A 69,812-nucleotide genomic window follows, 5' to 3' on the forward strand; every position below is an offset into this window, starting at 1 on the left:
AGGTGAGGTTCTCCTTCTAAAATGTTTTTGTTTTCTCTCCCCCCCCCCCCCGCCCCACCCCCCAGTGTGGAGTCGTGGGTTTTGAGCAACAGAAGGTAAAATAAACACTGATCAGACTTCCACCGGAACACAGGCAATCCCCAGAGGAATTCTGGGAATGTGGCTCGGGATGTCAGGGCCTGCCGCTCTCACCACATCCTGAAAACTGTCTGCCAAGCCCCAAAGCTCAAGGAAAGCGCGAGTAAGAGCCCTCGATGTGTGCGTCGACGATCGATGTGTTTTGTGCAGCCCTGATCTAACTCGAGTTTTAAGCCCGATGCGACTGTGAAGCCTTACCTTGTATGCGAATCTTGAATTTCCCGCTCTGTCCAAAACCGCCCTCGATGACACCACTCTCACCTGTCGACAGCGTGACCTTTAACCCCACAAAGAGCTGCAGGTTGGTCTCTTTCTTGAACAAGCTGCGGCCAATCACAGTGTAATCATCAGTCACCTGAGCACAAGACAGAAAGGAGGAGTCTAGTGAACTGCAACGCTGCAATGACTCACAAACTTTATTAGAAGTAAGTGCTAAATTGTGTGACAATGTCTGCATGTTGCTCTGGTGCCATGATTTCATTCTGTCATAACGATGATTGAGGAAGAAGAGCTGAGGCCCTAATCAACTGCACCATTCGCCATCGGCCACATTCTTCAAGGCTCCCCGCCTGGCTGTCTCGCACTTTCTCTCTCACCGTTCTGCATATTTTATGGTATATTTGTATTTCTTGCTTATCATCCATCACTAAGTCGATCTAACCCGCTACTAATCTGATAACAGGAGGGCACCGCTCTGTCTCCAGCTCACCCCCACCGCCAGCTCTTCTTCTCTCCTCTGCCTAACCCTCATTCATTCCTGAACATTTGACCCTGGTGTCCCTCAAGCGTGACTGATCTGCTGATAAAGACAAAAAAAGAAATAACATACAGTTGCTGTACACGTCTGACAGACCATATGAATTGTGACTGGACGAGGTTGTCATATCTCAACAATGACAGTAATGTGCTCTTTTTGCGAAAGGGAATTCTTCAGTCTTGAAGCATAACCGCCTCTTTCTGGAAAACGGGATGAACGACAAATACGTAACGTCACATGACCACCATCTGACCTCACGCACTCGCTGTTCTACCCCTGAGTAAGTGAGTGGTGCTGTCAACAGCCTGAGGTGCTAAAGCAGGAAACTAGTTCGCAAACTTGACCCCTGAACTCAGTGTGACCCTGCACAAGGATCCACTCGGAGAAACCAAACTGTAACACCCAGAATGACAAGAGTCGTCATCGTCAACATCTGCACTGGGCACGCAAAGTGAAGCAACAACAAATTGATGGATGTTGACCCCCGAGATACTCTCGAACCCGAAGCTCAGTTAAGAGAATAAGAAAACAATAACAGTTTTGAATGAGCTCTGACTCAGAATTCACCGGAGCGCAGGATTCAGGACAGAATGTAAAAGCAAAGACGCGAGAAGGAAAATCAAGACCAAAAGTATGACGGAGAGAAACGGCAATAAAAGATAAAGAATGGAGCGAAACTCGCTGTTATGTGGATATTCCTGTGTCACTCAGGTGTGTCCAAACAGCGCCAGCCTCTGACAGCTAGACAGAACCAGTGGCTGGCGTCAGGCGGCCACCCACACACACCTCTGTCCCAGCACATGCTAAGGCATGCGTGCCACCCATGCCTCTCACACTGCTCACCAGGGCTGCATATGCATGATTGTTTGTGTGTACGTGTCTGTTTATGAATATACAATAGGGGCTCTGTCTGAGAGCCACGCTCCAGTGCCACCAGCAATGACAAACATCCAAAGAACTAGAGGCAGAAAAAAAGGAGCGCAGGGTGATAGTGAGGGCAGAGAAGCAGCAACACTCAAAGGTAAGGCCTGGGATCGCAGGACGGATCGTTTCATATAACATTATCATATATGCTGGACACCCACTCACCCTCTCCACCTGTCCCTCCTTGTGTTTGGTCTTGTAGATGCGCAGACGGGGCAGAGCAGTCTCAGCGTAGCTTTTATCCTCAAAACCCTGTAGAAGGCGCCCTTGGAAGGCCAGCCGACATGCGTTGGCGTGAATATCCGTGTCCAGCTTGGAGCCGATTACCAGACAGAGTGCTGGACATGTGACGGGACGATCAAACTCCAATAAGGCCCATTGGTCAGGGTCAGGCCCCGGACTCCCTTCTGCCTGACCAGTGGCATATTCGTCCTGATAGAAATACTCCCTGTCAAAGTTAAAGGGTGTCTCGAGTGAGCACGGCTCTGACTGACTTGGTTTAGTGTCGGATGGGGGCAGGCCGAAGAAGGTCACCCTCGCCATGACTGTCTCGTGGCCCACTGTGATGTGGAACTTGGCACGAGTGGCAAGAGAGCCCTTGAAGTAGCCGATCTTCCTCACAGAGATGACAGCTCCAAAGAGGGTGCGCAGGGACCCTGGAGTGCACACCACGCCGCGCTCCAACAGTTTGGGGTCGAACTGTGTCACGCACACACCCACACGATCCCCCTGCATGGCCCCAGACACTGGCTTCCGAAACATCTGCACCGACTTTATTTTCTTGGTCACCTGATGTCAGCGAGCACACAGATTCAATAAATAACACGGCTAAAAACACACTCTCACACAAACATACTTTTCTAACATAAATCTGATCATAGACCGAATAACAGATAGCAGATAACAGCAAGTTATACAATTCAGAAACAAGAGAGGGTATATGGGGACTCAGCTACCTATAGTTCAGAGCTGATAAAAGGTATCTTTTTGCAAAGAAAAAAAAAAAGTTTAAATTGGAACTTATAGGAAAAATATGCACGTCTGTAAGCAAATAGGTTATGAAACATTAACAGCTTCCAGCTTAATGTGTTTCATTCGGAGCTGGTTATCAAAATGTTGCTTTACCCTGTACAAAGACATGGATAAAGACAGTTAACAGTCCAGATTCTAGATTTTCATTTACACAAGCTTTCAAAATGTCAGCGTAAAGTGCAAACAAAAGCAATCTGGGCCTGCATACCTTTGCCGAGGTTGAATGAAAAACTCAGATCCAGAGCCAGACTCATGCCGACATCAAAAGTCAGCCTCTTAAATTGGGGAGTTCCCAAATTCTGGTAAAATTCTAATGCAGATCAAACATTTAGCGTAATCCTGCTATGAGACAAACAAACAAACCAAACTGACCTCCATCCTGGAGACACAGCATGTTGTTATGGTTAGACTTCATTTTTTTTCAGCAAAGTCAATTTAAGAGGAGAAAATCAGATTTTTGGTAGATGTATAGACAATAGAAACTACTGATAAAAAAAAATAGAAAGAAAAGATTGTGTACTTTGTTGTGACTCTTTAGATTTTTTTTTTTTTTTTTTAAAGTTCATTTTAAGGAGGCCTATTTACCTGAGAACATGTCTGTATGCAACACTGACAAAAATCACCCCATTAGTCAGCCAGATTGTGGCTCTTAAACCGTGAATTTAGCCATCTGCTGCCACCAAGAGGTGAACATGAGAACTGCAGACGATCCTGCAGAGCTGGCTCAAAGTCGGCATCTGGTCCAGATTACCCAACGTCTGTGTCTCCAGTCCACCCACCAGTTCCTTCATCCTTCATCCTTCCCTCACACTAAACTGACACATCCTCTGAACCCAGACGATCGTCCGCTCCTCTGTCTGTCAACCACCAACTCAACTTCTGAACTTCCAAAACTCTATAACGTTAGCCTGATTGTAAATCCGTACCCATTTCTTGGAACATACCTTAAGCACTGGAATTTCCACAGTATCGTTGATGGCCATCGACCCCTGCAGGATGGTCCCGGTCATGACTGTTCCCTGGCCACGGATGGAGAAGCAGTGATCCACAGCCATAAGGAGGTCACCTTTGGGGTCTCTTTTAGGGAGGTATGTCTGCTTCTTCAAAAGCTGGATAAAAAAAGGAAGCCGATCAGGTTTACGCTTAAATATACAAATAATAAATAAACAATAACCCTAACCCAAACATCTTTACACGCTGTGTACAATGTTAACCGACAACCCACACTTGTTTATACATGAGAATTCACTCACAGCTTCGAGCTTAATCAGTCGCAACTATGTCTGTTTCCATATTTTACCTCTATTAGCTGTGGCACTCCCTGTGGCTCCTCTGTGTCAGAGGCCTCTGGGCCCCCAGGCTTCGCTGCCACAGCAATCACTGGACATTCCTTAAATCTGGCCACCAGAAAAACAGTCATATTGGAAAGGTTTCACGATGTGATGTTGAGATATTTTCAATCAACACAGAGGAAAGGAAAGAAACGGGCCCGACAGACTGACTCAGAGAACACACCAACTAAAACAGAATGGGACAGATTCTGACCAAATTAAGGTACAAGCGATGTCCGTACCAATTTATCTATTAATATTTACATTTCAAAGCCGCAACCTCCACACATCTCCCATTAAATTGTTTCAACTATAAATACAGACCTGGTGCTCTCCAGCGTTTTGTGCAGCCTTTTGGTCATTTTCTCGATGGCACTTTGTCTCTTGTTGGGAGGCAGAAGGTCGATCTTATTCAGGACGACCACCATGCGAGGGCATGTCAGCTCTCCTATTAGCAGACACTCTGCAGTCTGAGTCTGCACGCCTTTCACCACATCCACCACCAGTATCATCAGGTCAATGATTTGGGCACCTAGAGAAGGCAGAGGTGTGAGAGAGGCTGTAAGTGAAAGCAGGACAATGCTGCGTTCTTGTTAAAGACGTTCCTGTTCTGTACAGAGAAATAGATCTATGAAAAGATGCTAAGAATTATGAGCATGAAGCTGACAACAGCAATGCAAACAGGAATGCACACAGACACCCAAAAATAACAGTAGAACAAGAAGAGAAATTAGGGGAGGAGGGGTGCACCAAAGCAAAGAAACAGTAAAGGGCTAGAGGGTTGAAACTAGAGCTGCAGCTCTTCCCTTTCCCTCTTTTCTTTTCCTGACTTTGGCAGTCTCTCTTTCCTGTGCTCTACACTTTTCTCTCCTTTTATTTGGCTCCCCTCTCTTTCCTGTGTGCTCCCCATTTGGGACTGGAAGGAAAGTTTAATACATACCCCAATCTACACTCTTTTCTTCCTCCCTAATCTTCAGCATGTGCCACCCCAGTGACTCACAGCCTCGGTTTACTGTGTCAGACACACAGTGCAGTGTTCAGTGTTCGATGTGCCAAAAACAGACGCATCTACAGCAATCTGCTTGTTTGTGCTGAACACTTCCAAGTTAAAATAAGTCAGAGCTTTGGGGTGCATTTACATGACACATTAAATTAGAAAATGGTTGTAACAGGGAGTTACTCTCAGTGAACATCCCGACTTATTTGCCCAGAACTTCAGCAGCAATCCAGCTGTTTCCCTTAATATTCCCAACAAATCTGGATTTTTCCTTCAACCAGGCTTGTTGCAGATACTTTGCACCCCCTGCTGGATAAGCCATTTGAGTTCGATCGCAGTGAGGATGTAGTTGAGGAGAGCCTACAGAGGTTGTGAGTCCTGTTAAAGGACCTTGGTTGGTGAATAGAATCTTTAATCTACAAATCTGAGTTGAGTTTTGACTCCAGTTTGTTGTGATTCATCATTTAGATTATGTAAATGCTCTTCTTTTTTTTTTTTTTAAATCTAGGGGCTAAGGGTCAGGGAGTAAACCACCAGTTCTGAACACAGTGGATAAGCTCTGCTACTTGAGTCACATTCCCTGAGGTGTATGCCTGCAGAACACTTTGTTTCATTGGCTGTTGCACACAGGTTCATTGCATGTCAACCAATTTTGTGTAGTAAAATGACCACATTTTGCAAGCGGGATCACGCTTTTGGTAGGCTGCATCTCTCCGAGTCTCTTTAAAATAATCTTATGTCACGTTATAGTTGTTTTTGTATAACTTTGGTAACTTTTTACACCTCGTCGTTAATAATAGCACCTATGTGGCAGTTTTTGGCATTTCTTTGTCTGTCTTTTTGGGATAGCTATATAGGATTACATGTTTATTATGACACTATGAGGCCCCTGACTCTTAAAGCTCCTGAGCATGTGCCCGGAAGACCCTCTTATAGTTGTGTTGTGTGGTCCAGCCAGATCTACCACCTCGTCCTAAACATCAGCAATTACCTCCGATGATAGTCCGAATCAGAGAAGCGTGCCCCGGACAGTCCACCAGGGTGAACTGAAGGCTGTCATATGGCTGCTGTCCTCCACTGTCCCGCAGGTGATCAGGAAAATCCACCGTGAAGGAGGAGAAGCCAAGGTCCAGCGTGATCCCTCGCTCGCGGGACTGCGGGTTCTTGTCGAAGGCAGCCGTGGAGGCTGTGCTGCTCAGCGATCTGGCAAGCGAAGTCTTCCCGCTGTCAACATGCCCGAGCACCCCGATATTGAAGTTGAGCGTTTTAGTGCGACTGTCAGGAGACTCCGACATTTTGTCAACTATCAGATGAAATGTTATCTAACATGCGTGTTTTCCTTTTACGTTGAGCTGAGCTGAACCCTGAACTCAGCGAGCTGTGTCGTGTGCCCAAACTCTTTCGTCGTTGGTGTTTGTTCATCAAGAACCAACAGCAATTATTTTTTAAAGTTTTTAGCGTACAATATGTAGTGAGCCTCAAACTCTTAAACCTTAAACTTAAATTTGCTTACAGTTGCTAGAATCGTCTTCCCGGGTGTCAGCGCAATCCATCCGCAGGACAACAAGCGAAGCGGAACGTATTTTGATCGCGAACAAAAGTAAAAGAATAGCAAATGATTCTCCATTAATGTTTTTTAATTACAATATAACTCCAAAATATCTATAGAAGCACCTCTTGAACTGGCCTTACAATGATTTGACGCTATTATTATCAAAGTGTCAAGTTTCTCATTGTTTCCACTAGGACAAATCTAGTTTAGCACAAACGGAAATGAAGCTCCTCTGAAAATGATTGACACAATTTTAGCCAATCAGATATTTACATATTTTGACAAGCTCCAATCATTTCTTATGTTAGTCCAAGTGGGCGAAACTTCAGGGTATCACTTCCGCTTATTTTCCCTAGTAACCCACATGGAAACCGATTTTCCTGTGTTTTGAGTTTCGGCGCCGATTGCGGCGGGGAGAAATAATCAAACTCATAGGAGGTATTTTATTCGTCTGTGGCACGTCTTGCAATATTTACATCACACGTTAGCATAATTAGTACAGCTATGAAAATCGAGGAGGTGAAAAGCACCACGAAAACTCAGAGGATCGCCTCACACAGTCACGTCAAAGGACTCGGATTAGACGAGGCCGGGATTGCTAAACAGTCAGCATGTGGACTAGTGGGCCAAGAGGCTGCAAGAGAGGTAATATTATTTTTCACTGCGCTTGTTGTATTATTATGTTCCTAAAAATAATTTCTTAAACTGGAAGGCTTTATTTATACGGATGATTTAGTTTACAGCAGGAAATTCAGCACACCATAAGCTAATTCCGTTAGCACTGTTGTGTCGCTGTTTTTTCCTCTGCTCAGAGGTGATCTGAGGAAGCCCTACTTATATTGAGGGCACCGTTATTTATTATTGCTTCATTCATTCCGTTTGATTATAAATGTTTGATTATTCACATGTTGGGCAGAACAGCAAGAAAGTTTTTTTTTTTATATATATTACAGTTAATAGGCACGTTAATGTATTATTTCAATGTACGTCATGTCACAAATTCAACGACAAAGGGCCAGTTTCAAAACTCCCCACATATAACAGCTTAACTCTCCTCATTTTTACTCTCAATCTGATTTCTCTATTTTTACCAAATCTTTTGACCAACCAGTTTGATGTTTTCCTTGTCAAGTTTCTGGAAACATTCTTGTGTTTTTCTAGTTGACATTCCGCAATATAATATGTAATAACTGTGAGAAATTTAAAACATTTTTCAGGCTTGTGGCATCATTGTTGAGCTGATTCGCTCAAAAAAGATGGCAGGAAGGGCAGTTTTACTGGCAGGACCACCTGGAACAGGAAAGGTAAGGGCGCAGAGTTCATAAGGTGGCAAAATAACAGTCAAGACTTGATTGACTGTGACCTTTGTTGTCCCTTCAAATTGTCTTACTTACCTCTCATTTCTACCCTCCCACCATCAGACTGCCCTCGCTTTGGCCGTTGCACAGGAGTTGGGAAACAAGGTGCCTTTCTGCCCGATGGTTGGCAGTGAAGTTTACTCGACTGAGATTAAAAAAACAGAAGTACTTATGGAGAATTTCAGGAGGGCAATTGGTAAGTGTGACACAAATTGTTAATCCCAACTCAAGTTGTGTTTCTTTGCCCCCCAGATTTCACTGTGATGGAGATGATTGTTTTTTGGTTGAGACCAAAACAGAAGTTTTGATTTTCCCCTTTTTGATATAATGTTAGTAGTATAAATTTCTGGTGGCTTCACTGCATGAAACTTATTTACTCGAGACTCTGCGGGCATAAATTCGACAAGGGATACAGACTATTAGTTTGCTGAATCAGGTGAACTGAAGTATTAGCTGTTCCTGAGTTGTGATGAGAAACAAACGGCTGTTTTGGTGTAAAAGGACATTATAGTTTCAATGTTACTTCAGTGAAGAGTCCCTTGGACTGAGACAACAAAGTGTCTTATGCAGTTCGCTGTCATTAGCTGAAAGGTAACACTCAAAAGCGGATTTATGAGGCTGGTCATTGATAGAAAGGAAAACTGGGGAGGGGTTTGTCGCACTGCTGATGGTACCTGTCGAATATGCAGGAAATGGATCTCAGGTAGAGGCAGAGGTGGTCAGCAGTAGATTTGTTCTACCCCTAGAACAGGTCGTCCGGTGGGGAGTGGGTTTCATTTGAAGTTTGTCAGCACCTTGTCAACAACAGCCCCGCAATACAGTCCCCGCCTTAAGCTCTGCGCTCTGACCCTCAGCACTGATGATCTGGCACCTGTGTGCCGCTCATACTCAGGTCCACAGGCTGCGTGAAAGAGTGTGATCATGTTACAACAACTGATGCCCTGGCATTTCACGGGCACACACACACACACACACACACACACACACACGTTCTTCCCCGTAATAAAATACATTGTTCAGAAATATAGAGGCCTGATTCAGTTCTCTTTCTGAAATGAGTGTGTGTGTGTGTGTGTGACTGTAACATCGCTCACTTTCAGGACTGCGCATCAAAGAAACTAAGGAGGTGTATGAAGGGGAGGTGACAGAGCTGACCCCATGTGAGACGGAGAATCCAATGGGCGGCTACGGAAAAACCATCAGCCACGTCATCATCGGTCTGAAGACGGCCAAAGGCACAAAACAGCTCAAGGTCAGACTGGGAGGTTTCATTTGAATCTGTTGTTCTCTCGTTGTTGAGTGCAAAGAACATCAACCCACTCATTATGTTGTGTATGAACAGTGGGACGGTTTGGTTATTCTAACAGATAAAAAGGGAAGAATATCAATTCACCAAGAAATGGTTTGTTGCAGGTTGTGTCTGGGCTTTTTATTTTTATTTTTAAATGCAGGTTTTCTGCCACTTATGTGGCAATTGATGAAATATTTGGTTTGTTCTCTTTTTGGTAGTAGTAGTAATAGAGAGGCTAATGTTTCTTGGAAACAGTAATGCTCAGATTTAAAGAATACTTGGCAAATGAATATTGACCATGTAGAGAGCGGTGTTCACCTAAATCCAGCCGTTGTATTTTCTTAGCTGGATCCCAGCATCTACGAGAGTCTTCAGAAAGAGCGCGTGGAAGTGGGAGACGTCATCTACATAGAAGCTAACAGTGGGGCTGTCAAGGTAAACTATTTTTATATTTGTGTGTGTTGACTGACACGGTTTTAAAATGTTTAGAAATGTTCAAATGTGTAAACCAGGCACTGCAGGGGCTTCCCTTCTTTCTCATCTCTCTGCTGCTGTCCCTTCCTAAATAACTGTTGTAAGACAATATCTCAGATGTTATTATTCTATTACAATGAATTGGATGATGATTGGCTTGAATTGGATAGCATCTTCGAAGTGCCTGCAGGTGACAGTTGCTGTCATTAAGTGAAAGACATTGAGACCAAATGATATAAAAATCGATTGTCGACAGCTGTCACATGTTGTCTTGTCACATTCTGTTACTTCAGCCAACTGAAACCTGTTGGTAGAAATTACTCGAATTTGCTATAAATCAAACTATGTAATGGGTATGAATAAGTGTGCATACTAGACTTCGATCAACCAAATTGTGTTAATTTCACAAGTATTGTAAAACACAACAGGGAATCTCTTGTCAAGACCGAAGCCGGGTGCTTTGTTCCCTCCCGTCTGTTGTCCTGAGTCCTTCATGGTGGCATTCTGCTTTCATCTCTCTCAGCCCTGCATGAAAGCTCTGCTGCATTTCTGCTGTACTTTGGAATGAACTCCTCTCGTTCTTGCAGCTCTTCATGCTCCCTTTATCTTTCCATCTCCCATAATTCCTCTCTTCCAGCAGCGAGGCTTGCGGCCTGCGTTGACAGGCTGTGATGACGGCTCTTTTAATCAGCGCAGGTGGGCTGGGGGGGGGGCCCCGGGTCAGCTGTAGTCGGAGGGCAGGGTGACACATTTGTTACTGTTGACAGCAATCTCATGGCTTGCCCTCTCAAACTCTTTCATCCCTGGGCCACATGCCCTGCTCTCTGCGATGAGCTGGCAGCAGGATCAGTCATACACCTGCTCTCCCTCCTCCCGCCCCGTTGCCCTTTGTTTCATTGTGGGCCGCAGTAATGCGAGACGTTTTTCTGTTTTCTGCTGAAAGGCTCTTAGTGAAGATGTTGTTTGTTGTGGCATCTCTGCAGAGACAAGGCCGCTGTGACACCTTTGCGACAGAGTTTGACCTGGAAGCAGAGGAATATGTTCCTCTTCCCAAAGGTGATGTGCACAAAAAGAAGGAGATCGTCCAAGATGTAACGCTGCACGACTTGGATGTCGCAAATGCCCGACCACAGGTACATAACTGCGCTGATATGGCAACATAACGTATTAGCTAACACGTGCTAACATTCTATAGAATAATATATTAATCACTTTTTTTTTTCCATCCCAGGGAGGTCAGGACATTCTCTCCATGATGGGTCAACTGATGAAGCCCAAAAAGACAGAAATCACAGGTAAAGAAAACCCGACGGCTGATTTGACCTAAATCTCACAAGCTGGCTGGGACTAACCGTCTGCTGTTGTTTTCTAACGCCAGATAAGCTTCGCACTGAGATCAACAAAGTGGTGAACCGCTACATAGACCAGGGCGTGGCCGAGCTAGTACCCGGGGTGCTGTTTGTGGACGAAGTGCACATGCTCGACATCGAGTGCTTTACGTACCTCCACCGCGCGTTGGAGAGCAGCATCGCCCCCATTGTGGTGTTCGCCTCGAACAGGGGGAACTGTTTAATCAGGTGAGAGGCGTGAAATGTGTGTTCGTGGGGAGAAACGCACAGCAGTGTTTCAGAGGATTAAGAGTTCGTTGTCATTTACCAGGGGGACGGAGGACATCAGCTCTCCACACGGGATCCCTCTGGACTTGCTGGACAGAGTCATGATAATCCGCACCATGTTGTACACGCCGCAGGAGATGAAGCAGGTCAGTCTTGAGTGTCCGAATCAGTGAAATTGTTTTTGTGACATCACGTAATGTGTCGCTAACAAGGCCATCGTTTCTAGATCATCAAGATTCGTGCTCAGACAGAGGGGATCAGTATCAGCGAGGAAGCTCTAACACACCTGGCAGAGATTGGCACCAAAACCACCCTCAGGTATCCGCATACAGTCTCTATGTTCTCAGATTATACTTATATTGAGTTTAAGAAGTGGTCTCAGTGTTTGAGCTTTAGTGTTTTCGAGCCTTAGCAGGTAGAAGCAACAATCATAAACTCCTGAAAAAGACTTTAAGATTTATAATAAGCTCAAGATCGGGAGCATTGTGGTGAGAAACATCAAATGGGAGGTCTTATAATTCAGTTGCCTGCACCGCTCATAGTACGAAGGTTTGATCAGTTCAGCAGCGACGGGGTCATGTTTCATTCCCTTTTGCAACACTGGAACCCAGCAACCGATGAGTCTTAAGAGCATCTTATGGGCATCTTTAGTCAAAACAGAATTTGATAAAGTTGGTATCAACATTATTTTAACTGCAGCAAGATTTCCGTAGACATGAGAAAATTTAGGGAGAACATATTTTAGACACTGGCAGCTGCTCTTAATTTCCTTAATTTCCCACACTGGTGTTGGCCCCGCTGCTCATATTTCCTTTTTTCCTCTCAGATACGCCGTACAGCTGCTGACACCAGCCAGTCTGCTGGGCCGTGTTCAAGGAAAAGAGAACGTAGAGAGGGAGCAGGTCGAGGAAATCAACGAGTTGTTCTATGACGCCAAGTCTTCGGCCAAAATCCTCCAAGACCAGCATCACAAGTTTATGAAATGAAACTGGATTCGTAACATTTCTGTGACAGTCCACTGGACCGTGGCCACTTTTTGCTCCATACTTGTTCTATGTGTTGACGCTTTGCATTTTTCCATCTCTTCTCTCCATTCAAGTGTCCCACTTCATTTACTGTAGTTGTTTTGCTCGAACAAATTTAAAGTTTTATTAATTCTGTAAGTTGTTGACAATTTTTTTTGAATAAAAGGAATAAGAGATAAGCTGATTGCCTCGGTTTTCTTGAAGATTTGTAATGTCTTACATTTTTACGCACACTTTATTATTTTGTACCCTTACTATGCAGATATTTCACCCTTTATTCTGCATTTGTATAAAGAAAACGATATAATGGTATGTTGTTTCAAGTTCAGTGTTAAATATGCTGTTTTTGTGTTTATTGTTGCTCTAAAGCTAAAGGTTTAAAGTTTGATAGTAAGAGAAATCATCCAGAATTTCAATTTCAACTTTTTGATGGGAGTACTCGTGTCCTTCTCTGTAGATTGAAGTCGTCATGTTACAAATCCTGTTCTCGAAACCTTACGGTCATAAAAACATGCCGTTACAAAGGAAATAAGTATTGAATACTATAATACAAGTAGATGCATCATTTGACTGTTATTCTACTTTAAGTTGATTACTATTACTCATGAAATAATGTAAAATCAGGATTTCACTGTTGACTTTGAGTTCAATTTGAACTATTTTGTATCGACACCAATGATTTTAATCACAAAAATCGGTTTAAAAATGCTTCCATTAAGCAGTTGATTGGTTTAAAACCTCTGAAAATGGAGAAAACAGCGGTCGCAAGTTCTGTTCGTGTTTGTGAAGCTAGCTGCTACTTTCCATCAACTGATGCATAAATAATCATTCCAGCTGTACTGGTAGAAAGTGCTGGGTAAGTATGTCACGTGTTTCTAAAAAATTGTCAGTGCAATTTCCCTTTGAAACATAGTGAAGCAGAGGATGACAACAAAAGACTCGAGCAAAGTGCAGTTATCACTGCTTTGTGCTTAAAATACTTTACTTATAAATGCACTTAGTTACATTCCTTCAATGGATATAGCAGCTAATTCTTTGAAGTTATTAACTGGTGCTATTTAAGTGTAAACCTGTGCCTTATTTGTATAACTGCAAGTCATTTGCAATTTAAAGCAAGCAAACAACCAAAAAAAAAGCCAGATCTTAAGCAAGAGATCTTAAAAGAGCAGGAGACTCCTTAACATGGAACAGCTGCTGTGCAGCTGCAGTCAGGAAGCTTCCCTCTACTTCCTGACTGGTCGAGCTGAGCGTGTGTTGAAAGCAGTCTCTGCTCCTGACCTCGCTCCACTGAACACAGAGGGAGCAGCTTTACCCTTTTTCTCTGCAAAGAACCAAACATTAGAATATTTTACTGTATACGGGGCGGTAGATAATGATGTAAGACTGCTGATTTCCGCTTTCTACACAGTATACACACACACATATTTGATCCCAGTGGGTAACAGGGAGGACTGTAGGATCCTCTGATCATTACAAACTCTCTTTTCCTCTCTGTATATGGAGTGGAAACTTGAGCATCATGAGAAATGCCCCTCACACACACTCACTGCCACAGTGTGATCTTAGCTTAACCAAATACAGAACACAAAAGATGTTTCCTTTTGCTGTCATGTGCAGGCCTGATGTCAAGTCACTTTACCAAGAGTGTTTACGTGCATGTGTTTTTCCTCACCGCATTCCTCCATAACTTCAAAGGTCTTGCTCTTTGCAGACCCACCAGTACCCAGCTTGGTCTTTGCTTCAGTCAGGTCCTCTTCTCTCATTTCAGGACGCTGCATTTGTTCATCTTCCTGACCAGGCTGAAGGGCAGAAACAAAAGAGTTTTCGCGGTCCACCATGTCCTCAACGATAAATTTGAAAGGTGTAAGAAAAACTCAAATAGTGGTCTTACTTGTGACATGATGATCGAGTGACTGAAGAAACTCGACAGCAAGAAATTCTCGTCTTTCTGTCAGCGGTCTGTTTTCCTCTTGCTGGTTCCACCCAACACACACTCGCATATATGCACAATCTGGCAGTGATTCTCAAGTGGACAATAAATCTGTGCTTAAGGCTAACAAATGATGTAATGAGTGAGCAGACTCCGCCTCTTTCCTGTCCCTCTGTCTGTGGTTTTAGTCATTGGTTCAGTAAGAAATTATGAGAACACAACAAGAAATTCTGGCATTAGGCTTCAACTAATAAATTCCAGATACACAGGACAGATGACATATGTCCGTTTGGGTCACCTCCCCCACTCATATGCACTGAAAATGCTTTTTTTGGCAGTATTGGCGAAGAGCAAGCCAATGAAAATTAACTCAGAGTACAGAAAACGTCTTCAAACCTCCTGGCAAACGCCACTCTTGAGCCCTACAAATGTATGTTGAAAATGGGCTGAGAGGAGAATAAACATACATTGCCTTGCTGTAAAATAAATTTGATCATAACTGAATCATAATTAAGCCCTTTGGGACCCTAAATTTAGAGACAATCTATGGTGTGATAAGACCAACAATTAACTGAAAAGTATTTCCTGGCAATATGTGACGTGATGACTGGACCACTGGTCCAAGGCATGCTCTAAGACATGACAAATTCTCTCGAGTCCACGACGGTTAGCAAATGACAAAGTTTTGAGCCTTGTACTTTGCCAACAATCTTTGATTTATCTCGGCCACGATCTACTTATTTTGAGTGTATTACCCCAGTGACCTCCCAAATAAGACAAGTCTTTCTATCTTTCTTCCACCCTTCTTTCCTCATTTCCTTAAATTCTAAGGAAACATCATCCATACAAACAGAAACTTGATCAGGATTTACACAAAAAGCCAACGAATTCTTGTTTTGCTGATATCCCACCAGATTTACGACGATTCGGCCTGGTAATTTTTGCATTCATTTGCTGACAAACAAACATTAATATGCGTCGGATTTTAACTGTCAACATTTCATACTTTTCTCATTGAAATAAGTGTAACACCACCGAGGTGAATTGTGTTCCCTTGTTTAAAATGTGTCGCGCAAACTGAGTCTCCAGCAAAAAGTCACTGTATTTCTCAAATACATTCAATCCTTCCACCAACAGTTAGATATTAAAACAGTCATGGCGTGTATAACACTCGTACACAGGAATGTTCCAGTGAAAATACAGAAAAACACATGTCCCATTAAAAAGAACAAAGGTGTCCATCTTCCATCGTCTTTCACAGTCACAGCAGCAACCGATCAGTAGCTTCTCTGTTTGTAGATGGAACAGGTGTTTTTTTTCCCTCCAACAACCTTTTGTCTGATTCAAGCATGTTTTTTTCTGTATCGTGGCAACAGCTGAGTCCTCACAAACTGAATCAGCTGGGTCTCCGTGAGAAGAACGGCCACGAGCACGACAAGCAGACACACTCCTCCCACACCGATATGGACCAGCCTGTACAACCAGCCGCTGTCACAGCAGAGCACAGCCTGAAAACCAACAGTCAACAAGCTCAAAATGTGTACAAGATTAAATTCAGAGCTATCATATAAGCAGATACATATACCAAATACCAATGTACAGTAATTCCTAATATTGAAAGGTAAAACATCTTCTCTGGTACCTCAGAAACCGCCGTAATAACTGCACTGACAGCGAGTGCCAGTAGTAGGTACGGGGAGGGCAAGAGACCTCGCAGAGGTTTCCACTGACTGAACTGAAAGTAACGGTGTATGTAAAGCACACTGTGTAAGATACGGAGGCCCATGTTGAGACAGTTTGCCAGTATAAAGCCGACACCACCAGCCCACCATGTCAGCATGTAGGACAGGAAGAGGAAGGACACAGACAGAGCCAGCATGACCAGGTTATACCTGAGGGAAAATCATCAACACAGTGTTAACAGACAGATTATGTACTGTGTAGTAACTGTTACGCCTGCGTCTACATTCTTACTTGTCAACCTCTTCTTGGCTCATGGCAGCAAACACAAAGCACTCCGTTACACCATTTGCAGCGAGCAGGAGGACGTAGCAGCTGTAGTATCGCAGCAAACTGGGCCCTTTCAGAAAATCAGAAAAAAGCTTGTATCCTAAGAACATCCTGCAGAAAACAGTAATATAGGTTGCAATATGTTTTTTGGTGACTGTGTGGCACATATACCTGCTCCGCTACTCAGCAGCGAGCCACCATAGATATCCAGAGCCAAGTGAGAGTAGGCGTATCCAAACACTGTGATAATCAGACCAATCACCAGCACCAGTTTTAGCAAACACTCCAGAACATCTGCTGCGATGGCGACGTCTTCCTGCATGTAAACCCACAAAAAGAAATAAAATCAACAGCGCCTACCCTGTCTTTCGCAAAGAAATGATTACGTTTATCTCCACAGTCCAGACCTGTTTTTGACTTTTTATGTTACGTCCTCTCTGTAACACTTTGGCAAAAAAGATATAGAAGCTTTCCTCAATGGGCAAGAAGATAAAGCGTGCCACCATGGAGCCCAAGTTGTTGACAATATCATAAACACCCTGGTCTCCGAAGCTGAGGACGTTCAAGAAGGTCATAACATAGCGCTCCCCCTCTGTCAGGATCTGCTTCAGGAAGGACTGCTTAAAGAAGCTCCAGGTGAGTCGGGCGAGAGTCCAATCCACCAGTGGCTGTAACCACAGAAAAGAAGGGGATCTCAGTCCAACAACAGCAAATATTTCAACTCACAGTATGGTACTGTAGGTATGAACAATTTGTAATGCAAAACGATATGCCAGATCTACAACCTCGTCATAAAACCTGCGAGGCAGCAAATCTGTTACACTGTAGAGTGGGAAATTCTTCTTGACTGCCTCTTTGGACCCCAAGAAACGAATGAAGTAAACAGCATAGCATAACACCAGAAACCCTGTATACACCAACTAGGAGAAGCACATGAATCAAAATCAATATTTGTAAGTATTTACAGAAATAATGCAGAGGACTCGGCCTTTTTTTTCTTACATGGGCAGCAGAGAAGATGTATAGACCCCATTCTTGGGCAAACACCACCAACGCCACAGTTACACTGCATTTAGCGATCATCGCTAAGCTCTCAGCGACTACTTTCAGTCTGACAAACATGTGAGCTTGAGCCAAGACCCAGAGGGGCTCGGCCAGAAGCTCCTGAACTCCTGATAAGGCAAACAGAACCACAGCTGGACCGTAGTAAGGGACAGTCTGGGCATCTGGGACCTCGAGGAGCCACAGCCACACACCGCCAAGAAGGACGGCCCATAATACACCAAGAGGCACTCTAAAATAAGAAAAATTAAGCAAAAATTCATAAGTGCATCAAAGCTTGACATATGAACCACACTTGCTATATTTTACTCAACTCACGTGAGCCACAGGAGATTAATAACTTGTCTCCAGCTACGATTTGTCCCCGATTCCCCACTCAAACAGGCTCTACGGAAAGCCTCTCTGGATAAAAATACTACTGTGGAATACAAAAGTGTAAGCCTGTTTTGGAAAAAAAGAGAGAAAAATGCAAGTTATACCAGGTGGAGCAGTACAATCTTGTAGCCTGCTCTTCCTGTGCTTCTGACACTCTGATCCAACCTGCGTTTTCTTTACCTGACATTGACAACCCCGATCAGCTCTTTGGACACAAACCGTAGTGTGAATGCGTTCAGCAGGAAGGTGAGCACACGAAACATCACCTGAGAATAAAACAGTTTAAAAAGTGCATCACCAATTAAGGCACTGGCAGAAACGTGTAATCACAGCTAAGGCATATGTTTATTTACCTGTAGCAACACATTGTACGATGCTAAAGTGGACGCATTCTCCAGTATATCCTGAGAGCTCATTTTGGACTATTTTCAAACTTCAGCCAGGAGTTAACTAAGTATCCGCCGTCTTTTTTTTAAGGTGCAAAACATTATAGAATCATAATGAGAGGATTGTAGGTCTGAACCGTCTAAAACGGATGACAGCAGCCCTGAATTCACGAGGCGCGAATAAAACTTCACAATTAACAAGCTGCATTGGTAGGCTGAAAGCAGCAGTACTTCCGTACACACTGTACGGAGACACGTTGCGCGATGACGTCAAATAATATTTTATCCACAGTGGCGCAGCCAGAGGGCGTAACTCTACTTTGGATAATATATGGCAGGCGACTGGTCCTGATTATACTACAGATGTCTTTTACATTGAGAAATACTCTCTCTATGAAATATTCAAATGTTTTACAGTATAGTAGTTAACCATGATTAAATTCCACTTTCTTAAGTAACACATACAAAACAAATCTCGAAAAATAATTGATTTGCAATTAAGTGGCACTCATTTAATGAAAATGGCCTACCAACAATGAGCATTCTTGCATCTCTACCAGATAAGTTTCCTGAATTTAGTTAACTTTGTCAAAATAAACGATTGAGTATATAAAAAGCATCCGTTTCCTATGGCATTTCATCAGTAGAAAGTTTTGACTCATTTGTGGATCCACATTATCTGTTCACTTTGAAAGAGCTCTATCAAAATGTCCTAAAAAGGTACTATAAACAAAGTCAAATATAAAGTACAAAATCCTAAGAGATTAAATTTAAAATGAGCAGAAATCCAATGCATAAGCCCATCCCCACTGATACGGTCTCAGTCTGTTTTTGTTGTTCCACAATTTGAGTATTTAAACTGTTGAGATTAAAGTAAAGATTCTTGAATAACAGAACATTAAAAAAAGGAGCACAGGGTTGGGAGTTGATGTTTTTTGTTTTTTTTAATCAGATGTAAAATATGGAGACAGTAAAAAACCAACTAAAATAAAAAGTACATCCTCAATGAGCCAATATACATGTTACAACAATATACATCTACAATGTTAATGTACAGCATTTCAAAAATGTTCCTCTCAGTTAAAACACTTATATAACACTACTGAACTCTTCAGCTACATTCAGTATCCCCTAATCTACAGACAGGACCTTTCTATACAACTGAAAAAAAAAGCTGTAGATGTTTAGATTTGATCTTTATGTGTTCAGCTAACCATACAACCACATCTTCTTAGTACTGTTACAGTTCTTCAGATTTATCAAGTCAAACGCAGGAATTCAGATGATTCAATGGATAAAATTAATCTATACTTTGAAAATAGACATGTTATTGTTGTTCTGACTTATACGCATGCAGTCATCTCATTTACATAATCAAACTACACTTGAAGTACAGTTTATTCTACACAATATAGTTTATTCATAGATTTCCCCCCTCATGATTTTCTATGCCAAACAGAGTTAAACTGCATGTAAAAGGGACAAAAAAATGGCTGCAAATGATAGCAGTGATGTCTGGCGGAATGTAAGGATTTTCAGCCTCCCACCATAATATTATTACTCATACAGGTTTTCACAACCTCCACAAATGAGCATGCACACAAACACAATGACATCAATATATACAATACATGTTTCTACGTCTATACGTACCCAAAGAGAATTGGTTGTGCTTAAAATGAAGTTACACAAATACTGACTGAGGAACAGCTGATTCATCTGTGAGTATGCGAACTGTCCACAGGAAGATCTCCTGAGTCAGACTAGCGTTACAACAATCACTTTTCTAAAAGGTGCTCCATCTCAGGGTTTATGAAGGAAAACCCTGCAAATGCAGACTGGTCCATGGAATCTATGAAGTTCTTATCGCTGTGGGAGAGCCGCGGCTTCTCACTGAGGAACTCCCGATCAAAGTTACTGCAGTCATTTGGTGCTTTCTGTGATTGAGAACAAACAAATCTCAGCAAAAAAAAAAAATGGTAAAACAGTGGCAATCACATGATTAGAGACATGCATGGACATGACCAATAGTTTCAGTGCTCAGTGACAGGAATGGAGCATACCACTTTGGGTTTGAAGGGGGGTTCAACCTCTTTCCTCTCCAGGGCCTGCCAGGGAATGGTCTTGAAGAAGGAGTGCGACTTGATATTCCCCACAACTCCTAGCCTCCTTGTGGGGTCTCTCTCAAACAACTGCAGGGAAGCAAAGCCAGGAAAGATTAAATAAAGAATATGCCCCATTACATCTCAAACATGTCCACCGTAGACATTGCCTTTATCCAGTTGGGTTTATATTCATTTGATCAAGTTATTAAAGAATTAAATACTCAAATTTAAACAATGAATTAAGAAACCATGGAAATAAATACTTGAAACGGAAATGATGTCCTATTACGACATATGTAGAGTGGCTCTAAGAGGTCTTCGTAGCTATACTTAAAAACGTGTCAGTAAATTTTGAATAGCAAAACAATAGCTATACAGTTAAAAAAAAACACAAATGCATATCTGGATATACAGTGGCATGACTAAATTTCTCAATTAAAATGTTTAAATTTACTATTGATTTGCCTCCAAATCCACACTCCTTTGATTTCTTCTTCTTTCCCCACACAAACCTTTCAACATCAGATCCTTGTAGACTGAAGTTGGACTTATCAGAACAACACACATCTCTAAAAGATGCCTTTCTCTATGCATGCTCTTTTGAAAATGTAATTATTGCAGACCTGTTCTTTGAGTTTATGGGCAGTTTGCATTTCGATAATACGTGTGGGATTTCAATTTGTTCCAAACAATATACACAACTGGGGAGAGGGAAACAACACAAACCCGCTCAAGCAGGTCTTTGGCCTCCTTGTTGATCCAGCGGGGGTAGTGGGGAGTGTCCATACGGATGGACTCGAACAACTCATCCTCGTCATCTCCGTGAAAAGGCGACTGACCAATCAGCATCTCATACAGCAACACCCCAAATGACCACCAGTCCACCGAGAATGAGTATTTCTGTCCCAGCAGGATCTGTGTTTGAACATAAGAATAAGAAACATTTTACACAAGCACTTGGACATGTTTGCATGCAAAGTGATAAAAAACAAAATCAGGGGGAAGCAATTCTGACTTTGAAGCACTATACCTCTGGAGCAATGTAGTCAGGAGTACCGCAGAAAGTTGTGGCGCGATCTTCTCCAAACAAGTTCTCCTTGCACATGCCAAAGTCGGCGATTTTTATGTGCCCCTCGTGATCCAGCATCACGTTGTCCAACTTAAGATCCCTGGAAACAAAACAGTGGGAGGAATATTGTAAATAAATGGGAGATTTGGATATAATAAGATAGTAAGTTTGCAGTTCTGAGCAGCACCCACATTCACAGTTTTCTTTACAGTCACTGTTCAGCATACAGGTGTCAAAATGTGTGGGATCACCTAACCAGGCAAATTTTAGACTCTCTGAATGTTCATTTTCACATTCAACAAGCAGCTGCAGGTGTGTATATATATATATAAAAAAAGTGTGATAAAGATAGTGTTTATGTAGCGTACAATTGAATGTACATTATATTTTTGTTCTGACCTGTAGATGATGCCTTTGGAATGCAAGAACTGAAGACCACAAATGATCTCAGCAGAGTAGAACCTGGAAGAACAGATGACAGAGACAGACAGATGTCAGGCATCCATCTCTGACAGAGAAGCTGCACGTCTGCTCTCTGGCTATCTCAATACATATCTCACGAGTTGGCAGCTGAATGCTGGTGTCACTGAAGACTTGTTTCAGCGTAGACCTGAATTATTGAGGAGGACATTTGTATGGAGTCTGAGACAAGTGAATAACGCTCTCATAATGTGAAACCCAAGAGCTTCTGTAAGCCGAAAGATTAGCCTATTCCTGACCTGCTTCCCTTACCATGTGTCAGGTAAAACGATTGAGTGCTGAAAGCAGACAGAGCAACCGTCAGTCTAAAACCCTTCCTGGTCATTCACTGTAAATGGCTGAATAAACAATCTGGTTAGCTGCTCAACATGTCTCGCTGAACTTCATTAATCACAAGCGTAGCTCTCATGTAACAAGAAAGCAAAACCTGTATATACAACAAAACAAAAAAGAATGTCAAATGAAGTCTAGTTTGTGTATGTCAGGTAGAAGTGAGCCCAGTAAAACTATGTGAGAAATGACAGACTGGACTCTCTTTAATGGTTTAACAGATCAGCAGTATCTACTTTGTGTTGGCAGAGAGGTCATCTAAAACTCTCAAGTTCAGTCCCTGCCAAAGGAAAAAATGTTGCATAACCAGTTACAAGAGATACTCTCCTTTTGTGTGGCAGCTTGTGCAGCAACACACAACAAAACGATGTATGGAACAGAGACAAAACTGCTGCTAAAAAAATAGGACAGTTGTCATCATACATAAGGAATGGAGTTTCAGCTACTGGTGCACTGCAACTCGTAGAAAAAAAAAAAATGCACAGCAGAAATTTCATATAGAGATAATTTGTGTTATCAGTAGGTTTCTACCTATCAGGATGCAGTGTCACAGAGAACTAGAAAAACAAGCGGAAAGAGTTCAAACTTATCAAAGCAACTCAAATCTCCTTCCAGAAAATGATTTCTGAGTGACTTGCAGTTGTTTACTGTATATTAACAAGATGTAGAGAAAAGAAGAGTGCGGCTACATATTGTTTGGAAATTGCAACAGGTGCATCTGACACAGCAATACTCCACATACATCATTTATGAATTAAGTGTTTTTGGACTAATATAGGCATATATCTTAACACAAGCTGGGTGCTTCAGCTACCATAATTTCAAGTTAGTTTAAAAAATGTTTAGGTTAGGTAGGTTTAGGTCAACTGTCTACTTTCCGGCATTATAAAATCCTAAGAAGGCGCAGTGCAGAAATACATGTGCAAACACATAAATGAATGCATTGTATGAAGCCCTCTGTCTTACTCGGTGAGGATAAACTATCTAGGATGAATACAGTCACTGACTGAGGAGTATTTGCCAACACAAGATCAGGTATCGGTGTTTACAAAGTAGAGAATTACTTCTGTTATCTAATGAGTCCAAGACACATACAATGGTTTAATTACATGAGATGCGATGGCACTCTTAGAGCAGTGACTGCGCACACGGGGAGGCAGACGCATAAAATTCCATGTAGTTTAATAACCAAAACTGTTTATACGCACAAAGGAAAACTGTGCCTGCACATTGTTTTGGATAGTTTTATAGTCTTGTACACGAATGGTTCACTTTCATAAATCTCAGTCCTTGTGAAACTGTAAACAGATGGATGAGCCTGATTTTTTACTCCCTTTTAAGCTTTGACTGGTTGCTGGCACTCCCCTAATTAGTCATTCAACTAAATAGACATAACAATGACAGCGAGGACAAAGAAGAAGTACAATTTTGCCACATGTGAATATGAGTCACTTATCAGTGAAGCAAGGCAGTTAACCAGAACAAAAAGTGACGAATGAAAAAAGTAACAAGCGATCGGCTCTGCAGGTCCAAAGCAAAGGCGGAAGTAAAAAAACAAAAGGTCTGATTACAGGCTGCGAGAACGTGTGGCTGTTAGCACCGTCGCCTCACAGCAAGAGAGTCCCTGGCTTGAATCCCAACGGGGGTCTTTCTGCGTGGTGTTTGCACGTTTTACCCAAGCATGCATGGGCTCTCTCTGGGTACTCTGGTTTCCTCCCACCGTCCAAAAACATGCAACTTAGATTAATTTTGCGATTCCAAATTGACGAGGAGTGAGTCTGAACATTTCTGTGTTGGCCTTGTGAGGTACTAGCAACCTGCCCAGGGTGTATGCTGCCTCTCACCCCAATGGCAGCCGGGATAGGCTTCTTAACTGAATTAAGCATGTACGATTCCAAATGTGAGGCGAAAGCGAATCAGTCCATACAAAAATCACATCAGAGCTATGGGCAGAGGACAGACAAACCCTGCCTCATCTACAATAGATGAACATATAGCATGTACAATAAACATTCTTGTACCAATAGCGCCTGGTATGTTGGCTGTTTTCTTAAATGGCCTTTTGAAACTTTGAGGGTAAAACCTACATTAATGTTTTCATTTTTTTTTTTTCAAATCAAAACACAGAAGCCTACATTGTGTGTTTTCCTCTTGCCAACACACACGCACGTCACACACACAAAACAAAAATGACTTTTCCATCTGTCTCTTCTAACCTTGATTTGCGTTTCACAGCACCTGATAAAGAAATGTTAGCGATGTAATTAACGGGAAACTTTATCAAACGTCAGTTGTAGGTTGAGGTGCCGCCGCACTTTCTTTTGCCAGCTTGCCATTGATTTTCTGGAGGGATTCCCATAGTGTGAAAAGAGGTGGGAGGCAGTAGCTGATACCTCCCCATAAACACACAACAGCACACAGGCACTAAGAGTTTTTCTCTCCTTACAAGGCCCGTCTGTATTGAACAAGAGCTAATGGATACCAGCCAGCCTTTAGTGCATCTAACTTCAGTACATTATGTACAAGGAAAAAAAACATGATGGGGGGGAAAAAAGAAAGAGTAAGCATGTTCTGTTCTTTACAAGAACCACCTCTCAGTCAACTCATTGATTCTGTGTGTCTGAGTTCCCGAGCAGGCACATGAGCATGCGAGTGCTCAGCAAAGATGGCAGGGGTGACTCACGTGGCTCTGTAGAGCTCAAAACGCCCTTTCTCCTGAATATGAAACATCAGGTCACCGCCATTCAGATACTCCATCACAAAGAACAGATGCTCCTGCAGAGAGAATTCACTTTTAGCATCTCTCACACAATTCCAGTCAATGCTGCCGAGTGGACAGGGAGCACCTTTGTCTGGAAGGTGGAATAAAGGTGTGTGAGGAAGGGGTTTTCCCAGGCTAAAGCCAAAACTCTCTTCTCAACCATAGTGCACTCCACGTCGTCATCCATCAGCACAACATCTTTCTTCAGAGCCTTCACTGCGAAATACTCCCCACACCCCTTCAGCTCTGCCAGGAGAACCTACAAAGAGGAGAGACAATTGTGGACAAACGCATGCATATATGCTGCAGCTCACTGTTTGATAGAAGGTTCTCAGATGCTCACAGTTTTCATTGTAGTTACAAAAAGCACGAGGGTACCTTGCCAAAGCTGCCTTTTCCTAACACCTTGTGGAAGATGAAGTTGTCTACGTTGATGCGGGTCAGATGGGTAATGCGAGACTGTGGCCGTGGGCTGGATCCTTCCCACAGTCTGCCATAAGTAGGCCCATCTAATGGACAAACACATTACCAGACATAGCAATTACTGATGCACATAATTACTTTAAATCTTGCTTTATTATCTCATACATAGCCTATACGAATTAAGTGCAAGAAAGTGCACACATAGAAAATTGCTCACTGACCATTAATGTCAAGTCCAGCAAGTTTGTTCACTTCGTCATATACTCCAATATCGGGCAGATTCGTCAGGTTCGGATCTGAACGGCGAGTGGATGATTTCTGATGACAGACATAAATAAATAAAAGAAGAAAGAGCACAAAGATCAAATGTCACACTGAGCAATCTGTCCATACACAACCAACAACACTGAAATGTAACTGTCAGGATCAACAAATAGTCTTTCCTTTAAAGTCCCAAGTGGAAAAGGAACTTGTTATAATGAGATTACAAAACAATGTGTTGTGTGAAACTGTCTGATTAAAGACTGGGTTTATTGTTAAAACAATTATAGGAACAAAGTCCGGCCAGTGAAGGTAACACAGTTGGGAATATGGTTAGTCAAAAATGATCAAAGAAATGTTGATGCTTTCAACATGTCTAGTAAAGATCTTTCTCAAGGTCTCTTTAGCCTTTTTTACACCAAATATTCATCCCTTCCCACTTCAGCGGTAGCTTATTATCCTCAGCGCTCTGAGACCTAGAGTGTATTCAGAATGGTTCCTGTAACTAAAACTACCTCCCAGAGGACAAGGCTGTAAGTACAACGAGGTGATGGGATGGCATTACACTATAGCCTCGAGGCTGCATTGAACAACAGTCCCTGATAATCAATACTTTCTTAGATAATTAGACTTGTTTATCATCCCTCGCTGGACCGCAGGCGTCTGTCTGCACGGCATGACTAAGAATGCACTGCCAGCGGTTTGCAGACAGGTTAAATCAAACAATCTCATATTTTGCCAGCCACCAGCTGTTGCAGTCAGTTTCAGAGCTTCCACGTGGGGCTCTATAGTCACACATGTATTTGTGAAAAGAATTACGGAGCTGTGCCTCCTCCTGCCGCCCCAAGAGCAGCATCCTCAGTGAAAATATTGTGTGTGCCTTTCCCCCATCAATGCAGATGGGAGCCGAAACTGATAAATACCCACAACGACTGCTGTGTTATTTGAGGTGGGCCTAAATGCCAATCAAACATCTCACATTACACTCAAAAGCCAGATGTTAGCAGATGTTAGTGAATTTTTGGCCGCAGGAAGGAAGGGCTTTTGAGATCTGTCGTGCAATGTCATGCCTGCATTTGTTTTCCAGTCAAAACAAAATTCCATGCAGCTTGATTTCCACTGATGTAAATACTTCCATGAATTTTCAAATTCACCTGAGCAGAGCAATATCATGCAAATATGTATGTGTGAGGATGTTTTGATTGGCATCCCCCCCCCCCCCCCCGTTGTTATCTTTTTTTTTGACACACGATAGTTCGGAAACACTCTTGGACAACATCTAAATTAGTGGAACTAAACTTTAGACTCACCTCCAGACAAATAAGCCCTGAAGAGAAAACAATGCAGTTTTGTAGGTATAAATATTCTTAAAAAGATTAAAATCAACTTCAGGCACACATATATATATATATAGATCGATAGATAGATCGATAGAGTCTTAAAGAGATTTACATAGGTTGCATGATACTTAAGAGATTTGTCATTTCAGTTTTTTCCACTTTACTTTGACTTAAACAAAGACGTGTGATTTGACCGAGCAGTTCACTCACCTGACTGACTTGTGTCAGTGCTTCGGCTAGTAGTTTCTGATTGATACCACAAAGGTTGGCTACTTTATCTTGACACTTGTGATGAACGTTCATGGCACAATCTAAGAAAGGAACAAAACAAATATGTCAAAGCACACTTACACCAGTAGCCACCTGTTCGATTACATACATCTGCAATCTACCTTCACACTTCAGGCCCTGTTTGACCAGGCCCCACAGCAGGCTTCCACAGTGGTCGCAGAAGGTGGGACTCATGTAGTTGTTGGTCTTGAAACGGTGTGGCATGTCAATTTTAAACCGCTCCTTCTGGAACTATGGGAACAAAGAGACGAATCACCTCCATGGACAACTAAAGGCAGGCTGGTTCTGTAGCAGCAAGGCTCCTGTGTTATCTTCCTTTCAGAGGAGGATTTGTCTTGTTTTGCCCTCACTTAGTTTAATCAGTCAGAAGTGTCCACAGTGCTGATTACAAGTCGTTCCCAAGTTTAATTTAAGAGGTGCACGATCGTTCCTCTTTGCGTCTTACATTTAGGTCAGTTGAAATATTCTCCTCTATCCATCAATATCGGCAGTCAATACAAAGAACTTAAATGAATGCAAAGCGCTATCTGTCAATGTATTCTGACTCAGCAACACAAGATGATCTGACGTAACGACCACTGCTAAGAAGGGATAAAGCAAAGACAGCAAGAAGAGCCCACAAAGAGCTGACAACCAAAGACTGAACTTGAGACATACTGACAACCCTCAAAGCACATGGTGTGCTGTAGAAAGGAGTGTTGCATACCACAGTATCCCGACTGTTGGCTGCAGTACCAGTACATCTGCCGATGATTTTGTCTATGCATTTCTTGTGGATGGCCGCATTGCATTCTGCAAAAAAAAAAAAAGAAGCAAATTTTAAAGTGATTTACTTTGATTCACTGCTTGTGTGTTCTTCATACACACAATGGTAGCAAAAAAGTGAAGAGGTATTTCTTCTCAGGCTCTGGTACACCGTACAGTATATACCACCAATATATTTGTCCAGCTGTTTCAAATTTCGCACAAAGCACTGTTTTTGCCTTTCATCGTTGAACACTTACGTCTGCATTTATAGCCTTGCTTGTTGAGTCCCCTGTGAGAGACAAAGAGATAGAAAGGAGTTGATCATCACGTGAAAAACATTCTGATCAATTACTTGATGAAGTATAAGAGGGCTGCCCAGCCACCCCACAGGCATTTATTAGCAATAACCAACACTAACGTTCTGAGTGGGACAAACTTTCATTGGCTGGTTAATTAGGCCAAGTGTGGGTACCTCACCGTGTAGTTTTTAAATCGACGTTAATATTTTCACATATTGTTAATACATTGGAAAAGACAGAACACCTTAATTCTTCTCTCCCTCACGTTCATATCTGCCGCCCGCTGAACAGACTGAGGTCGAGCAGACATCTGCTATATCTATTTGGTCCAATTAGCTGCCGCACACCCGCATGAGCATTACATAACAAAGCAATACAAGTTCTCCTTCCCTTAGCACGAAGCCGAAAGCAGCTGAGAGGGACTGTCTTAGAGGTTTTTAATAAAACGTAGCTTCATTTTTCCGTAGGTGCTTTACTTTAAAAGAAAAAATGCCCAAAGTATCTGAAAAAGTCAAAAAATCTAGTTGAAAGTGTGTCCATGATCAATATTGATTTGGTGTGTGTGGAATTAGAGGGGAGGGACAGATATAACGTGTGTGTGTGTGTCTGTCTGTGTGTGTGTGTGTGTAAGTGCTGTGTGAGGCTGAATCAAAGAATTACATACAGCCAACACTGTGTGGGAAACCAAGAACAAACATTTGACTCTTTGCAGTAAAATGTAACTGCTGGTCAACCAGGAAAAGATTTTGTTGAGGTAGATCACGCCAATCCTTCCCTCAGTGACATTAAACTGGTGATCAAAGCAGAAAACTGATATCTGCAGCTATCAAAAGATACATTCTCTGGGTTTTATCATTAACATACAGGAAATCAGTCTTTAAAGGATCCCTTTATGCTCTCAGAACCAGAGTCACGGCCCACCAACTTCAGGAAAACAAGGTGGTTAGATGGTTGTTCCCCTTTCTTTTAATCGGAGATAACAGCACACTTCTTCAGTTCATCCCTCTATGCTTCACTTCACTGTTTGCATTGAAATTGTCACAAATAGATTTTGATACGAAAAAAAAGAAGAAATCCCAAAGCGTTCAATAAAAGGGGGCAGTCGGCAATGTTCCCTGACCATCTGACATACAGTCTTGACAGAGTGTATCATAAAATGTCAGAAATCGCACTCTCAGAGAGCGCTGAATGTTTTCACATATCAGGAAGGTGCTACACACAAGGTTTTTTAATATCACTGGATGATTCTGAAGGTGTGTTTACAGGACCGAAGTGTAGACCGGACTGACCAGACAAATTCTCTGCACACAGAGCAGAAAGTGGGCTGCCGGAAGAAGGTGGCGATGAACTCATGGTTCTTTATGAAGTGGATCTTGGCCTGCTTTATGGCTCCTCGTCTACGGTTCAGGGTTGGAGCCTCTTCCTCCTTCCCAGCCTGCTTACTCTCTTCAAGATACAGAGAAAAAAAAAAAACATTAGACATTGTGCAACACTTTAGAGGAAAAGCAAAAGGTCAATACACAGTTACAAATTCATAGCCTCAGTGATGTCATGTCAGAGCTTGGGAAGAATCAGATACATTATCAAAGGGAAAGCAAGGGTAAGTAGCTGTCAAGTTTCTCTATTTGAGAATGAGAAGGATGCTCTTCTGGTCATGTTTAAATTGATAACCTGAGGCATTATATGTAAGAAACCTACAAGTTGAAAAGGTCAGAAAAGACAGAACATTGTTTCATTTCACCTGTATCCACACCCTCCAAAAAATACTGCACCGCCATCATCACCTTCCCAGAGGGATGAAGATCCACCTGAACACAAAACGCACAAAACCAGTCAAACAAGACCCTCAGACTAAGGCACAGATAATATTTCATGTCCTACCCAGAATTCAGCCCGTCCATTGGCTTTCTTGCAGCGCTCTGCAAGGACAGAAACACCGACCGAGACCTCAGCCAGAGGCTCCTCTGCCGTTTTCATCAGCAAGACCTCAAGCACACGACCCTCATAGATGTGTGCATCAAAACTGGATTTCCAGGCAGGGTACATGGTCGGTTTCCTCTGAACCAGCGTCTTACCTCGTTCTGTGGGGAAGTACAAAAAACATCTGTTGGTGTTTAAGGACAGGAAATGAGAAGCCGTGACAACTTGGTTTACAGAAATGGCAACTTCTGTAAATGAGAGGACAACTGGTGCAACACAATATTCTCACCGGTTGTCAAAGCTTCCTTCATCTTGATTGCACAGAAGGGTGTGTCAGCCGGTGGAGGCAGAATACCCAAGTCGTACGAGTTAAAGGCGATCCTCAAAAAAGGAGCCATGGCGACGAGTACCAGGGTCACCTGTTCGAAAAGATGGATAAACACGGTCTTATCCTGGTCGCATTCATCTGTTACAAAATACCATTTGTTTACACACACATTTATAGTCAGTCTTTTGTCCAGTTTTCATACTGCACACGTTTCATAATCCCATGCGGCAAAACTGTTAGGTCACATCTGACATATATGCACTGCAAGCCCAAAAATGAACAGAAAAAGAAGATAAGGTAGCACTCCTTTAGTTAATGTCAGAGGAACAGATTCAACACCTTCCTATCTCTGTTACGCAGCAAGACACCCTTGCAACCACACACAAAACAGTAGATGGCTGTGTCAGCAGTGACAAAACAAGCTCTGCTGAACTTGAGTCACACCCAAAAAAGGTTTCAACTATTTTGTCAGCAACACCTGTTTTAGTGTGGAGGACTGTTGCAGGCTTTCTTTATTCATCCTCAAAACTGGCTGATGGACACATGAATAAACTGAAAGAGCAATGATAATAAAGACATGTATTCTGTATTACGCACATGTCTTCCAGTTTGGCCAGCGATAAAGAGGTTACACTAAAAGATAGCTGCATCCCTCGTGCTTTAAAGGTGAAATATATACTGGTGTTAAAACACTGCTGAACAATCGATAACAACCTCTGCTCAGGGCACCAGTTACTGTATGCATCATTTGCTGCTTACATAAGCTTGCACGTGCTACAGAGACAACCACAACATTTTGCACCACCAGTTTCTGTATGTGCAATTCAAAAGGTGATACCCATTAATCTCACATGTTGGCAAGGAACGCCCATGCGGCTTTAACATCACTACTGCGCCTCTTAACTTGTTTACTTCCCTGCCGCCGTGCTTTTACAGTGCCTAGTTTTCTGAGAGGTCGCAGCAGCAACAGTGGAGGTGTTTGCCTGCACTTCAAAAGAAGAACAGGCCTCAACACGTAGCTAATCCAAACACAAGCACGCTGTGCTCCACGGTCGGCCTAGATGGTATTCAGATCCCTAAAACCATAACCGCCCACAGTGAGACAGGAAAAGTAAAGCAAGTCAAGAAAAAAGTATGTGCAAGGAGGGGAGGGTGATGAACGACAATGTTCACCCACTCACTGCAGCTGTTAGCTGTGATGTCAGGGTTTTTGGAATAAATGGATGAAAGAACACTGTGACTGAGGGCAGTAGTGATTGATTGCCAAGCAAACTGTTCATGTGCAGTTTCAATTTGTCCCACATATTGAATTAACTCGTCCCTCCCGATGTACCAGCATACTCTAACTTGTAAACTTCTTAGAAAGCCGCAATAAAGTCTACTTCCTGTTATCCTAATTAATAAACAACCCACAAAAATAAGTTTTTCTTTGCAGCAACAGAGTGGTGTTGCCTTTACAACACTTAACACTATCACTCCCACAGTCCAGGCCCAACGACAATGTAATTACGATCAAAACTGCCTACAACTGAATACTGTTATTTTTTAAGACAATTCTAAGACCATCAACTACAACACTAGGTGTAATATGAAATAATAAAGTTGTATTAGTGCTGATTGAAATCAAGTGATGCATGGGAGACACAGGAAAAGAGAGACAACGAGACGGAGCTTGAGTAGTAAGCTGCAGCCGAATGAAATTACCAATGTCATCCGCTTTGGAAAGTTTCAAGTTTAGACAGCCTTTCTGCATTCACCTTCATTTTCACTGCTAATGGCAAGCTGCCTGATGAGCTCTTCCAACACAAATGGCTGGGGTCTAACGCCGATACATTTCAAGGAGGGATTCTAGTGAGTGTGTCTGATTTTGTTGAGGTAACAACGGATGTGGTCGGTTGTCAGTAGGCTGAACGCAGATGTCACTTTGCAACTGACTCACACCGCAGCTTGCAGCTTGAAGGTCTTTATGTAAAATAATTGAGTTTTTTTTTTTTTTACCCATGCTGTCCAGACTTGCTCGCGTCACCCTCCACGTACAAAGTATCTACATAATCTGTGACCAAACCGGAATCCTACACCGCCGGCACGGCGTCACGTTATGCAACTTAAGCTGATACCCACAGTTAGGTGACCTGCTGTATGTGTAGACCGGGTAGTGTATTTTTGACAGATGTGAAGCGGCTGCCACCATAGAGGCGAGTCTGCTGTAACCTCCCCTGTCAATGTCTGTTATATTTCCCTCCTCCTTAGCTGATCCCGTAGCGCCATCAAGTTTGGCAGGTCACAGAATCCGCTACAACGTTTCAAGTTCATTAAAAGAAGCAACACGAACGACTCAAAAAAAAGTTGTTAATGACAAAAACAAAACAAAACTATGTTGTCTTTGTGAACACGTGGCAACATACTGTCATTACGACTAAGAACAGTTTGCTTTCAGCAGACAAGACAGCAAAGAAGTAGTTTAGTGTAGCTCCAACGGTTGTGAGCAAACGCGTTAACGTTACAGTTTGTTCTTCAACGGATGAAAGACGAAGTAGAAGAAAGAGGTACATTTGTTGGGGTCTTAGAGCAACAATCTGCAAGCCGTAAAACGTGGAAACTCTCAAAAAGTACAACTGGAGACAATAATAATAGCAGTCTCACCTCGTCCTGCAAAGTCAATGCTGGTCCTTTTTCACCGCAACCCGACGAAAGTTACTCTTTTTCCTCCTCTCCTTTTTTCGCTCTGTGATTCCGTCGATTGAGGAAGTGTGGCGCGCGCTCGCAGTGGCTCCCTCTGCAAGCTGTGACGTTTACCTGGTATGCACGCACACACACTCACTCACTCACGTACAGACACGCGCAGGGTGCTTCTGTGCCACCCAGCTGCCCTGATTAACATAAATGTAGTTTTAGTTAATTTATCATATTTTTTACACAGAGTTTACACTGTTCAAAGGCCCTAAAACATACAGCTGTTCACTATTTCCACCCCCGTCTCCGAGGGGTGGTACTGGTTCATCACTGCAGACCTGTTGATCACCTGAGCTGGAAAAAAAACTGCCTAGTTCACTACTTCTCATAAACATCTGCATTGCTGGTGCATGTGCCCTAGATTAGCCAACATCCTGGTATGTGGGGAAGAGTTTTTTTTTTCCATGGCGCTTGAAGCATTTGTGTGACAGGGGGTGGAGTCACGTGGCTGTAACTGTAGGCTGAAGGGGTAGTTTTGAGGATTGAGCAGAAAGGTTTTGCTGGTGAGGAGGTGGCACATTTAGCTCCTGCAGCCAAAGTGTGCTATCTTGTTCTAAAGCAGCACATGCAATCAAAATGATCCATATTCTTTATATGTCTCCAGCCTCTATCCACCCCCTTACTCTCACACACGCATCCAAAAGTGTGTACAAATGAGCAAGAGAAGAGGGCGATTTATGCCAAGTGAGCTATTTTGATATGATTATACAAAAGAAAAATTGGTTGTGGTGAAAAAAGACCTAAATGAAGAATGATAAATTCCTTCAGGATGACTTGTAATTTAAGGCGCAGTTGATTAAGAACTGCATTTGCTGCTGTAAGTAAATAAAAGACTGAATGTGTCAAAAAAAAAAAAGGCTAACCGGGAACAGGTGTGCTGGTATTCCCCTCTTGCATTTGAAGCCTCACATAAGAGGCGGACTCTGACTCAGCAGATGCAGGAAGTCTACAGTGGGGAATAGGTGTGTGAGATAAAGACTTCTCTGACAGACACGCCTTCAAAACTCAAGAAACCTGGTTCTTCTTTCCTTTGTCTTCTTACTCACACCCACACGCTCATCCACACATAACCACTGTCATGATCCACTGTGGGATGCATAGGCTGGAGAGCAGGCGGATGTTAAATCTAACCCACAGAGACGGGAGAGAGCTTGATGATCTACAGTGAAACACACTGTGCAATGAGATGATACATTTGTTGTGGTTATGGTTTGGGAAGAGTTTGCTTTCATGTAAATTTACAGTATGAGTGGTTATGATTTTATTATTTAAGATTTTATTTGGGCCAATGGGGTTAAGAAAGGGAGAAAGTTTTGTTTTTTTGAGCTCTTCCGAGAACAAGAAATCAAAGTTAAAAAATTTTTAAGGGTGGTCTGTCTTTAATTTATGGCAAAAGCCTCCTGGATAAAGCTACATTTGAAGTTGAAATTAGAGTCTGGTGTTTTCAATCAATGAGACAGCAATCAGGTGTGAGTGGGCGTCCTGTTTTATTTTAAGAACGGCTTCTCTGAGCTCCACAACACGTCCCTGCAACTGTGCCATGGCAGGAACAGAGGAGAGGTTTGAAGAGATCACATTTTTATTGTGGTTGATGCTAATTAGGCAAAAGAAAAATGTTACAAAATTATGTCTGAAGAATTTGAACTCAACCACTCCAAAATCAGAGAGACTGTGTGTCCATTTGTACACAGTCTGAGATCCCTCAGGCAATGGTGTGCATGGCAGAGCAGCAGGGAGAAAAACAGCATTTACAAAAAGAGCATTACTGCTTGTCTGCTGTTTGCCAAATACCATGTGCACATGGCAGATGGCTGTGAGAGAAATCTTTTGTGGAAGACGAGGCCAAAATAGAACTTTTTTTTCTCCATGTAAATCAGATGCATTATGTTTGGAGAATGAAAAATGCTGGATTCCACCATGCAAACGCTGTTGGAAACATGCTGGAGGAAGTATCATGGTTTTGGCCTGTATCTTGGTATTGATGAACTTGGTGGTGAAACCAGACTCTGAAATCACAAGTTTCTATATATTTGCAACTCACTGACAGCTATAGGTTTATATTTCTCATAAATAAAAACACTAAGCATTTTTTTACTCAGTTGTCTAACAACAAGATCCTACAACTACTATTTCCTTAGGAATTTAGTTGATATTCCTTCTAAATAAAAATGACTTTTTAAAGGGGGAGTGTTTGTCTTTTATAAACTATTGGCATTCTTGTAAAAAGTGTCAACAAATACATCTATGTCTGTAACTGATGCATTTCTTCACTGCAAAATCTGTATAAAAACTCAATATAAAAAGCAAGAGTTCATGATTTTAATGGAGGTTGTACGCCTGCATGTGTCTTTAACTGAAGCAGTGGCTCCCTGAAGCCTCTAGAGGTTTTTTGGCATCTGTTCCCAGCCAAGAAACAGTCTTTTGCATACCCCAAGATAGTCATCAGTGAGCTATAAAGATTTTAGAGGGCATCATTTATTAGCTGTTAATCGAGCCAGGTTAGCAGTATCCCACAGCATACACCTCTTACACTCGGCAAAGCTAACAAGCAGATAGCCTTAAGTTTAAAAGTAAAACGAAGAGGGACTCTTGAAATCAATCTTCTATTTCAATTCTCAGAAACTAGGCTGTAGGATCCCTAAATATTTGGCATTTTACTTTTTCTAATGTTTTCCAAAAACAGCCTCAGATGACTTTGTTGCTTCACTCAATGACAGCTACTGGCCCTGCTGAGAAGTGTTATATGGACCCTTCTGCAGATAGTTGTTGATGACTGAATATTCTCAAGAGGCTGGAAAGCACAATGCAGACTCCCTGTTTAGGCAACGGGGATAATAAATGTTCTGTCTGAAGTGCAGTGAGTGCTGAAGGCTGTGCGTTCTTCCCAGTTTGTCCTGTTGAGGAAGAGTGGGCTATTTAAAGCTTTATAGGAGGTGGAAAAGGTGTAACATTGACTTGACAGTATGGGCTGCGAAGAGTTTGCAAAGTGGGACAGAAGAGTGTGTCCCTCTATTATTTCAGGTTCTCTGCTTCTTTTTTTCCCTCCCTCTCTCCATCTCTGAAGGATGCAGAGAAACACAAAGTGAAAACCCAGAAAAGTCAAGCCAATGTCAAGTGGACTTAGCCATTTCTTAATCTTTTTTTATTAAACATCCAGCTATTGCATAATTTCCTCCTGGTGATATACTGCCCACACAGTAGAGTGAAAGATGAGAAGCCATATTGTTGCATACTTGAACATTGCATTGCCTTTTCAGACCAGCCCTGAGGGGCTGAATGTGTCGATTAAATAATGTCAAGTTACACACAATTGTGCTGCTATAGGGTCATGAGCAAAAAGCCACGGAGGAGGAAGTCCAGTTCAGAGCATATTTCAGTCTTTTTAGCAACAGTAGGTAATGTTTCCAGGGCTGTGCACATAACAGGGCTGAATGCCTTTGACCTTATTGAGTAGGCTGTGTGAACGATTGATTATTTTCTTCTCTCTGCATAGCTTCTGCCTGCAGTCATGTAAAAGAAAGACTGGATTATGACACTGCTCTCGATGCAGTGCAAAAGAAAGCTTATCACTTTGAACACATAGAAACCGCTCATGATTTGTTTTCATAGTGAATTAGCACATTGGGAGTGTTTGAAAAGGTTTTTGGGAGTTGTGGTTTTAATCCAGAACACTCCAGTGTGTAATTGAAAGCAGAAGTATACAGGAAAGATGGGTTTTGCATATGTAAGCTGCATTTGCAAACAGCGCTCAACCTTTCAACAGAAGCCATTCTAATTATTTAATGAGGAGGATGCTGGTGCACGAAGATTTACATGATAAACTGCCAATCTGTACATTGTGTCATAACAAATAATGACACTGGCAAAAAAAAAAGAACAAAAGACACATCTGATAAAGCAACAGAGGAGGAAGAAAGCAAAACTGGGGCTAATAGAGCAGAGTGATAAATTGTCTGTCCTCTATATAGGACGAAGTGTCTGCAACTTTTCAGCAGCCCCAGAAAGCAAACTTTGTGCCTGATATTATTCTGGGTCAGGCAGCCTCGGGGGGAGATGAGAAGCAGAGCAAGCCTGGCCTGTCATTGGCCAAACAGCACACAGGTCTGTGCATCACTCTGTCCCCCTGGTGTCTTCACCAACAGCTCAGAGTGTGATCTGAAACAATTAGCAGCTTGATGTTTCATTAAAGCAGGTCACACATGGACTGTGTGTCAGCACAGACACAAAGTATAGGGGGGTCCAACGAACAGAGCACAATGAGTTTTGTCATATGTCCATCGCTCAGTCAGCAAGATCACAAAGTCAGGAAGTGGCTTATGGCTCGCTGTACTTTAAAGTATAGTTCACTTGCCATCTAGAGGACATGAGGTGAATAAAAATAAAACACAGACACAGAGTGTTTGCACGGTTGTAGCCCCTTTTACTCGTTTTGAAATTAAACAGTTGTAAATAAATTTCAGAAATAATTAAATACAGTACAAAGCTCAAGACACTGATTATGTAGCTGTGCCTTATGTGCAATCAGTGATGTTTTGATTTCACGTGTTTCAGTCCATGTCAACATTTCAGTGCACAGACGGATGAGGAGGCCTTACACAAATATGAATTTACATTGCACTTACTTTAAGGATTTCCCAGTAATAGGTAAACTAAGAGCAGTGGCTGAAACTTTTGGCCTCTATAACAAAGTACACATGTGTTTGGTTCATGCTTTTTAATATCATTGCAAAAACCATCGAAATTACGGATTCACTGGCATGAGCTTCTCAAGAAATCCTTTACAGCATCATTTACATGTTAATGATGCTTTGACAAAATCTCTGCTTCCGAGTATTACTTATCATGATGTGGTTATCCAGTGAAAAATCCACACGCTAATCCAAAGCATACCTAGTTTAAACTAAATATGAGGTCATTCCACATTTCTGCCTTTCTGCCTGAAGCTTAGGTGTGTTGCTGTTACCTCAGCTTCCATTTTAAGAAAAGCAAAATGACAGCGTGTGAAACTGTATGAAACAGGTTAATATATTCAAGACATCCAAAATGTTCAAAAACTGTATATCCTTCTTTTACAAAATGTGATAGTGATGCATGACATTTCCAGTGAATTAAAGGATTGTGGCTGAATTAATAACAGGCCATGTAAATGTGATGCTCCACACTGGCAGGTAACTGGGCCAACGACTGTCGTAGCTTACAGCAGAGCACCTGCTGTAACGGCAGGCAGGGGACACTGGAGGTTGATAAAGTAGGTGATCGTGTCCTCTCTCAAAGAACACAAAGTCTTCTTCTCTTCAGCCCAGCTGAGCAGGTTACAACATGCAGACATAATAGAAAAGTGTTTGTTCGATATCGTTCCATTTTGGCTTCACAGTCGGCCAATTTTCTTGACAGGAGCGTGTCGGAGAAAGGCAGCAGAGCGGTCGATTCTATAAATTTGTGGCTTCTTCCATGGCGTTTACCCACCTGTATGTAGACAAAATTTTAGATTAGGAAAACAACAACATGGACTGTAGTTTTGCTAAAAGAATCCTTTTCATCTGCTTCACCTCGACGGGTTGATTCATAATTATCTGAGCTATTTTTGGAGCTTGATTCTGACTTGAAAGTTGTTTGAAAGATGCAGCTTTTAACTTCCACCTCCTCTGTTGTGTGAAGTAGTCAGTGTCTCTCCTGCAGCAGACAGCAGTCTGAATGTTTTTAGAGTCAGAAGCCTTCCTATCAGGCACGCTAATGCTAAAAGCTATTCAAAAATGGCAACTGGAAAACCACTCTTTTTTTTCTGAAAGAGGTTAAGAATAAATAAAAAATTCAAAGCAGTTCAAGCACTTGATTGTGGATATTTACATCTGTGTCATTTTTGTCTCTGATAGTTGCATTGAGTGAGTCGACAAAACATGTTTCATATTGCCACATGGTGTTCCAACCCAGACTGTTGTGAAAACACACTGTAGACTGTGTTGCTACATTTGTGAGGGTGAAGATGGTGAAAATTGCGCTCTTGTGGTTGATTCTGAGCTTTAGTTCACCCATCAGGAAAGCGTGTAACTTAAAAAGTGAGAAATGTCCCTTTAAATGAATACAACGTCACATCAGTAGCTGACAGTTAGGCATGCTTCTCACCTCTGAGCTGTGAAGTTATCTTCCGCTTTAAAAGTGTAATATAAAGTGTTTTTGTGGTAAAGCTGAAAGACATTGGGCTCCTCGTCTCCCCACTGCCTCTCAGGCAGCTTCACTGTGAAACCCAAAAGTGGTAAACTCTCTGACGCTACCTTCTCCTGCACATAGAAGAGTCATCAGTCAAACAACTTATCATAACATACAGATGAATTATAACATCCAACACTTTTTAAGTATATTTATTTGGCTAATGACTATGAGTCCTTGCTTTTAAGTTGTGTTTAAAATGGAATATTTGCTCTTCAGGTTGAAGGGGAGGGTATGTTTCCCCTCACCTCTTGGGCTCGGTAGGTGTAAAGCACCTTGTCTTTGAGAAGGAACCATAGTCTCTTCCAGTTCCTTTTGCTCTTCTTGCTTCGTTGTAGATTGCCACTGATGGAGCCTTCCTCTGACACGGTCACCTACACATAAATTGCAACTTTATTTACAAAACAGAGCATATCTGTGACATTTTCTAAATATGCATTTTGTGAATTTACCTGGTTGAATGTGGCCGTGCCTTTCCGGTGTCTCCATATATTGGGAGGATGAATGTTATGGAACACAGCGGAGAGTGGGCGACTGGAGCGGTTCAACCGAGGGCTATCTTTACCTGACAGTGCAGACACATCTCCTCCTGCAAAGACAAACAACTTCCTTTGGCCTAAAGTGGAAGATAGATCCAGAGCTTATAACTCATGGTACAATGTTTGTGAATCATTTGTTCCCAGGGGCTGAGTTCCTTACAGGAACTATTTACTTCCCATCACAGATAAGCACAAAAACAAACATTTTCTCTCAAATTCTCAGTCTGAACTAGGATTATAACTGGGGTCTGAGACACATCAGAGCCAAAGCAGCATTTGACCATTGGTATTTTTCCTATTCTTAATATAACCTGGAATATATATATATATATATATATATATATATAATTTAGGATTATTTCAATATATATAAACCAGTTGTAAAAGGAGTTTATAAAAATGGATTATAAAAATACTCTAGAGTGCATGTCCATGGGCTCAACTGAACACCATAGACTATTGAAGAGGGGCCATTGAAGAAAGAAGCTATTGCACAATTAAATGGCATGTGGGACACACCCAAGCGATGTGGAAGGAGACTACAAGACTAATATTGAACTTTTTGAACCATAATCCCTACAGTGAAGCATCGCAGGGGTAGCATCATGCTATGACAATGTTTTTCATTGACAGGTACTGACAAATTGGTCAGAAATGAAGGAATGATGGATGGAGCTAAATACAGGCAAATTGTTGAGGAAAATCAATTTAGTTTTACACAGAATTAAGACTAGGAGGGGAGGTTGACCTTTTAGCAAGACTATGACCAATGACCCAAAGTTTCCTGCTACAACAACACCTGTGGTTTAAGTGGAGACATTAAATGTCTTGCAATGGTCTTGAAAAAGTTCTTGAAATGGTTATGCATTTCAGTATGACTTCAAGACTGATGTACACCAGCAGAACCCATCCATTTTGAAGGAGCAGGAGCATTTTTATCTAGAGATATGGTTTATAAATCATTGTGGCTAGATGCGCCAAGCTAAAGAGTGGTAGGTACCTCCCCTCCCCTCCCCTCCCCAAAACAAAACACATAACATTACACTTTAAGCACTCTAAGTGGAGCAATCGCCCTCTATTTAACTGGCCTGACAACGGATCTCCATTTAATAACAATTAGCAATTGTTAACTAGATAAGGCGAACTATATTGTACATTCAATTCATCAGAATTTTCTTACCCCTCTTCTTTAGCTCGTTGTAACAGTGATCACACACTTTGGCCATGCGGTCTTTCATGTATTTCAGTGGATACTTGTTCCTGGAGCAGCTTCGACAAACAATCTGTGTCAAACAAAAAAGCGAAATGGGGACGATGTCAACCATGCACTGTAAATGCGTTTTCTGAATACTAAACAAACTGTGGACAGGCATAACTTGTTCAATACTGTTTAGCGTATGCTAAAGTTCCATCTAGATATGTTTTTATTATGAAAAATACAGTATTAAATACAGTAAATACAGTGTAATGTTTCTCTCTCTCTTTATCTCTCAATGTCAGCAAGGTCAGACATTTTAGGGGGGCTTAAGCTTGAGCATCTACGGGTATTTTGGTTTATTTGTCTGTGACTTACTCTTCCACATCCATGGCAGTGGTGCCTGCGAAGAGTTAGGCTAAAATCTGCAGTGCAGTTCATGCACATCATGACTTGTGAGACAGGAACCATCGTGGGGGCTTTCTCTCCCAGACACAGCCTGAGACGATCTCTGACCTGGGAGGTACACACACACACACACACACACACACACACACACACACATACAGTGGTTTATCACACTGGGAGGCTTGATGGGTCTAAGTTGTAACATCAGTCTCTTTGTAGTAGGTGTGGATAAGTGTCACTTAAGAAAAACCTGACCAAGTAATGGCATAATGCAGGCTATGAAACAGGGTTTGCTCACCTCTCCTGTGCAGCTGTTGAGAGATGTAGAGCCTCTTGTGTGTTCAGTCACAGTGCGGTTAAGAGTGTAAAACCAGTCTTCTCTTTCAAGGAAAGAACTGCAAAAAGTACACACGAACTCTGTTGATTCAAACATCACCGACGGCAAAAATTCTAAATATTGGCTGCAGCTGCAAATACTTTCAAAGTTTTAGGTTTTAGAGTTGAGGGTGAAGATGATTGTGCATCATTTTAAAAGTACAGCGTGACCCACCTGGCAGACAAAATGATGGAGATGTCTGTTCCCTCTATTTTCAGTGCATTTTGAGTATTTTCTATAATGGGTTTACTGACCTGGGTAATCAATCAGAAACATGACAAATCAAAAGTTGGGCAAACATGGAGAGGAAAGTGTGTGGGGGGTGGAGGGGGGGGGGTGTCAAGTCTGAACATAAATATCAGCATATCATCTAATTTTATTATGGCTGTAGTTTGTATAAAGTATGTGTAAAAAAGACTTCAACATCAGGTGATTTGATAAAAGACTGACCTTCAACCCAATGAGTGGCAGAGTGTTCTTCAGTCTGTATTTCCCATCCTGCTGAGGGTAGGTGTAGAGCAGCACATCATTCATCTGACAAAAGACAAAAAATATTTATAATTACTCTGTAGATCTGTCGAATCTTGGGAGGTTGTAGAAAGGATGTCAAAAGGAAAAATAAAAAAAGAGAGAGAAAGAGCGAGCCGACCAGACTTCATTATTCCTGGATGTGCAGCAACTCTCCACTAGGCGCCACTATAGGCTAATACAAAGCTCCTCTTCTTTTAATCCACACGGTTGTCTCATTGGGAAAATCACGCTGGACTTTTACCCTCTTCTTTTCAACAATATGGAGAACAATTTAGAGTACACAGCAGAAATAACCACACTACGCTTCATGCTAACCGGCTCACAGGGAAGCACATAAACACAGATTTCCCACCTGCCTGTTCACAATACTTAGAACAGATGTGAACTTGGTCCTTGATGTCCCATATTCACAAATTTGTGATTTTTCAACGAGGGAGAAGAGAGAAGAATTTTAAGGACGGTCACTGAGAACCTATAACTGACAAAAGTTTCAATACTTATTAAAACCTGTGTATCTTTTCATTTAAAACCCCTAAAGTTGAATTTTTATAATACATAATTGAGATACTTCAGTAAACTGATTTCAAGCCTGATTGTTTTTTCCAGCACGCCTTTTTTCTCACTGTCCTTGTTCGTTTTAGTTCATTCTTTCAGGAAACTACCAGCTGCTGCAGCCTTATTTCATTATGTTCTGTACCTCCTACCTTGATGATAGGTGATTGGATGTGACCATCATATGGGTGGATACAATAGTGGAGTGAAAGTTATGCAGCAATTATCGCAAGAGAGATTTATGAGCTTTTTCAGAAGCTGAACCCACACCACAGATTTTAAAAACACCACAGCAGGGAAAAGTAATGTGCCTTGTTGCTGCTCTGTGGTTAATTTGCAACCCTCTGTATATTGGAATATTTATAGTGGTCTGTGACTCTCTTTCAGGAAATTAATTATGTGGTGGTGACCCAGCTATGACAGGTGGTGAAGACTGGCCTCAATTATAATGTTACTTAGCTCATACTTACAGCTTAAGCAATTAAACCCCTCTCCCCACCCTCCTCATCTGTCTCTTTACCCTCACATCTGAGTGAGTTTACACTCAAGAAGCTGAGGGCATATTTACATTTAGCACTATAAGAGTTCTGCATGGATCTTTCAGGTTATAGGGAGCTGACCTTCTGTGCGCTGTCAGTAAAGAACTGGCTCAGGAAGTTAACATTCAGAAACATCCTGCCAGGAAACCGTGCTCTTAATAGCTCAGTCTGGACATGGAAATAGATCAGGGAGAAAATGCCCTTACTCTACATTTTACAATGATTTGATAAATAGAAGAAAGTAGGATGAAGCAAGCCATATAAATCTCATTTAAAGAGTCAATCAAATAGCAAACTGGTACATGTCCATGTACTGATGTGACACAAACAGGAAGCAGCATTTACCAAAAACAGATGGCGGGGCTGGTGACTCTTCCTGCTGACCTTCATCAGAGTGCCCTCCTTCAAAAAAACCTGGGAAAAAAAAAACACAATTAAGTCAAACTGAGCACTTCACAGCTCATCTGATCCTGACACATGCATGATATCTGCAGTCATCAGTGTTGTTTTAGACCAAGCTAGCTGGGGAATACCAGCTGACTAATTGTGTAAAGGGCACCGAGGGGTGGTGGAGGGCAGACAGGGTGGGTTGGCCAACCTCAGGCAGAAACAATGCTGTTATCAGAGTCATACCCTGTCAGGATGAAGCAGGTCCCGCTGGCCACGAACACTGTACGCTATGTTGATCAGACGCAACAAGTTCTCCTGAGGAACACAGACAAAAGAAGATAGAAAAAGATAAAGAGAAGCCATAATAAGACAGAAAAGATGAATGAGCATCAACAACATCTTTTCTTATCTCCTGTCTGGCACAGAATTCTTATCACCTGAATCAGGCAGACAAACCGCATATTGCTGACTTAAAATCAAGCTTGAAATGTCACTGGTTTGGCATTTGACACTTGTCTTCAAATCTACGGTACTTGTAAAACAAGTGTAAACAGAAAATGCTAGTTACTCTGAAACTGTACTTGAACACAGCAGCATTTTAAACTAAATTATAACAAGCTAATACTGTCAATGTTAATCAATGAAAAAAATTAGCTGGTATCTTTACCACATTAATCATGCTTGATATTGTTGTAGCAAATCACATTTACAGAATTCAAAGGGCAATGGGCGTATTTTGAGTTTCCTTGCTTTTAAATGGACGCAGTCACACAGTTCCACACAACAAATGATTTCAAGCCATGAGTTAGTATTGTGCTGGGGCACTGCAAATGCATTTTGGTGACTTCTTGTTATCAGACAACACCGGACAAACTCTGTAAAGCTATGAGCACATAAGAAGCATGGATAAACTGATCTAATCTAATTCAATTTCAAACTTTGCGTAAACCATGATGATATACTAGATATATTCTACAGAAGTTAAACACAGGGAAGTAGTTTGTTAAAGACACATCGCTGGTTCTGCTCAAAATGCACAGATTGGAACATCAGCACTTGGACAACAAGACCAACAACATCATCAGACAGGAACCTAAAGGACCTGGAAGACTACATGACTACAAGTGGATGCATATTAAAGGCCTGAAGGACATGTTTCACATTTGCATTCATCCCAATCTTTAGGTGTTTGTAAATGATCTACCCAAGTCCTCCCTGCTCCTGCTTAATGAAGTCAAGTTTGCTCAATCATTTTTCAGGTGGTTAACTTTGGATCCTAGGAAATCTTTTTCCAGTTCCATTTTACACTTACCCCACGTTTTAAACTGTCGTTGACTTGATCTGCAATGTCAGACACAGTCGCTACCGCAGCTGAATAAAATAAAGAGACATACGATCAGGACAGACACTTCAAAACATTAAGAGGTGCGAGGTCACAACAAATATTCATTATTGAAGGGATGTTTCATTATTCTTTGCTTCCATGTATGAAGTAAATTAAGTCAGGAGTCTGGAAGTGCCTACATGTCTGGACTGGGGTGGCTCCCTTATCGGAGATCCAGCATGAGATAGTGTTGCTGCGACTTGCCCTCATGAATAACACACTACAGCCTTCAGACAGAAAAGAGCTGCAATGACTGCCTGGTGGGTTTCCAGCACAAACAAAGAAATCTAAATTGCCTCTCTCATGGCCATTTCTTCATGCCAAATGAGCACAAAAAAGTTCCCAGTGAACACAAAGCCACACACGGAGGCCTGTAAAGCTCTCCAGAGAGTCAGAGAGAGTGTGGACTGAGCAGCTGCTGTATACTCTGCTGTTTGTTCTCGTTACATGTTTACTGTACCTTGGGTATCTTCATATTCCTTGGAATCGGGGGAGAGGTTGTTCAGGTAATCTGTGTGAGGAGTGAAAGAAATAAATGCCTCTAGACAGTAAAACATGGAATCATTCTCAGCCATGGTTTTATTCAGGAAAGACATGCTGTCCTGATTTAATTTGATTAATTCTTGCATTTTGCTTTTTACTCACCAGTGAGGAGCATGCGATATTGAGCCACACGTACAATGACCTGCAGGAGCTGATGTTTTAAAGACACTTTCTCCCCAGATGGACTGTGTTCCTAATACAAATCAAACAGAGATGAATTCAACGCTCTCTTGTAATTATTGCAGCCAGACCTGTCCCCCAAACTTTGCCGTGTAATGAAAAAGAAAACAAAGGAGGCCTGAAGTGTTAAGCAGCTGAAATCATATATCAAGTCAGACTGGGAAAACATTTCACCTAACGAGCAACAGCAACTGGGCACCTCAGTTCGCAAACACTGACGGTGTTAGAAAAATTTGTGGTGACTGTCCTATTTTATTGAGCTTTTTGCCTTGGGACTGAGGATATCTACGAAGTGTCTGCCTCTGAAGTAAAAAATTTGGAAAAAACACAAGTGAGCAGCTTCAGCTTGAAATGGTAAGCAAAAAAGGCCACAGACGTTAATAAGCACAAGCTTAGGGGAATCTGAGCACTTTTTCAACACTGGTGCTCTTTAATCTGACAAAGAAAACTGCCAACCTTTGCAAAGACTTCCTGCCAATTCCTTTCCTCCATGGTCTATAAAATGTAGGGGGAAAAAAACACTGAAAACTCTACACTTGTACTCAGGGCAACTGGACATTCATCTAGAATTCAGCTATAGTATAACAAAAGGCTGTAATAGTCTGTGCCACCAGCCCCCGAGGGGATACACAACACCCTTAACATTGATCTCTGCCAGTGTCTGCAGTTAACAGCTGACTTGATAATATTTGACTGCAAATTAAACTGAGGCAGGTGAACGGACGCCACAATGTTTTTGGTCATTATATTGTACTTTATATGTTTTAAGCTGATCAACTTAATGGCTTCTCTTGCAACATTCCTTGCTGACTGGTTAGAAAAATTTATTAGTTCTGAGCGTCTATAGAGATCCTCTTGGTGCCTATGATTGGTACTAAAAACAATGTGGCTGCTGCTCTGAATTAACTTTCCTCAGCAACTTGACTGTTCAAGAGTTTGAATCTTAACTTTGTGTCATTCTCTTTTGTCTCCCGAACATCTCTCTAAATGAGAGAACAGAGGGATGTATGCTTGTTATGCTTTGAGTTAGAATAGCAAACTGGATTCTGACCTCAAACTTTTGAACAATAGTTGCAAATCCAGGTGACGTTCTGCAGCTGTCCTCCAGTAAGCTCATGCTTCGATCGTAGTGGCCGATGTAAGTGTTGAAGACAAAGAACTCTGCTTTTCTGGAAAGAAATATGTCTGCAATCTTTTGGCTGTCCTCCCTGAATGGAGGGAGAAAATGTGTGCATCAGTCCTCTAATTTCTTTCTGAGCTCCATTATGGAAGAACAACCAAAAACAAAATCACAGTGACTTCATGCTATAACAAAGATTTTGTTATAGCATGAAGTGTTTTCATGGCTGAATGTAATTTTTTAAAAGGTTTTTTGTATTTACCAGTGTTGGACTCGATTTTCCAGCTCAGTGAGGATTTTGCGGTGCAGACTGTAAATATCAGGCAGCTCATTGAGAATCTCTCGTAGTCTCTCATCCTCCAACACAGGCTGCCCCTCATCCCCGACTGCCGACCCCACTGCTTCCCGAAAGTCCTGGAAGAGTGCGAAAGAATTCATTTTATGTTGTGGTTTATGTTCAAATCTTACTCTCTAATTCTACAGTTTCCCTACAATCTATATTCCTTCCCCTGTTTTCCATCCCTTCCTCCACAAAAGTCAAACTGATAATATCAGACTGCAGGGAGTACATGAGATATTGTATCAAAGCATATCATCATGTCTTCCAGCACTGGATCTTCGTGATTTAATCTCCACGCCAGGGAGAAAACTCCAGGGGGCAAAAATGAAAGTGCAGGCTGTTCCTCATCCTTATTATCACAGCTGAAATACCTCTAAGCAAGGCTTTTTGCTCGATTGTGCTACACATAAGTCAACAGTTCAAACTGTGTGTGCAGTAAACCAGCTTTAGGTGTGAACATAAATGAGTGTGGATAAAATTATTTGAAATAGTCTTTACAGTCAGTCAAGTCAATCAAGACATATTAAACTTGCATTTAAGCTAAAAAAAAAACCATGAACTTCAGGGATGTACGAAAAGCCTGATGGGGAAGACATACAATCGTGTAAAAAAAGTAAATACAGCTCAAGTAAAATGTTGGATTTTCCAATCATTCTATAATGTGCAAACATTTTGGTCTTCTGGTCCAGCAAATAACAGATAACATAACAATAAAATACATTACATATAAATGATCACAGCTGAGTAAATTGTCTCCCCTCCTTCACAGATACTCTGCTCAGGGCAGCGCGACTTCCTCACATCAATTTTTACCACCACACTGAGCCCAAAATTTAGGAAATTAGTTTTTTTTTCTGTGACAAATTAAATCAAAATGAGCTATAAATTACTAAAATGCTTCAGAAAAATCTTGACTAATCACAATTCCTGATTTCTTGAACTACCGCGCTCCTCCAATTTGGATTTCTAAGAAAGTTACTCTCCAGAAAAATCTTGACTGCACTTTTCTTGTGTAAAAACAAGGTTGGGCCAAGCGTATTAAGTGATATGATGTTTCACTCACTTCCTGGAGCAGCTTGAGGGTTTTCACATGTCTGTGGACAGAAAAAGAAAATAAGCAATTCATCAGATTAGAGATGAAAACATAGTTAATATGGTTGACATGAAATATTAGACATTTATACTTACAATCTCTCTGTATCCACAAGGTCTTTCACGATGTAAAAGGCTCTGGATCTACCATCAGGCTGTAAAAATACCATATTATTTACTCAGTACAGGGCCAGCATTTGGGGGAACTAAAGCCACTGGCTGAAAAAAGAAATTAGTGTCTCTCATCTCCCCAGCATCTCAAAGCAGCAGTTACATTCTTAATGATGGGAGTGGCCTTGTAGTAGCCCATTAACTTCTGTTAAACTGCCTTTAAATCCTGGCTTGGCCAGTTTAGGGGTAATTTTGCAATTGTCCAAGGTGAGCTCATTCTGTGTTGCCCCTCTTTTGAGGTCTTAATTTTCTGCAGTGCTTTGGAAAAAAAAAGGCTTTGTGATGATGACCCACCAATAAAAATGAATGTGCTTCTCATATGGCAGGACGTTTTGTAAACATTATGTACAATAAGGATAGAAAAGTTTACATTTGTAGTTATTACTAATGATAAAGCTAATATACAGTTGAAGTGTACATACACTGTATAAAAAGACACATGAGCTTTTTCTTTCATCACTGTCTGACATCGAACCAGACTAAACTTATTAAACTTACTTAGGATTACCAACAATATTTCTATTTGCTAAATACTAGAATAACAGTAGTGAGAATTATTTGCAGAGTGTTTTATTACTTTCTTCAAAGTCACACGTTTACATGCTTTTCCTTAGTATTTGGTAGCATTACCTTTAAACTGTTTGACTTGGGTCAAACGTTTTTGGGTATCCTTCCACAAGCTTCTCACAATAATTTGCTGGAATTTTGTCGCATTCCTTCCGACAGAACTTGTGTAACTGGGTCCGGTTTGTAGGCTGCCTTGCTCACACACGCCTTTCCAGTAAATTTACAACAGGACTGAGATCAGGGCTTCGTGATGACCGCTCCAAAATATATAGACTTTGTTGTCCTTCAGCTACTTTGTAACTTATTTGGAGGTATGTTTGAGGTCATTGTCCAACAGGAAGACCCATTTGCACCTAAGCTTTAACTTCCTGGCTGATGTCTTGAGATGTTTCTTCAATAGTTTCACATACTGTTATTTTGTCATTGTGTCATATATTTTGTTAAGTGCACTAGTCCCTTCTGCAGCAAAGCAACCCCACAGCATGATGTTGCCACTCCTATACTTCACAGTTGGAATGGCGTTCTCAGATTTGCAAGCTTCCCCCTTTTTCCTCCACAGTTCGACTGCAGCTTCATCAGACCACAGGACATGTCTCCAGAAATTAAGGTCTTTGTTCCTGTGGGAACAAATTTGTCAACCGTAATCTGTCTTTTTTATCTTGATTTTGGAGTAATGGCTTCTTCCTCGCTGAGTGGCCTTCCAGTCCATGTCAGTACAGGACTTGTTTCACTGTGGTCTTTTCTTTGAGAAAGGTTTTTTCTTTTGTTTTGTGGTTAATACGTACATTTCACAACAAAACATCAGAACAACTCTCCTTCCCGAGCGGTATGATGGCTGGACATTCCCATGGTGTTTATACTTGTGTATCATTGTTTGAACAAATAAAAGTGGCACCTTCAGTCGTCTGGAAATCGTACCCAAGGATGAACCAGTTGTCTGCTGTTGACAGTTGTCTTCCTGATATCTTGGCTGATTTCTTTTGATTTTCCCATGACGTCACACAGGAAGGAATGTGTTTGTGGCGTGCCTTAAAATGCATCTACATGTGTGCCTCCAATTAACTTAAATGTTGTTAACTAACCTATCAAAAGCTTCCAAAGCCATGACATAATCATCTGGGCTTTCCCAAATTGTTTAAAGGCATAGTGATCTTAGTGTATGTAAACTTGTGACTTCTCTAAAAAATTCTCTCTATTCGTCTTCTTCAACCATTTAGTAAATATAGATAATGTTGCTAATCCTAACTGACCTAAAACAAGAAAGGTTTTGTCTGATTTAATGTCCGACAGTGAGCACAAAAAGGTTATGTGTCTTTTTATACAGTATCTGTGCACTTCTGGTTTCAGCTGTATATTCAGTGTCTTTCAAGCATAATATTTTAACATTTGAGTATTGAAAGGAGTCATTAATACAATTTTTATGCACAGTTTTTACTTTCTATCTTTCATTCATACCCAGTATTTGTAGGAGCCAACCTGTCTGTTATAGTTGTTGTCCATCAGTCCGTCTTCCTCCTCGGAGGTGCGTCCTTGGTCTTCCTCAGCCACCATCTCTCCCGGACCATCTCCAGCTGAACCAGTTTGTGGACCAGCAGCCACAGAACACACGTTGTAGGCTTCTGTGTAGGCACTGTGGTGAGGAAAGAGAGCAGCTACATCACTATTTCACCAAATCAAGACGTATAATTATTGAAGTTTGAGCCACCAAATGGCTGACTTTTATATGTTGCTACTTGGGTTTTCATTTTTGTAGTTTATGTTTTGAAATCATTAAACACAATCTTCAAACAACTTGAGTGAAGATGAAATACATAGAATTTAAAACATGTTAACTTTATTCCTTATAACTCTCTGATACTAAGCAAGGTCTTGCAGTTTATAGTCCTATATTGCAGGCGTGATGTGGATGGGTTTCAACCACAGAGTGTTTAATTTCTTTTTAGTTTCAGTTTCTTTTAAAGTGTTAGGATTATGCAATTTATTTTTTACAGGAGGCTAAATGAGAAGGTCAATTTCACTGTTAAAAATAAAGCTACAGCCAGCAGCTGTTTAGTGTAGCCTTAAGATTGGAAGCAAGAATAAATAACCAGTCTGACTCTGGCTCAGGGTAACAATATCTGCATACCAGCTCTGCTTAATCGAACAAATTCTCCTGATATATCTAATTTGTGTATTATACATAAAAGATGTTGTTAAAGAGACCATTCTTTCTTGCCTTATCAACTCAACAATAACTAATAACTTTCTGCAACCTATAGCTGTTGCTTGGAAAAAAAAACAAAATCAAAATCAACTGACCACAGCTGGATTTTTTTTCAGCACCTCAGTTTAAGTAAACATGGAATACACCAATCAGTCACACCATTTAAACCAACAACAACGGATGTAAATAGGTATTGCTCATCTTGTTACAATGCAATCTTCTGCTTGGGCTTCATTGGGCTCGGGCATTGCTGTGGTTGTTTAAGATGTACACACCAACAGGCTTTATGAGTTTTGTTTAATTTTTTCCCCACAATTTTTCCCACATGACTGTTTTCCAACTGTGTTCTATCTTCAAACATCCATTCATGTAAGAATATTTCAGATGGATTTCATTTAACCATCCAAACCATCTTTACAATCGATTACGATCCTCTACATTGATATATCACAATAATAAAAGTATTTCGCATTAAAAGAAAATGTGAATAAATAAAACATTTCAGGTCTGAACAAAGCAATAAACTGGTCCCGAAAGGCCTGAGGAGACAACTGTAACCAACCAGTGTCAGTGTTTTATGTTACAAGATCTTCTTCCGCAGAGAGCCTATATGAATATGCAAATGTATGAAGCTCGGAGGGGAATGTAAGCTGTGCAAATAAAAACATGTCCTGAAGTTACAACTGTGATGCAATATAGTCCTATAGTCCTTGCTAAAGTTCCCGCCATGTTTCACTCCCAGTGCCAGTGGATTTAGTGCCAACTGAGATGCAAATGAGCGGCATGTGAGAAACATATGTGAGCCGTTCAAATCTCTGCATCACACACATTAGAGTTGCATGGTCCATTACTGTTTACTGGAACAAACTTTGAATGAGACACCAGGGGTCCTTGAAACAGAGAGCTACAGTACACGAACTCTTTCCATATTAGGCTTCTATATCACTTCCAAAGAAAATGCTGTTGCCGTTTTTTCACTCGCTTGCCACGAAAGCTCAAGGCAAAAGCTACAGATATAATTTACACGAGAAGATAAAAAAGTATTACTTCTATTTTTCTTCAGGCTAAGTTTCCACTGAATGCATGGAAGTGACAAGAGTGCCAATGATCTCCAAACCATCTTTCAATATGGCTCCCTCAGGGTATTGTTAAATTAACAGCCTCCTACCGAACTCCGACTCTGCTGTCCTTCCAGATATTGCTGTGCTGTGGTTGTTGTATTCCCTGGAAACCACAGTTTCCAGAAAATGTTTTGTGAATCTTTTGGAATTTCAAGGTTTTCTGAAGTGTATACTCAAAAATCTTCATCCAAGGACAAATGGTTTCTGTGTCTGCTTGTGTGTAAAGGCTGTGTAACGGAAATTTCCTCATCTGCACCAGTTCACAAGGGTCCACAGAGCCAACTGATGAATAAGAATGCTCAGGTGATTACCAACATTATGAGAATTCATGCATTAAGGACATGCAAAACACAATACTTTACGTAAAACTAAATCTTATTATTCTTGTCCTCTGAATAAATATTCCAGAGCCCTCTTTGTACAGTTTTGTTTCCACAAACCAAAGAGAGGAGAGCCCTGTGAGAACAAGTGCTGACTACAGAACATATTGAGATTGTATCTCAATATGTTGTTCCAGACTGGCTGAAGAGGAGCAATGACTCCAAAATGCTCTGACTATTAATCATCTTGAGAAGCCTGTATGATAGGGGCGAAGCCAGCAGGAATGCAGGGAGAGGGGGGGGGGGTATCATGTCAGCACAGCATGGTTGATCATACCAACGAATTAAACCCCAGCAGGAAACACAAGAGGTGCTACCTATAACATCAGCCCAAGGAGACCCTCTTTCTGGACCTAAACAAATGATTTATGAATGAAACTGGCCTGCTTTCACTTAGATCTGAAGAGACCACCCCTACACCAGCAGCTCCTCTTCTCCCATCCAACATGCCCCAACGACACAGTGACCACATCCATGTCCGCAGTGATCACAGCATCAGGAGATGATAAATCCTTCTCCCCAGGGACATTGTTAAACACATACAGTGACCACGAAGTAATGAAAAAGGTGTGTGCTCAGGGTACAAGGTGGTAAGAATCATTAAAATGATAGTCATGCTACCAGTGGGGCTCATGTCAGTGAGTAGGGCAGTCCATTGATTTAGTCCTCACTGAAATACTGCAACAACTAGTAGTGTAAATGCCATTACATTACACATCATACATTTGTATTCCCCAAATTATAAACCCATTTTACTCCAGTGATAACAAGATATTTTTTCTGATACCATCGTCAGACTGAAGTTCTATTTGAAAAATCTTTCACCAGCTTTGCTTAACTAGCACATGGACATTTTGGTAAACATCACCGTGTTAAAATTGTAAATGTGAGGATAAAAGCACGAATATTTCACTCAAAATACACAGTGCAGCCTCTCAGTGGTACTTGTGCTGATGCTTGTTGATGTGTTTGAGCTTGTTTGTCGGTAGACAAGGAAGGCTGCCTTGAGGATTCATTAACACTATGCCAATATTACTTTTGAATAATGAAGAGGTACAATGCACTTTTTACATATAATGTATTTTTCAGATGAAAATGAATCAAGGAATTCTAGCTCTGGATAGCTTCTGCTAATTCCCCACAACAGAAAAAATTGGTAATAGACATGAACACTGAAGTTCCTATAAGCATCCGTGCCTCGTTAAATCTCATATGTTCATCTACTGACTTAGGGATTACTTTTGTTGCCGACTAGCTGGCCAAGAACCCAGGTCACCCATACTGTCAGGCAGCAATCACCTATAGGGTATACCTGTAGTTTCAAAGCTAAATTAAAGCAATTTCAAAGTCCAGAATGAATTCTGTTACAACATTATTGAAAACTACTGTAATACACATAAGTGAAATGAGCAGATTACTCATGAGTACCACAGAAGTGGATGGATGTCTTATTAAAAACATTAGTATAGTATTAAAAGTATGGTTTAACAACCCACAACATATCACCGATATCAGACTTTCAGTGTTACTGCAATAATTTTTCATTTTATATGGCACTGAGTTTGTTTTATTATATAGGCCTGAGGAAAATCTAGATTTGTATTACTTTTCCTCTCATAAATGTGTCATAGTAAAGATAGGGGACAGAATAAATTAGAGTTTTTACATTAGATGTATAGTGCAGCAGGACTACATTGAGACTACTGAGACACACATCAATGAGTATAGTTATCAATCGATTTAGTGTTAACCATAGGCAGTAACACAGCCAAATTCACAATTGGCTAGTATCTAATTAGAAAGGAAGAAGAGTAGTCATATTAGCAGCTAACCTTGCTAATTTTGTCGGGTTAGTAACCAAAGCAGAGTAACATTTATTAGACTTTCAGCTTTGACATACTATTGGCCAGCCCCGGGATATTACTGCCCAGCTGAGTCTGTCACCCACGTAGGCATACTAGTTGCCAGCCTCAACACGTTAATACTTAGCCCAGGAAAGATGATCTAATAGATAGCTTCTTTTTGCCACTGACAGTCTCATAATTATCCACACCTTCTTATCATTGGTCATACAGTACCGGTCTTCGACAGGTTTAAAACCTCTAACCAAAAATCTACAGCCTTTGCAGTTCCTCAGTTCCTCAATTTTGGCTCTTTTGGTGCCCCATACATATAGTCAAGGTAATGTTTGAAAGAGCCAGTGAACATCAAAGTTAAAGGTAAATCAACTCTTTTGACTGATCACATCCATTACAGGTAGCAACACCACTGACATATATATATACTGTTTATATACGATTTTCTGAATAACTATTTAATAGATAACTATGAGTTCACCAAACGTAAGTAGCCTTAATCAAGATAAAGAACAAAAAATATTTATTATAAACACAAGATCCTAGATCATACCCACTGATAAATTACTGTTGGCCAGTGACTAAATTTTGCAACAGCCATCTTAAATCTAAATTAGTATGAGTGAGACAATGAAATATGACAATGAAAATATCGCCATTTTTCATTATAAAACTTATAAAAAGCAGATGAATTAGACTTTTGTGCCTGGACTCAGAGGCACTAACATGGCAGCAGATACCTGTTTACATACCTTTCTGACTCCTGTTCAGGTGACTGAGTTTTGCTCTCAAACCCAGGGAGGCTGCTCATGTCCACATAACCATCCGTCTCATTGGCTGCAGACAGGACTCGACCAGGACGGTCAAAGAAGTCTGTGAGGGGTACCTGCCGAACAGGTCTCCGCTGTGGCACCTGAACATTTTCGTAGTCTGAGCTTATGGCCGGAACATTCTCATAGTCGGAGGTATCTGTGTTGGGGAAGGAGATAGAGCGTGGTTTGGTCAGGGGAAGAGGTATGAAAGGCACTCGGGAGCGATCTTCAAAGGACTCCACACGGACAACGCTGCGATTGAGGAAGGCCACAGTGTTCCCTTTCCTTTTGCTCTCCTCGTAGAATAAGAAGCTGGAGGTCAGCTCAGATGAAATTTGAGGCCTGCTGACCAAGCGTGAGTTCATCTGTGGAGAACTACTTATGCTGCGTCTGTCCAAATCCAGCAATCTGCTGGGTGTGCGATGGCTGCACTCAGCAGAGAACTCAGAAGATGGCTTGACATCTACCCGAGGCTTGTTTTCTGTTTTCCGCCCAAATTTGAGCATCAGGAAGCGCTTTAAAGAGGATTTCTTTTTCCTGTTTTTCTCTGACAAGTCTCCCCCGGTGAAAAGTGAGGGAGAACTCTTTGTAATGGGCTTCTTGGTAATGTAAGCTAGCTCAAATGGAGGAGGAATATCCACCAGAGATGTAGGTGTGGACAAAGCAGTGGATGACTGAGGTGAGCCCCGGGAGAAGCTTTCGGATGAACAAACAGCATCTCTCTGTCTCTGACCGAGAGATCCATCCCTGTAGACACACAGAGGCGTGTCCTTTCCCTCCATGGAGAGGGAGCGGGGATACAGGGCTAAATAGTGGGGTTTTGAATAGCTCTTGTGTCGCGTTGAGCTTAACATGGGGCTGCTGCTAAGTGCAGGTTGTCCCAATCCACTCTTGTAGGACTTCTGAAAAAACTGCGCTCCCATATCCTCCACATTATTAGTAATCCGATGTGACAGGGAGTGCGATCGAGTCCCAGTTGCCTGTCTATCAAAAAGAAAGAAGTTCTTAGCCTGCAAATCTTTCCCCGGCTCCTCATAAACATGCTCATCACTGACGTCATGCTCCGTTTCAGTAGTCTCATCCAGAAAGGGCACAATGTGACCTTCCAGGTCATCCTCTTCTCTGAAGACATCAGAGTCATTTGGGGAAAGCAGTTGACTTCCTGAGAGAGAAGAAGTTAGCGAAGTTTCCGTGTCGGTTGGCACTGAGATGGCTACCTGCCTGAACCTTGGAAGGCAGTCCAAATGATTCAACACGTCCTCCAGTTCATTAGTCTTGTCTTCTTCATTTTGGACAGATGGAATTTCAGGACTGTTGTTGCCATACTCATCACCAACATCCAAGCAGTCCCCTATTTCTCCATTTTCTTCTGTTTTCTCACAATTCCTGGCTTGAACTCCACTTCCATTTAAAGATGAAATACTAGTCACGGTGAGTGTCATTTCAGGCCTCAGCTCTCTGTTAATAATGTCTTCTGAACAGATGTAAAAAGGCTCGTGAGTTTTTTCCCCTTCTAAGGCAGCTTGTCTCCTCGTATCACTGACCTGCTCCTGGTTATCAGGAATAAAGTTGTAGAAACAAAGGTCATGCCAGTTTTCACCCTTTTCCTTTATCTTCTGGCCGCACTTTAACTTTAGGATGTTACAAGTCAAACCACAATCAAAACCTGTCTCTTCTTCTTTCTCTTCTTCTTCTTCTGTTAGGAAAGCATGACTGACACCTGTGTCTGGCACGTTTTCTTTGACAAGGTGACCAAGTTCATCTGTGAGAGACTCAGATAAATCATCTGCTGTACTTCCATCCTCCTTGATCTGAAGCTTTTCCTGCTTTGCATCCTGATTGTCAGCAGAATGATACTGTGCATCCTCGTCTGCGCTACTGACAGAAATGTTACCCATTGAGAGGCCATCGGTGTCAGCCAGCGCCTCGCCTGCATCACAAACTTCAGCATCCATGTCCTCCGTCACATCTGTGTCAGTCATCTCCTCTGCCTCCTCCGAATCAGCTCTGAGTTTGGCATCACTGTCCCGAAGTGTTTCCAGAGAGTAAGCTTCCTCTGTTAGGGCACTGTCAGTAAATCTCCAGTCCTCATCCATTTTTTGAATGACATATTCTTCCTTTTCATTTTCCTCCTCGGACTCTTCTCTGTCCAGCTGCCTCTTTGATACGGTGTGTAAATCTATTTGTGGGTATTTGAAGATGTTGGCGTTAAATTGTTTCTCTGCAGGCGATGTGTCTATAATCCCTTTGTTTTGACCGTTCTGAGTCTCGTGATCTGCATCAACCTCTCCATCTGAAGTTATTACACTTCCATTACCAAATCCTCCCTGGTTGCCATTTAGCAGCACTGTAACATTAGGTTTTGGGGCTATAAAAGGTTTCGGACCCCTGGCTCTAGACGTGAGAGGGGAGGACAGCTTCAGGTTGGCGTGACAAACAAATCTTGGCTTTGGAGCTACAGAAGGCTTGGTGCAGTCTGAAAGAACAACAGGAAAAGGAAACTGTAAGATTATGTACTTTAAAATAGCTTACAGGTCATTTGAGTGTTGTTCCTGTAACCTAAACTGCTCAAACACCCACAAATAATAACATTTAAATGGTGTGTGAAGGAGTCACATCTAGATATCCAAGGTTGCAGTTTGAAGAGTTTCTTCACAAAATGCGAACAATATCTAATAAAGACCTCATTTCAGTCAGCCAAACTATGTGCCAATACAAAAAAGGTCCAGGTCAAACAGGTTAAAACATATATTGTTGCTCATAATCAGAATGAGTAAAAGTCCACATTTGGCCAAAGTGCACTGGCTCCACTCTGGGTGCTGAAACTAACCCTGGTCCCTATCCAAATTCAGGTTGCCACACACTAACTGGCGAAATTTCCCAATTCTCAGTCCAAGCAAGGCTTGAATCCACTCACACAAAACCTGACCAAGTCTGGCAACCATTACAGGACCAGAGCCGTCTGGCTTTTGGTTAGTAGCTGAAGGCACAGCTGTATGTTAGTTAGATGGTTTATTTTCCACAAACACTGTAGCCGGTCAATCAGTCTAAATTTGGTGCTATTAAGATATAATAAAAGACTTTTAATGAGTAATGCATACTTGAACGCCCTTCGAAAAAGAATACAAAGAACTCTGAGGGATTTCCCTGACACACTTCCTGTGATTCAAATGAGAGAGACCCCTGTCAGGCTGCCTTTGCTGCTTTAAGAATAATACTTCGTATGAAAGAAGGAATAAAGACAGTTAAACAAAATAATAATTAAACTCCAACCCAAAACATGTTGGTTCTCCAAGTAAAATTAGACAGGATCTCAATGCTACTATCAGGCACAGTCAACAGTGTAATCACTATTCCTGGCAATAATTGTGCGTATACTTTAAAACACATCATGCCCCCCCTAAAAAAAAGTACATAAAAGATTTTTAAAAGTTTAGGCTACCTGATTGTTCTGTTTGTTTGCTAAATCACATTGACCTTTAATATATCCGTTGGAGAAAAAGTAGGCGACAATTTCCTTATGTTACTTTGCCCTCTGAAACAAGAAAAGAATGAAAAAAGAAACAGCGATATGGCCCCCATCTTGTTCCTGTCAAGGGATCCATTGTGTTTTCACTGGAATGTGAAAAGAATAAGAATAAAGAAGTCGAATAAATGAAGACATGATGAAAATTAAAGAGATTTTTCTTCTTGGTTTCTTAGAAAATAAGGCAACTATCCGAGACAACGCAAAGCAATTGATATGAACTATTAGGTTACTTGAAAAAAAAACAAGTCGCCTCACCTGTGTTCATTTTTGCGAAGTGACCATCCCCAACATCCCGTCCACAAACACGAAACAGAACACTTGGAGAGAAAAAAGACAAAGAACAATAAAAATAAAAAAGATCCCAGCAGCTTTCTTTGCTAGATTGTCCAAACAGAGAGCGGGTGAATGTGACTGAATACCGCTCTGTCCGTTCTCTTCTGAGGGTGAAACGCTGCTCAGCTGATCTCCTGTGCGTCCTACAGCGCGCAGGACGCGACTGGAAACCAAATGCAGAGGCTTGATCAGCGCCCTGATAACCGCACATCGTCTGCAGCAGCAGATGCAGGTCCAGTCAGATGCTTAAAACATCCTTCTTTAAGTTGAATTCAGTCTGAGTAGCAGGTTTTTAGTCCAGATAATAGGATGTTAAACCTCTGTGATAATCCCATGACCCCGATTTAAAGTGTCACCAGTCAATGGGAGATCTGGGCCTTTCACGGAACAATGACAAATACAGCATTTGAAAAATATACAATCAATGCCATTTTTAAGTGTGCTTTTATCTTAACTGACCTTATGAATTGTTATTTGATTAATCACCAAAGCTTTAGAGATACATTTAGATGCACCGACAGGAACAGTTTTTGGGTTACCACAATGTAATTGTATTTGACTAACCCACTGAATGAGTTCAGTGAACGTGACTGATTGAAATCCGTCATTAAAGATTTAGCAACACTGACATCGAATCGTTCATTGGAAAGTGTGAAGCCAGTAGGCACTGATGAATAGATCAGCAGGATTTGCTTTCTTTTTTTCTCTATATTTAGCAAATTGCAGCCAAATGGACTGACACAACATTGGGAAGGTATTAAGAGCTTATGAGGCATTATTCTTTAGCCTAATTTATTACCCATTATTCCAGTAATGGGTTATGCCAAAAGACTTGATATGTTCATAGATTTTTAAAAGTTATTATTACAGCAAAACAATGCATTCTCATATGGCTGCTCGCACAGGATATTAATATCATCATGAAACCTTATTTGTCATTAAAATAAAACATATTCTGGGTCTGAAATCAGCTCTCCTGCATTGATAAACCAGCCTTGTTTCCCTGTACGCCCATCTGTCTGTGTGATAGCTTTTTTTTTATTACAAAACAGGAAACTGCTCTCCCTGTTTCCTGCACAACCCAACTTCACATCCTTAGCAGCTCATGGACACAATTTAACCCCTTCACTGGGACTCACCAGTGGTGAAGTAAAGGAGTCTATTTTTGTTCCTGAATTGTGGTCAGCTGGTGAATAATTATTACACTAAAAGTATATGCTCAGAGTACCACTGAAACTCACAGCAGTATTAATAAGGGAGCTGACTTTGTGGCTGATCAGCACAGCAGCAGGAAGGAAAAAAAGAGGGAATCGGTGACCAGCTGTTTGGACTCCAAACCTGACCTAGAGCCAATGTTTAAAACTGTTTGATATTTGGTGCTATTCATTTTAATAGGTGCTCTGACCTCTCTTGTAAAATTGTTCACTTTTCAGATAATAACTCACGGCCATGATTCGATGATATTCTGGTGTCACATATATTACAAACTTTAAAAAGTCTAACCCTGTGTTTGAAATCAGTCTGTGATCCAGGCACTCAGTTCCTGTTTAATAATCTAATTTCACAGTTACTGAACATCATCATTTAGCATCACCCGTAGAGTCATGCAACAGTATAATTTTCTCATTCATAAAATGATGTATAAAATGCCACAGACACCCCCATCCTCCTGTCATTTCTGGATTTGTGAGAGTGCAATATGGAGTAGACATTCACCCACAAAGAATGCAGTCACTCAAATAAATGACAGAGAGAATGAGAGTCTTTCTGGTGCTGTACCAGGCACTAAGAAGAGGCTTTCCATTTCAGTACAACATAGTGATTAATGCATCACACCTAAAGGTCAAAAATCAATCCCTGGCTTTAGCAGGCTACCAGTCTATCCCCAACGGATATATGATTGTTGTTCTTTGATGGGCAGATCGGTACATTCATAAATGGTTTAGCCGCAACAACAAAAAACTTGATGTACCTGATATATAAACATAAAACTATAGTGTTGATTTAAACCAATAGCACCACAAATGTGCTGTGACTAAAAAGGCTTCGGCTCATTGAAAAACATTATGTGGCTGCCCCTTTGGCCTTGTTTTTGTTGGTGCAATAATTGTGTTTTCACACTGAGTCAATAAAGGAGAGGAAGATAAATTGCTGTATGTCCGCACCATAGAGTAATGACAGATCCGCTGAGAAACATGGATATGAAAACATGTTTTGGGATGAGCAGCTATCCTCAAACGCACAAACATAATTCAAATGCCTAAAGGATGAGTTTGGTGATTTCTGCACCAAACCAACAACGCCTTTGTGATTTTTTACAGGCTCCCCTACCTGACTGAGGCAAGTGACCATTTTCTAAAACAGCAGGACCCGGGACAAAAATGTGTGCATGTATAATATATATATATATAAAGCCTTTTTCAAACTTGGTTTTCTATAATTACATTGTGCTGCGGTGCTGTCAAGTTCACACTACGTCAAGGCATGCAAACTGATCGTAATAATGTAAACAATTGTGGAGTCAACTATTTATTCAGATAAAGGATTAAGGAAGGCACAACAGAGAAGAGCAGACTCATGTTTGGGAAACAAACATGAATCTCAATTGTTTGACTTGGTTCCACGTTCCATATCAGCTTATAGCAGCATCATGGTTTACATTGGATTGACTCGAAAGAAGAACCCTTGTTCATGGAAGAGGAGGAAAGTGGCCTTTTGATGTGATTTTAATAGTGTTTGTTGGCGTAAGTCATATTTGGGTTTGTAAAGATCATTTTATGGTTAATTTGTGGACTTTTTGATTGAATTTGTTCACACCAACTAAAGTATAAGATGTTAATGTGGAAAATGGACATGCAGTATTATAATTTCTAGCCATACAATGAAGGCATAGCAATGCACCACAAAGGAGGAAATACATTCTTTACTGATGCCTGTATGTTCAAGATTTAAAGTAGTTGTTGCCTGTAGAGTGCTTGACAAATTATACAAATGATCAAAAATGTACATATGATTATGTGAATTTGTCCAATTACATATTAGCCCTCATGAAAGAGGTTCCCACACATTAAAAAGCTATAATTCGTTTGTGTAAACAGTTAAGATAAAGAGTGTCAGTGTCCAAGCATTTCCGGACCTAACTGTACATCGGTTCTACACGGTGACAGGTAAAGGATTAGGAAAACATTTTTTAAACAGTCTGACCCCTGAGGTCCATCTCTGTCTGCGTGTCTCCTGTTTGCGTCAGGCGAGGAAAGAGTGCGTCTGCTCCCCTCTCCTACTCTGAGGTGAAACAATAAGACTGGGGCTTAAAAAAGGAACTCCATCTTGATACACTCCTTCCTGTGACTGTTTTTAAGTCTTTCAGCAAAACTGGAACACAGAGGGTGTAGTCACCAAACCTAAAGGATAATTCCAGTTATTTTCAACCTGGGCCTCATTGTCCCGCTGTTTTACATCATTGAGAGTTTATGGGGAGAAAAAATGTCACTTGCTTCACTTTGTGTGTTCAGTTGACAGAAAGAACAGCAATTCTATTCACTAACTTTGTTTTCTTTGAATTGTTTTGTATGTAGATTTATTACTGAAGACTGATTAATTCGTACATCTTCTGTCGGTAAAATCTTTCGATGTTGATAAGGGAAAAATTTAAATAAAAACAACTGAACACGTAAAAAAGAAAATGTTTATTTTGTAGGTGGACTCACCCACAGTCATGCAGGTAGTACATTCAGTACTAGGACATTATTGTTGACTGTTCTGTCTTTTGAAACATTTAATACTGTAAACTGTTATCATATCGAACCAAAGGCATGCAGGAGCAAACTCTGGTGTCCTGACGATCTAAATTTAGTTCCCCTTCACATCATGAAGTGGAAGACAACCTAGCTGGGGGTTGTTTTTGTTCTTCTGTGAGAACATTTTCAGAATAGTTTGCAAGAAATGTTAAAGGAATAGTTGTTAGAAAGTAAATATGTAAAAGTAAGGCTATTGATTATTTGTTGACAGTTGTGCTTTCTTAATGTGTTTCAAACAAAATGTTACTTTCATATGACATACTGTCAGAAAAGAAATGCCTATATTATGGTTTAGTCCTGTTTTTCTGCGCTTCACATCAGTCAGGCCTGTACCATATATGTACATTCAGTAACAACACAGAGCTCTCTGGATATTGTGGCTTCAAAGAACAAAACAGCATATTGCATATTGATCAGATTGTCCCTCACTGTCGGCACACCATGTGCAGTGAAAGCTGTTTGAATATTAAATAAAATAATGAAACGCATCCATTAGGTTCTTGTCATGAAGGACAAGTGCAATGGCCCTATTCATCTGAGCATGGTTGTCGCATCTCAGTAAAACCACACTGGATTAACCTGAATTAACCCTATGAGTGTTGTGTGTGTGTGTGTGTGCGTGTACCTTCAATAACATCTGTGTGTGTGTGCGTGTGTGTGTAGTTAAATTCTTCCGGCGATAATCCTGCAATTTTAAACTGTTAGATATTAAGAATAATTCTCAGCAGAACATGAGGATATACCATCTATATCATCTGATATGGATTATGCATCATGTGTTGCAGAGACATCCACTGAGTGGGGCATGGTCAAGGACACAAAACAGAGTCGGGGTAACAGATATAAAACTCATAGATGCAGCCTGTCACTCCCAAACTGGTGTCAATAAATCTTGTTTCCAGTTCATTATAAAAATCAAAGGAAAAACTGATATTCAATCATTTCTATTTAATAACTGTACTGCTAGCTTAGTCTATGAAAGAACAAAAGAAGCATTGACAAGGCATTATGATTTACATCAGGGAGCAACTGACATCAGCTGGTAAAAAGACATCAGGATACAATAGAGAGTCAATGCAGCGTCCCATCTGTCCAACATGTGAGAAGAACTGGCGCAGCATGGAGCGTGTTCTTTCCTTATAACGTTTAATGCACCGTCACAATTCTAATCTAAAGTGAAGTGTGTACAATGCAGCCAATAAGTTGGGGTATTTTAGCTTTTATGTGGATCAGAAGAAGGAGAGACAAATGCCATCCCAATTAATGTCACGGTTGACATTAATTATAGAAGCACATTACATTGTTTTTGCTATAGTATTAGATTATAACTTAATGCTTTGTCCTTCAGTCACACTGAAGACTTCAAACAAACCAACAATAATAATATCACACTGGCCACTGCTTTTATTCATTCATATGCATTTTCATATATACTGAAAACATATCCAAATTCTTTTATATAAATCTCTAATCTCTAAGTGCTGTGCATCTCACCGTTTTCAAGTTTTTGTTTTGCTTTTGGGTGATATTTGGTGCTGCTGATGGTTTGGTGTAATTCAGAAGTTTACTTTGGCAAACAGCCGTTCAAGTTTCATTAATAATGAAACAAAAGGCAGGGAGTGATAGAGTCTCTTTTTTAGCAGCAACATTAATCTTCTGTTGAAGGACATTGAGATGCAACAGCCCCTTAACAGCCACAGGATCTAACAATCAATAGTATATAGGATACTGGCGAGAGTGAGAGTGACATCTTTGCTATCAAGAAACATTGCTTCCTCCCTCTACAACATCTAATTTAGGCAAAGTCACTGACTGTCACATATCACTATCCCTGACTTCACAACACTGAGCACATTGTACATTTCTTTTTATTCATCTAACGTGGCTGGCTGGCACATGAATCACAAACCTTCCAAATGAGGTCAGAAGATTGTTTCAGTTTAGTGTTATGGCTATAACTTCTATCTTAAATTGTCTTTTATAAATGAAGCAAACTAATTTGAAAATTGAAATAAAACCAAGAAGAGCATTGATACTTAACACGCATAACATGACTCCACTTGTTTAAAGCTGAATTGTTGGTCTCTGAGGCTTTTCAAACCACTCAGCTTAATTACACATTTCATTCACAAGCTTGATATGTCGACATATCAATACAAGTGGCCCTCATCATCATGCAAACCACATAAAACTCCATTTAGTTTGGCCATACCAATGGATGCCTCCTTCATATAATGATTGAAAACATCAGTCATCCATCAGTGAGCTATTTACACAGAAATAAGCTGTCAAGGTGATTCTGGCGCATTGATTACTACATTAGAAGCAATGACATTTAAAAGAACATCTTTAGCTATTGATAATCTATCTCTCAAAACCTTTGCTCCACCATCTAGTGAGAAAGCACACAGTATAAAGACATGTATAGAAATCTCTTATGTGAAACACTCGCAACAGAGAAAACCACGATGGACATCATTATTCGCAGAAACAGGCCGACGGAGAAAATAAATTGTGAGCCCTAAACTCACTCTGAGTGAGGCTATCACCTTTAAAGTGTTTAGTGATGTCTCACACCAGAAATAGTTAAAGCTGTTTGATGCTAATGACATGCTGACAAAGAGCTTCAAATTCCACCAAGAGAGGTGCAGTAGATCCTTAAAGGAATCATCATGGACCACATGTTAACAACGCCATGTTCTGAAAGATTAAACGTCCACCTTCAAGGAGGTGGTGACATTATTATCAAATGTTACTGGAGGTGACATGTCCACGTGTAAAATAATACTCTGTACACTATTGTTATTTTTTCTAACCACAGTGAGGAATTGATTTTTTCTTAGATAAGATTTTTTTTTTAAATGGGGTTTACTGCATGTGTTGAGTGCAGATTCAGAGCAGGCAAGAAATGAGTGGACTGCCAATGAGTCCCTTCCTTCCTTTTCACTCCTTTTTTCTCTTTCACATGAGCAAAATTTATGAGGCCATTACGAGTGTGGATGCAGTGTCAACAGTGCCCAGCTAATATCTTTATCCAGCATGGCGAGGAGGAGGAGGAGCGGGGCTGTCAGACGACACATACACTGCCCGGGAGACAAACTGCCTTCCAAGCCCGCGGCTCAGTGGAGCACACGGGTACACACCTAACACGCCTCAGCATCTCAAACACATTAGCTTGCCAGTTTAAGGAAGCAAATTAAGAAATGTAGTCAATGGAAGGAAAAGAAAAACAGCTCATTATGGGAGGGAATAAAAACCTGGTGAGAGGCTCAGAAAAATAATGCAGAAGGAAACTGCTTGTATTGATGCTAGTGTAGCGGCCTCATTTAAACAACAGGTAGGACATTTTTCTCAGCTTCAAACTCATTTAATCCTGAAGATGTATGTCTTTAATACTTACAACTAAATATCTTTATCCACAAAAAAAGTTACATCACTCCCTAAGGCAGCTGCTCTGTAATACAAACCACAGATTAGTACATCCTGCGATGCATTTCTTGGTAGCTCTCCTCAGCTTCAGATTTATACACAAAGCATACAATTACAACCTTCAGTTCCTGTTCTTCTCATTTTATTCACTGTCTGGTTTGTAACACACATCACTTTCACACATTATCTTGTTGCTTCTTTGTTGATTTGCTCTACCTCTCCCCCCTTTTAGTGCATGACATGCTCCGGAAAAATTGCTCAAGTTTACTGTGATGGTTTATCGGGAAGAGACTCAAATGCGTGGATCAAAGCAGGCTCGAAGTTAAATCGAACAGTCAGGTTTATTAAAAGAGTTGAAAAAAACAGTGAAAGTGAAACTTCATGAATGGGGACTTGGCAGAGGCAGTATCCAGTGAACGCAGTGGTCAATGATCCAGGAGCACGGTGATTGCAAAAGGCAAAAACTGGATGAAAAGATGAGGTCAGAGATTTTCAAGAAAATGCACAACTGGAGAGCGAGCTGCGAGGAACGTGGAGAATTTGACAAGGGACAACTGAAACCTGGAGACTGTATGTATATATACAAGGTAAACAATTATTCCTAACAGGTGTGTTTGGTGGGAAGCAGAACAAAGAGAGGAAGTAAACTAAGAAACGTAAGTACCGACAGAGGATTATCCAAATAAAACAAAAATAACAACAACAAAAAAAAAATCCATGAGAACCATTGCAGTTTCTTCCTGGTGCAGAGAGTTAAAAGGAGGTTTTTCCTCACCTCTGTCACCTTAGCTCTTGCGCCATGTGATTCAGGCTTGGAGTTTGTAAAGGATCTTTCTTGTTGATTGTTATTGCTTTTACTATACCTGTCTTTATCGTCTTCTTCTGTCTTTCTTTCTTTTTTTTTCTGGTCAGCCATTAGCACTAAAAAAAAAAATCAACAGAGAGAAAACTAATTATTTACAACATAAATTCAGCCGCCCCAAGTTGTGACTGGAGTTTCAGCCAAGCACTGCCATTACGAACACCACAGGCCCTTGTCCCTCTTTCTCCGATCCATCTGCTGCCGAAGAGACGTTGCAGCAAGCCTGCCATCAAGCTCACTGGCACCAGTCTGTTTTACATGAGGCTGTTTAACACAGCGCAGCAGGAGCAACATTATGGCCGGTCGTGGCAACATTAGCTCTCATTATGCTCAGCAACTCATTATAACTCACCGCGGGGTGATGCTGACCGAGGGACCCGTGGCTCTGTCTGAAGCGCATCCTCTCACTGTGAGGAGGTGGTGATACATGCCAGTGAGTCTTGCAAGTCTATTCACTGCTGAACCATTAAAGAAGCCTTCAACAGCAAAACAGTGCTCACGTTGAGCAGTGTGGGATGTCGAGGCAATAACATTGTCAGCCCTGGGAACACCACTATGTTTTGAAAGCGTGGCCAAGCGTGATCGGTGACTTTTCTCTGTCAAATGTTTTATGCAAATTCTGGCCTTCAAATTATGAAAAGATGGGTCAAAGGGGTCTCTCGTTATCAGACCATCCTCTCCTAAATGTGCACATCACTGTAACACACGGGTGATGTGGGAATAAGATGATGATTAGATGACTGCGCAGATTATCCACCCATGAATCCATTTTCTGCCTCTCATCTGAAAGCCGATCGCAGGGGTAAAGCTCTAAGCAGAGATCCCCAGACCTCCCTCCTCAGTCACTTTCTCCTGCTCCTCTGGGCGGACACAGAGGAAGACTAACTTATCAAGTTACGGCAGACTATATTTTTTGTGGAGATCGTGATGTCACAGTGACAGTGATGGATAATCTTTTCTATATGAAATGTCATCACTTTGTCGTTTTATCTTATTAGACATTTATGTGACATTTGCATGAAAATGTATCCTGCAGCCACAGCTGCTGACAAGGTGGAATTATGAAAATAAATCCTAAAACCTTAAAGTCGTGTTTCTTCAGATTACTTGTAACCCTATAGTTGGAATCTGTACTGAATGAAGGTTTGGTTTCACAACCGTTATCCAGCAGAGTGAACTTGTAGCATCTACTGTACCGTGGGATTGACAATTTATGACTTTGATTCCCTTTTACAGTTTGTTAGTTCAGTCCCCAGCTGTGTCATAGAAAAGCAGCATCATAAAACTGCCTAAAGGATTAAAAACCTCTTATAGAGGAGTACATTGTCTGAGCCCAAAGCACATCTGGGCCTCACTGGAGATGTGCCAACAAACTGTGTGCCGATTCTCAGTAAAATCTGCGGGTCTGCAGCAAAGGAAGCTTCTACATGTGGGCCAGAAAATATTGAGTCATACAACCAATGACAACAGTGAGCCGTCACCTTTATATGATAGACAGAAAAGGAGTGGATTTCACCAAAATGTCCCACAATATTTGCTCAAAGAAAAAAAATGATTAAATAGTATAAAAGAAAATAAAGTTGAGTGATACTTTATCTTTTTACTTTCTAAAAAAAAATGCTCTGAAGTGATTAAATCAAGCTTTTGTTGTCTAATCCCGGGTTAGTCAGCTTAACATGTTTACAGACTTCGACAAAAGATGTGTCTCATGTCTGGTACATGAAACACCAATGTCTTAGCTGTTTCTTTATTGGATGAATTCTAAGTTTTTTTCTCCTGCACTTACTGGGAGAAAAATAATCCAGGACACATTCAGGGGAAAAGAAATAAAGTCAGCACGAGATCTCTGCAAGATTTGAACCCCTGAGGGATTTATTTGATCCCTAAAATAAATCCCTCCAGGGCGGGATTTATTTGATCTCACCATGTCTTAAGTTTAATATTTGTTGGTAAAGAGGATACCCATTGCAGGTCATTGGCTTGGCCATTCCATGTTGGCCTTTTATCTCAG

General features: G+C 41.2%; 6 protein-coding genes across 8 annotated transcripts in view; 1 reads left to right on the plus strand and 5 right to left on the minus strand.

Annotated features, from left to right (window-relative positions):
- eefsec (eukaryotic elongation factor, selenocysteine-tRNA-specific) overlaps window positions 1–6,742 on the minus strand; it is a 9,919-nt gene extending 3,177 nt beyond the window's left edge. Inside the window, exons 1-6 of the mRNA XM_072382249.1 lie at window positions 6,171–6,742; window positions 4,507–4,714; window positions 4,152–4,248; window positions 3,796–3,960; window positions 1,985–2,608; window positions 337–493 (exon numbers count right to left, since the gene is read on the minus strand). Coding sequence (XP_072238350.1) covers window positions 337–493; window positions 1,985–2,608; window positions 3,796–3,960; window positions 4,152–4,248; window positions 4,507–4,714; window positions 6,171–6,474 — 1,555 coding nt within the window. The 5' untranslated portion in view covers window positions 6,475–6,742. The remainder of the gene's footprint in view (window positions 1–336; window positions 494–1,984; window positions 2,609–3,795; window positions 3,961–4,151; window positions 4,249–4,506; window positions 4,715–6,170) is intronic.
- Window positions 6,743–7,071: 329 nt separating this feature from the next.
- ruvbl1 (RuvB-like AAA ATPase 1) lies at window positions 7,072–12,674 on the plus strand. Its single transcript, XM_072382250.1, has 11 exons — window positions 7,072–7,376; window positions 7,949–8,035; window positions 8,153–8,285; window positions 9,190–9,341; window positions 9,726–9,815; window positions 10,838–10,987; window positions 11,086–11,149; window positions 11,233–11,431; window positions 11,514–11,616; window positions 11,697–11,788; window positions 12,297–12,674. Exons 1-11 carry the CDS (start codon window positions 7,236–7,238, stop codon window positions 12,454–12,456), a joined length of 1,371 nt encoding a protein of 456 aa, XP_072238351.1. The 5' UTR covers window positions 7,072–7,235; the 3' UTR covers window positions 12,457–12,674.
- Window positions 12,675–13,459: 785 nt separating this feature from the next.
- mustn1a (musculoskeletal, embryonic nuclear protein 1a) lies at window positions 13,460–14,853 on the minus strand. The gene is made up of 3 exons (XM_072382252.1): window positions 14,387–14,853; window positions 14,168–14,294; window positions 13,460–13,816 (listed from the first exon to the last, which is right to left on the minus strand). Exons 1-3 carry the CDS (start codon window positions 14,393–14,395, stop codon window positions 13,719–13,721), a joined length of 234 nt encoding a protein of 77 aa, XP_072238353.1. The 5' UTR covers window positions 14,396–14,853; the 3' UTR covers window positions 13,460–13,718.
- An 896-nt stretch (window positions 14,854–15,749) lies between these two features.
- rft1 (RFT1 homolog) lies at window positions 15,750–18,489 on the minus strand. Its single transcript, XM_072382251.1, has 10 exons — window positions 18,226–18,489; window positions 18,053–18,138; window positions 17,816–17,938; window positions 17,438–17,729; window positions 17,221–17,355; window positions 16,843–17,103; window positions 16,607–16,751; window positions 16,400–16,505; window positions 16,068–16,317; window positions 15,750–15,933 (listed from the first exon to the last, which is right to left on the minus strand). Exons 1-10 carry the CDS (start codon window positions 18,286–18,288, stop codon window positions 15,769–15,771), a joined length of 1,626 nt encoding a protein of 541 aa, XP_072238352.1. The 5' UTR covers window positions 18,289–18,489; the 3' UTR covers window positions 15,750–15,768.
- A 687-nt stretch (window positions 18,490–19,176) lies between these two features.
- prkcda (protein kinase C, delta a) lies at window positions 19,177–33,390 on the minus strand. The gene is made up of 18 exons (XM_072382253.1): window positions 33,256–33,390; window positions 30,574–30,703; window positions 30,246–30,445; window positions 30,106–30,172; window positions 29,654–29,810; window positions 28,323–28,354; window positions 28,025–28,110; window positions 27,420–27,549; window positions 27,238–27,338; window positions 25,648–25,744; window positions 25,382–25,512; window positions 25,089–25,262; window positions 24,926–25,017; window positions 21,832–21,894; window positions 21,394–21,532; window positions 21,090–21,278; window positions 20,322–20,450; window positions 19,177–20,195 (listed from the first exon to the last, which is right to left on the minus strand). The coding sequence occupies exons 2-18, from the start codon at window positions 30,680–30,682 to the stop codon at window positions 20,037–20,039; spliced, it is 2,055 nt and encodes a 684-aa protein (XP_072238354.1). The 5' UTR covers window positions 30,683–30,703; window positions 33,256–33,390; the 3' UTR covers window positions 19,177–20,036.
- A 3,845-nt stretch (window positions 33,391–37,235) lies between these two features.
- fgd5b (FYVE, RhoGEF and PH domain containing 5b) lies at window positions 37,236–59,870 on the minus strand. Of its 3 annotated transcripts, none has more exons than XM_072382256.1 (21): window positions 59,636–59,870; window positions 55,792–58,327; window positions 50,956–51,109; window positions 48,838–48,896; window positions 48,713–48,743; window positions 47,572–47,723; window positions 47,241–47,397; window positions 46,112–46,202; window positions 45,927–45,977; window positions 45,395–45,453; window positions 44,326–44,397; window positions 44,038–44,106; window positions 42,521–42,604; window positions 42,245–42,324; window positions 41,993–42,089; window positions 41,665–41,802; window positions 41,272–41,374; window positions 40,005–40,141; window positions 39,801–39,926; window positions 39,469–39,623; window positions 37,236–38,811 (listed from the first exon to the last, which is right to left on the minus strand). In XM_072382256.1, exons 1-21 carry the CDS (start codon window positions 59,643–59,645, stop codon window positions 38,775–38,777), a joined length of 4,398 nt encoding a protein of 1,465 aa, XP_072238357.1. In that variant the 5' UTR covers window positions 59,646–59,870; the 3' UTR covers window positions 37,236–38,774. The 3 variants fall into 3 exon arrangements, with proteins under 3 accessions (XP_072238357.1, XP_072238358.1, XP_072238356.1); XM_072382257.1 differs by having other exon boundaries at window positions 39,828–39,926; window positions 50,935–51,109; XM_072382255.1 differs by having other exon boundaries at window positions 50,935–51,109.
- Between the last annotated feature and the right edge of the window lie 9,942 nt (window positions 59,871–69,812).

The sequence above is a fragment of the Leuresthes tenuis genome, unplaced genomic scaffold, assembly GCF_036924035.1.
Source record: "Leuresthes tenuis unplaced genomic scaffold, fLeuTen1.0.hap1 SCAF_3, whole genome shotgun sequence".
In the NCBI taxonomy this organism is placed as follows: Eukaryota; Metazoa; Chordata; class Actinopteri; order Atheriniformes; family Atherinopsidae; genus Leuresthes; species Leuresthes tenuis.

Excerpts from the sequence above, each read along its gene's own strand:
- ruvbl1 (XM_072382250.1), top strand. The coding sequence starts at position 7,236 with ATGAAAATCGAGGAGGTGAAAAGCACCACGAAAACTCAGAGGATCGCC. Across the intron at positions 8,036-8,152 it reads GACCACCTGGAACAGGAAAG|ACTGCCCTCGCTTTGGCCGT; the intron begins GTAAGGGCGCAG and ends TCCCACCATCAG. Across the intron at positions 11,617-11,696 it reads CGCCGCAGGAGATGAAGCAG|ATCATCAAGATTCGTGCTCA; the intron begins GTCAGTCTTGAG and ends CATCGTTTCTAG.
- mustn1a (XM_072382252.1), bottom strand. Across the intron at positions 13,817-14,167 it reads TGAAGTTATGGAGGAATGCG|AGAAAAAGGGTAAAGCTGCT; the intron begins GTGAGGAAAAAC and ends GGTTCTTTGCAG.
- rft1 (XM_072382251.1), bottom strand. The coding sequence starts at position 18,288 with ATGAGCTCTCAGGATATACTGGAGAATGCGTCCACTTTAGCATCGTAC. Across the intron at positions 18,139-18,225 it reads CGTACAATGTGTTGCTACAG|GTGATGTTTCGTGTGCTCAC; the intron begins GTAAATAAACAT and ends TTTTATTCTCAG. Across the intron at positions 17,356-17,437 it reads ACATCTTCTCTGCTGCCCAT|TTGGTGTATACAGGGTTTCT; the intron begins GTAAGAAAAAAA and ends TGCTTCTCCTAG.
- prkcda (XM_072382253.1), bottom strand. The coding sequence starts at position 30,682 with ATGGCTCCTTTTTTGAGGATCGCCTTTAACTCGTACGACTTGGGTATT. Across the intron at positions 28,111-28,322 it reads GCAAGGCTATAAATGCAGAC|AATGCAATGCGGCCATCCAC; the intron begins GTAAGTGTTCAA and ends TTTTTTTTGCAG. Across the intron at positions 25,263-25,381 it reads GAAAAGGCAGCTTTGGCAAG|GTTCTCCTGGCAGAGCTGAA; the intron begins GTACCCTCGTGC and ends TCCTCTTTGTAG.
- fgd5b (XM_072382255.1), bottom strand. Across the intron at positions 46,203-47,240 it reads CTATTGTTCAAAAGTTTGAG|GAACACAGTCCATCTGGGGA; the intron begins GTCAGAATCCAG and ends GATTTGTATTAG. Across the intron at positions 44,107-44,325 it reads ACCTGCTTCATCCTGACAGG|GTTTTTTTGAAGGAGGGCAC; the intron begins GTATGACTCTGA and ends TTTTTTTCCCAG.